At 39.5% G+C, this 67842-nt stretch overlaps 6 protein-coding genes across 6 annotated transcripts in view; 2 read left to right on the top strand and 4 right to left on the bottom strand.

Annotated features, from left to right (window-relative positions):
- Positions 1-2277, top strand: part of LOC135586036 (uncharacterized) — a 3213-nt gene extending 936 nt beyond the window's left edge. Inside the window, exons 3-5 of the mRNA XM_065184161.1 lie at positions 204-265; positions 619-767; positions 2054-2277. Coding sequence (XP_065040233.1) covers positions 204-265; positions 619-727 — 171 coding nt within the window. The 3' untranslated portion in view covers positions 728-767; positions 2054-2277. The remainder of the gene's footprint in view (positions 1-203; positions 266-618; positions 768-2053) is intronic.
- Positions 2278-7600: 5323 nt separating this feature from the next.
- LOC135674374 (uncharacterized) lies at positions 7601-10066 on the top strand. Its single transcript, XM_065184160.1, has 7 exons — positions 7601-7827; positions 7908-7979; positions 8670-8734; positions 9020-9167; positions 9346-9426; positions 9533-9640; positions 9741-10066. The coding sequence occupies exons 1-7, from the start codon at positions 7645-7647 to the stop codon at positions 9804-9806; spliced, it is 723 nt and encodes a 240-aa protein (XP_065040232.1). The 5' UTR covers positions 7601-7644; the 3' UTR covers positions 9807-10066.
- Positions 10067-20019: 9953 nt separating this feature from the next.
- LOC135673981 (stigma-specific STIG1-like protein 1) lies at positions 20020-20409 on the bottom strand. The gene has a single exon (XM_065183387.1). It carries the CDS (start codon positions 20407-20409, stop codon positions 20020-20022), a length of 390 nt encoding a protein of 129 aa, XP_065039459.1.
- Positions 20410-25783: 5374 nt separating this feature from the next.
- On the bottom strand, positions 25784-26209 carry LOC135673980 (stigma-specific STIG1-like protein 1). The gene has a single exon (XM_065183386.1). It carries the CDS (start codon positions 26207-26209, stop codon positions 25784-25786), a length of 426 nt encoding a protein of 141 aa, XP_065039458.1.
- A 5282-nt stretch (positions 26210-31491) lies between these two features.
- On the bottom strand, positions 31492-31881 carry LOC135673979 (stigma-specific STIG1-like protein 1). Its single transcript, XM_065183385.1, has one exon. It carries the CDS (start codon positions 31879-31881, stop codon positions 31492-31494), a length of 390 nt encoding a protein of 129 aa, XP_065039457.1.
- Positions 31882-58977: 27096 nt separating this feature from the next.
- Positions 58978-59355, bottom strand: LOC135673978 (protein GRIM REAPER-like). Its single transcript, XM_065183384.1, has one exon. The coding sequence runs from the start codon at positions 59353-59355 to the stop codon at positions 58978-58980; it is 378 nt and encodes a 125-aa protein (XP_065039456.1).
- Between the last annotated feature and the right edge of the window lie 8487 nt (positions 59356-67842).

Below are 67842 nucleotides of genomic sequence, written 5' to 3'. Positions count from 1 at the left end.
TTTGGAGAGTTAGCTAAGGAGTCATATGCACTTCCACAATCATATTTGCATCCTTTATTTCACAAAGACAGGATGTAGTTCATAGACTTTGGCATCCCTTAGCTAACTCATTTTGATTTTTTCCTTTAGTTTCGAACAACTTGCTGCAAAATCTTTCAAATTGTCAAGAGTTCCAAATCTTCATTTTGAAGATTCTGTTGCAGATATTTAAACCAGGCTATACTGTTCCTGAAAAGAAGTCCTTGGTGAATGTGGTGGTCATCAGGTAACTTCAGCTTCCTCTCTCTTTCTCTCTTTTGCTTTAGTTAATTTACATAAGAAATCCATCAGTAAATAAATTCTAGTAATTTTCGAGTGTGTTTATCGCCTATTACGTGAAGTCCAATCAGGTTGCCAAATCCTACATAGACTTCAATTCTTTCTTCGAAATGGCGATGATCGAAATGGCTATGGACATAATGTATGTGACTGTGCTGCTTGCAGCGTTTGTAGATCTATGAGGTGGATGTGTTACCCTGTTCTTCCAGTATCGTGAGGGGATCTTGTTAATTCTGCGTTCGATACATAATAGTTAACAAGAATCGAGCTGCGATGCTAACAAGCTTTGAACTGTTCCAGAGGAAGCATGGAGGTTGACAGGATTGATTTTGATCCAGAAAACCCAGCATTAATCAATGTAGCTGATTATGCAGTAGGATCAGATTACGACGTGTTCCCCTGGATCTGATAGAAGACAGCCTCTCACCATAGCATGTTTGCCTGTCACGGTAAGCAATTTACAAAATGTCTTATAGTTTCTCATGAGTATAAATTTTGTCATAGAAATCGATTCTTTTCAATTTTGCAATTCACAATCTTGTCGCTATAAAATTTTAAAATGTTGTCAGAGAAATCAATCGTTTCAATGTAAATACAACTATGTTGTTTGACTGGGAGTTTTAGCGGAGTGATTAGTTCAACTATCAGTAGTGGAATTTCTTGTTGGTCATCTTTTGTTGTTTGCTTAATTGAAGCTTAATTTAATTTTATTGAGAACCCAATAGTTGTTGATGACAAAAAAGATATAGTAGAAAAGATTTCATGTACAAAATGATTAGTTCCAAAATTTGATAGAGAACATGTCCCGTTCTGAGTTAATGACAAAAAAGAGAATTGAATATATCTCACAAGTATTAATGATGATAAAAGAGAAATCTATGTAACATAATTTTTTTAAAGAGGCCTACGTAATATCATATTCATAGCAAGCTTATATAATGAGCATATTTAGATTAGTATTAGATTTTTTATGACATTGCATTATTAATTTTTTCGGATCGTGGTTATGAGGAGTGTTCAAAATTAGTTCGGTCTGAATCGACTCACTAATGGTTTGGTTTTGAAAGCTATAAACAGTTTTGGTTTAGGGATACCCTTCTTTGGGTTGGTTAACTGGTTTGAATCGAACTGAATCGATTTTAATTTAAAAGATATCAATCCGAGGCCTTTAATCGGTTCAAACCAATTAATCAAACTGATCCAAAGATCCAATTTTACGAATAATGTGGACTCAATTTCATAAATCTTATTGTGTCGTCCAATTGGATCAAGATTCTGGTTTAGTTCAATTGAATTGAATCGGTTCATTTGAAATATATATATTTTTTAAATTACTTAAAATTATAAATTGGTTAATCGGTTACAGTTCAAACTGTTTTATTTTAATCGAACCGAATCGAGAAATTGGTTCGGTTTGGTTGGACCCTTAATGATTAAGTTCGAACCACTTTGAAGTTATATTTATGCACTGTCATCAAGATTATAGTAATGGTTATGACAGCACTTGAAACCTATGATGATATCATGAAATTATGATGCATCAGCAGCTACCTTCATGTGATTTAGTGTAATTACATTCATTATGCTTATGGATAAGAATGTCAAATAGCTTTGATGAGATTATGGTGGTTATGAAAGTTGTTTAACATGCAGTTTTAGTTGCCTAATATGAAATTATAATATAATCGCCTCTTACCGAGTTTATCTACTTAGCAATCTCTCCTTAATCTTCCAGGTGATGGACAGACTCCTGTAGATGCTGATGGAAATTAAAAGCATTTCGATGAGTATCAGGGAAACATGCGATCGTCATTTGTCATGATTTGTCTAGACCATGTGAACTCTTTGTATATATCATATGGTCTCTATGTTTTGATCAATAATATTTGCATGATATGAGAATGTAACTCGTTACACTTAAGTATCGTCAACTTGTGAGATGTTTCATTTGTGTGAGTAGATTTGGGACCACCTCCAAAACTGATTAGGGTGACATTTTTAGCTTGTGATAATAGACTCTTGAACTAGTCTTTAACTCTATCGAGTGCTTTGTCAACTAGCACCATTTGGTGTCTCTCCTCTAATCTTTTATAATCAATAAAAATGAAAACTTCAAGGTACTTAATAGGTTAGCTTCCCTCGTGCACCCACATGGTTTGACCTATCCTATACTTTTCATGATTGAAGCATCTAGGATAGAAAAAAATTTCTTATTTGTGTTAGTTGATATGTATATTAGTTAATTTACTATATGCATCAGAAATATCCTTAAGAGATTGATAAGATTTTGCATTATTCTCAAAAGCAACCAGCAAGTCATCTGCAAACATAAGATGAGATATTGTAACTCCATGAATATTTATAGTAGAGAAAGTCATCAATAGTCTCTTTAAATAGGTTACTAAGGGTACGTTGAATAAATATAAATAAATAAGAGAAATATGGTCCCCTTATCTAATACCATATTGACTTTTAAACCACATAAATCCAATTAACAAAAAGTTTTGCAAAGTTTATTCTAGTAAATATTTAAGTTATGACCAACTAAATTATTTAATTATAGGCTTTAGAGATGTCCTTCTTAAGCAAAGCCAACGGGGTCTGGGATTTAAAAATCATATGTATCAATTCATTAGAAATTAAAATACTATCATGGATGTTCTTATCTCAAACAAAGGCCGATTGGGTATGATTAATTAACTCAGAAAGGAGGGGTTTTATCCTATTAGCATGCATTTTGGAAAGAATTCTATATAGGATTTTACATATGGCAATTGGCCTAAATTCTTCCATCTTAGAACTATCACCTTTCTTAGGAATGAAGACTAAGTAGGTCCTTCCCCAAGAGATAGAATGTTTGATAGTGTCCTACAATGCCAAATATAATTTGACATTAAATCCATCTAATCTGAAACTTTTCTCTTTCCTGATTTGCTATAAAGTATTTAAAATTTCCTCCAAGGTAAGTGGATTAAGAAGGAACTTAGCTTGTACATCATCAATCTGCTTGGGCTGAGAATATTGGATCTAGCTTCTTTAGAGATTTTTACATCCTTCAGCTTGCATGTGAGTCTTCAACAAAATAATCATAGTTAACTTAAGTCTTCTCATCAGGGCGCTACTCTGTTTTCTCATCCCATATAATTTTATGATAGATAATTTATAAGAAACATATAATAGATTTCATTTCCATCTCTCGTGGTCTCATCCGAACTTCTCCTAAGATCATTTCTTTTTTTCTTATTGTGGTGTCGAATATTGTTTAAGAAAGTTTTAAGACATTCTTAGACATCTTCTCACGTAGCTTTGGGTCTTTCGTCTTCCTCCCTCTTGGTCCATTCTGGCTTAACCTCTTTTAAAATGAAGTAATCAACTTATGTCTCTCCCATGACTATGGCTTCTTGAAAAGCTCTTGCTAGTTTGTCCACTAGCCCATCATAGAAGATGTCTTTGGCCCTCTTCTGTACCTTAGATATGTTCTCCAATAATCCCCTATGCTAGCTAGATTTGAAGACAAAAGGAGCATCACCCAGTTCCACCTTTGACCTACAACTCATCATCTCTTATAGATCGAAGCATCGCGAAGGGATTAGTTAAATAGAGGTATAAACCTATTAGGGTTATCCTCTCCCTTAGCCTCTATTGATCCTTTTCCGGAATAAGACTAGAGTGGAGAATGGAGTACACATGAAACCTGATCCTACTTCATAATTCTCATTGCTCTCTTATCCCAAGGAGATGGATGGATTTTTCCCTCTATTCTTCTAGGAAATCATCCCTCCTTAGTCTGACCTTTTGGTATAACTTAAGTGGGACTTTATCACCTTGACACTATCCCAACTACTATTGGATCACCATCGTTTATAGTAACCCCTCTTCTTGAGAAAAAGAACTCAAATGATGAATCTTGGACCATTGCTTAGGAGCAAGTCAGGATCTAATTCCATTCCAATGATGCACCAGATTGGTCACTCCTAACACATTAGCCTCCATGATTTGATTCAAGTCCTCTCCCATCCACATTGATTCTTTCCCCTTAGCTTGACCAACCACGTCAGCTTTTGTGTACCTAGGCTTAGGCCTCCTCTGCACTCCTACCCATGACCTGTAAAGCATATCATCATCACCCGGAGCTAGTTGTGTAATGGTTAGTGCCAAAGCACTTTCACAACTTGATGTCTTGTTTCCTATCTTTTCATACTTAAAATAAATGCTAGGCAAGATCTCATAAGGAATGGATTAGAAAATTTATGTTTTTTCCCCACTTGAATCCAAATACCTTATAACATTAGAGTGCTAAAATGTAATAGAATACACATTTAGGCAAAACTTGCCCTTGAATCAGGTTAGCATCACTCGATCTAATTTCAAAAACTTACTAATTTTAGATAATATATGGGTTAAAAAGTTAGGTTATAATAGTTGTAATAGAAGTGTTGCAATTGAAACTATAAAAAGGGTTTTCATGAGACTAATGTGAAAGGTTGACGTTACAGGAAGATGTGATTTATTGTTTCCACATAGTGAAATTAAAAGTAAAAAATAATCCTTCGACTATGTCCACTATAAAACAATCAATCGGTAACCCCCGGGGGAGAACCAATTTAAGAAATTTCAGATAAAACATCTTACCTAAGAACTTATCATATAATCTAGTTTATCACTTCTTGTATGCTAGTGGAATCTCTCTAGCGTCGATCTCCACATGTAGTGTTGCATCATTCCGAATCCTATTGAGTTTCTTCTCCATCACTTGATTTGGTTCTCTCCCTTATCTTTGGCTTTTTTGAAAAAATTCATCCAACATATATGACTTATCAAAATAGGATCCAAATTAACTCTGAAACTTCCTAAATCACCCGAGGAGAAGCCTCGGGTTGATTCCCTCCTATTTAGGTTTGACCTCCCATAAGATTCCAAAGTATGATTGAAAATAATCGATATGAGTTATTATGGAGGACATCTTCATCTCCCTACTTAAGTCGAGATGTACATATGCTTATTTTAATTAAATGTTAATGAAATTTAAATAATTATAAAAATAAGAGGTAAAAATGATGATAAAGTGTTAATAAAGTTTAAATAATTATGAGAATAAGAGGCAAAAATGGTGTGCCTCATCCATTTACTAGAGATGAAGAGCAAAAAGATCAACAAATTCTCAGTTACTTTGATGATAACTAACATATTTCTGAGTTTACTTTTAACCTAGCAAGAGAGATCAAAACCTGCAATAGGTATTTGATAAGCACTGAACAAAAAGAAACAGCTCAACATGCATTGTGGGGCATGACAAGCTAACATGATGCACATCATTTGGAATCCACTGTTTAACTTTTTTGTACCATTCGTCGTACTTTGTTCTCACACTTTGTTTGTCATAAGCTTAATAAAACTCTAAAGCAAGGCCCACATTTTTCATTCCTTCACTCCCATCACCATAGGAAGCTGATCAGGCCAACAAAGAAGATAAGCATGAAGAGCCACAACAAAAGATAAGAAGGTGAGTCATCGAAGAGCTGTTTGATTCCTTTCATGCCCTTCCTTCACTTGTAGCTTTCAGAGACCTACATTTCACATTCTGCCAGCAGAGGAAATGCACATGCATGCACATTCTGCATTCATTGTGTCTCACTATCGCATGAGAACTTCTCCTAATTTTTCTGGACTTGCCACCATATTTTTCCAATGAGAATTGGAATCCATCAATACCAAACAGAGAGGTTGAGCATACTAAAGGAACGCTTGTTGAGTTCTTGCAGGCCTTGAACATGACAAAGAAATGTTGGACAAATTTATTGTAAAAGATATCTGTTCATTAGCCTCAAAAGAAGAAAATAATAATAAAATAAAGTGTAGTGGATTACACAGTGATGCCAATGTTAAACGAAGATCTACCTTAATAAATTACGAATGTTTTGTCAGCTTCCAACTACTGTGTTTGGTTGGCTTCCATTCATGCTTCTAGCTGGCCTTGTGGAATTATTTTACAGCTTCTCCCAGATGCTAATTACCCTTTCATGCAGAATTAGGGCTGTGCCATTACAGCCAAGAGCTTTAATGGTGTCACTACCAACAGCAGTACGAGTGATTGGAAGCTGTACTGTCTTCAAAGGTCTGGCTGATAGTATTTTCTGCCAGAAATCAGACACTGCTCATGTTTGTTAAAGTGTAGAATTTGATCAAAAAATCAACAAAATATAAGATAATATAAGAGAAAGGATGAGTTGCCAAAAATAGTTCTTGGATTTCACTTTTTCCCAAATAGAATTCCTGTTTTTTCCACAAAGTATCTTTTTGCAAAATCAATTTTCTATTTGATTTAGACAGAAATTGATAATTTTATAGATCTTCTATTTGACACAAAAAGGGTGAAAAATCTTCACCTAGAATTCAATATGTAAGAGGCCAATTTGGATGAAATTTGATTTGTGGACTCTAAAGGTAAATCAATTTTTGTGGGTAGAGTTAGAAAATAATTCTCAAAATTAAGTTAGTTGCATGATTTAAAAAAAAAAATAGTATATCATGCAGAAATCAATATGTAAGAGGTCACTTTCGATAAAATTGGAATGATAAAAACATAATCTTTTAGAAATAATGTCACATACAAAACAAAACTTTTAGGAAGTCAATTTGGGTGATGTTATATTGAGATGTGTGAGACCATTGGGAAATTTTGATGACTGTAGCATCAGTAAAAAAATTTCTTTTCATCCCATTTAAAATTGATGACAGTATGCAAAAGAAAAACAAAAGCAATTTATTTGGTTTAATCTCGAGTTTCTTATCTCCAAATCTTTCGTGTCTCAGCATCCACATGAATCCAAGCATGTTGTTTTCCATTCCATGACATCAAACAGTGGTACCCCAGATGTCTCTTCACCTCTAGAATCATGCACACCCATTAAAATCCATGTCATTTTTAGGGAGAGATATGGTGCTGTTAATCACTTAATTGGTCAGTTTTCTTTGTAATCGGCTGTTTAAGTAATACTAATTTTCTTTTGGATAGAAAATAAGAATAAGAATGCAACCATTTAGGCTTATAGAGCTGAACAATCTAAGGACAGGTTTTGTTGTAGATTTGCTGTCAAGGTCAAAGTTTCAAAGGTCAAACTGCCATGCCACCACGTAGACTCAACAAAGCTGCCTACAGAGGAGAAACCGTGTCTTCTTAGTTGGTCCAACTATTCTCGCAACGCCTTTATGGACACGCTCGCCATTTCCTGACGCTGGCATGGCATCCCGTGTCCATTATACCTTGCTTATTTAAGAGAGAGAGAGAGAGAGAGGGGGGGGGGGGATTGGAAGAGAGATAGAGAGATGGAAATTGGAGACAGACAGGAAACTAGATTGGTCATAGATGATGGGTGGGCTATATCGTCATCTTCTTCTTCATCTTTTCCTCCTTTTGCTTCCACAAGCCTGTGCAGAATTTGCCATGAAGAGGAGGAAGAGAGCTCCACGAGCATGGAATCCCCTTGCGCTTGTTCTGGGACGCTGAAGGTAATCGATTTCTGAATGGCTTTGATCTTTGTTGTTCGTTTGTCTGGTTATGATGCTGAATTGGTGTTTCCCTGTTCCAGTTTGCTCACAGAGAATGCATTCAGAGGTGGTGTGATGAGAAGGGAAGCAACGTTTGTGAAATTTGCCTTCAGGTTAGAGAAACATTCAAGAAGAGAACACGAATTAAAAGAAAACAAACATATAATCAAGTACTTAAGACTGGTTTTAAGGACCTTCTTTCTCTCTTTATCCCTTGTAATCTCACTGTGCATTAAGCCCTTTTGAGATTTTTATTTTGTTTCTCAGTTTGTTCTGTCTTAAAAGTTTCTAATTGGTTTAGACAGCCTTAATGCTTCTGTAACTTTGTTTCTGAAACCTAAAAATTCCCATATGTCTCACAGGTTATATCTTTTTGCTGACTTCAAAATTGCTGATAGCTCTATTCTTAAGAATTTGCTGAAGAAAAAGATATTCTAATCCTTTTCATTTATATGATTGCTGAAGTATATGTAAAGCAAGTCATCTTTTTTCTGACTTAAAAATTACTGAATTCTCTATTCTAAGAATTTGCTGAAGAAAAAGATATTCTAATGCTTTTCATAGCTTATCTTTTATATGATTGCTGAAGTTTGAAGTTTTATGTGATCTTCCCCATCTTATTTAACTCCCTTGTGTTGAAGCACTACTTAAGAGGAAGTTTTAGTTCACAGACTTTCAATTCCTCAAAGTTATCCATCCAGACTTGTCTTTGAGATGAAGTTTCATGTAACTTGACTTGCAAAACTTCCAAATTCTCAAACCCTTTCCTCTCTCAATCAAACTTCTTGTGAATTCCCTCACAGATATTTGAACCAGGCTATACCTTTCCTGAGAAGAAGGCAAAACTGGATGTGGCAGTGACCATCAGGTAACTTAAACTTCTTACCCTAAGCTAATTAATCTTAGATACTAAAACCACATTATCCACAACATTCTATCAGTAGGCCCAAGAATTTGAACTCTTCCCTGGAATGGAGAGGGCTGTCAGCTCAATTATACAACAAAGCTCAATCATACATTTGATTTTTCTAGTCCAAGTCATGGATATGGTGGGACCAAACATAAAAGATTACTCCATTTCAATCTCATAGTTTCTTCATTGTTAGCAATACAAGATTCAAAATCCGATATTAACAATCTGCGACTGTGCCAGAGGAAGCTTGGAGATCCCCAGACCAAATTATGATCCTGAAAACCAAGGATTCGTCACTGCAAGTGATGATGCAGCAGGCGCAAACTATCCAGAGTGCTCTGCCGCATCAAGTAGAAGTGTCTCGTGCTGTCGATATGTGGCTATCATGGTAAGTGATCTTAATTCGATAAAAGGAAAGATGCCTTACGGTCTAGAAGTTGATCCTCATCCATAATGTCTCACGTATCGAACCGAAACAGAAGATTGAAAGTTTAGCTTCTCATGAATATGATTTCAGCTCATAGCATCTGATCCTTATCCGTTGTGTGTAAAATTTATGCATGCAGTTTACAATTATGTTGCTGATCAGGCATTTCATCACAGTGACAACAGTCGGAGCTGATCAATTTCCATTCAGCATTGCTACGGTGAGTACTAATTTCGGTTCATGATCACTAATACTATAGCTAAGCTGTACATTTAACTTCAATTCGACATAGTTTACATGTTAATGTGAGTGAAAATTTCGTGCAGGTGTTTCTGCTAAGAGCTAGTGGAATTATACTTCCCTTCTATTTAGTAATGCAGTTCATATCGGCAGTTCAGCTGGCACAGCGGCAGTATCAGATCGAGCAGCTCCATGTAAGCCATTTCCAATACCTTATACTTAGCATGTCATTTTACATCTGTTTATTAACTAAATGAGTTTTGTTCTTGGAAAATGGTATTTGATTTTGAACAGAGAAGAATTAATTCTGGTGGATTGGAGGAAGAGGATGAGATCGAACACCACCCAATCAGATCATGATAATGACTGTTTATGATGTTTAGTCTGAAACCACATATTTATTCTTCACTTATTTATCTCTTTTCTTGTTCATTCTGATACCCTTCTTTCTTTATTTCACCAAACCATTACAAGGGAGAGAGAGAGAGAGAGAGAGAGAGAGAGAGAGAGAGAGAAGCTCTGTCCATTTGTATATATGTGCTCCAAATGAAAGACCGACCACATGGTCTTCAAAGCTGTACCTTCCATTCTACCTTACAACAAAAGGTCATTTACTTGAAGGTCTCCATCTTGAAGCTCTGTGATGCTTTGATACGAACCCGACTGCTGAATTGAGATCATTTCTCAAATAAAAAGATAATCATAGAATTCGAATCAATTGGTAACAAATTGCAGAACATCAAAAGAAATGTCACCATTAGCTTCTGCAACAGTAGACACTTCTGCTGGAAGTCTACAGATGTTGCAATGGTGAAGAACCGGTTTGCTTGTCATTCGGCTACGGCACCACACATGAAACCGAGTCAAGCACTCAATATGAATCTGACTCAGCCTGCCAAAATGGTTAAGTCATCTCAATGGATTGTGGATCCATATCAAAGTCTCTAGCCATAATGACAGTTCACTAGTAAAAAGGTATGTAATGCAGTGGATGGATGGAGCACTGGAAAAGGCCTCCTAACACTAAGAATTTACCAAGGAGATTCTTCCAATCGCTTTTATAGATATAAGTATTAAGTTGGTGATGTTTATCTCAATTTGAGTCCCACATGTATGTACAAATGCTTAGTGATCTCACCTTCACCACCTTATTTTGATCCACATGGAAGCTCAATCATGAGTCAATAGCTAATAGAATTCCAGAGCAAATGTTACCATAGTCTAAACTTCAATATTCTTAGAACATGGTTTGTAGTACCGAACTGTATCGCCCGATATGGGCGGTACGTACCGATCCGATAGGTTACCGGTATGCGGACCGCATATTATCGGTCCGAGTGCACTGTAGCACTATAGTAGAACTATAGAACTCGACACACTTGAGTATACCGCTCGGTATACCTAGATGTATCGCTCGGTATACCGTACCATATCGGTACTGAGTCCATATCGAAACACCGTACGATATGATATTACAAACCTTGCTTAGAACTGAAAATGAGGTTTATGAAGTTGAGACAACAATATTTAGGATAAGCAACAACAAATTAGAAAACAAAAAAAGAGGAAGGAGCCTAAATTCCAACATTGGAATGCATGGGAAGAATTGGAGAAAACATATAATCAAGCATTAGCAAACCAAAATACCAAAGAAAGTCTTTGCCAAAGAAAAACTGTAATATTGTAAATTGTCTTAAATTTTATTTCAATCTTAATGTCAATCACAAGGTAGAGCAGTGTGCTCTCCCATGCCAATAAACCAATACACAATAAACCAAGAAATTACATTGTGTGTTTGTCATTAAGAAAGCAAAAACAACATCAACAGGGTGGTATGCTTACAAAGTGAATAAACTACCATGAAAGGACTAATTCCAGCGTGTACAAATGGTAGAGCTGGTCATGGCAATTTTATTTAGTGCTAATCTTTCTATCATCATTCGATCCGGCCCGATAGGATATCTCACTCTACCTTTATTATTCTTATTTACGGGATTTCAAAAGATTACAAAAATCATAGAGATACATACATTTACGCAAATGGGTAAACTAAATTACACAATTAAAAAATTATCTTTTCCAAATTAGGAAATTAATCTACACAAAATCAAGAAACTAATATACTGCCAGTGACATCCATATTGTTTTTAAGGCCGTCTCATCAACTCTTTTCAAAAGCGTTTGGTTAACATGAATTAAGATTGACCATTAACTTATACATGGAGAATAACATTAGGAATTCTGTATGATCACAGGTGATATGGTCAATATTCTCCACAGGTATAAAAGGTTTCTCAGAACACTACATCTAAGAATATATAATTATCACCAAACATCCCAAGTTCCGTATAAGGAACTTATGACGAAGTTCATATGATAAAAGAAACTGGATCATGATACTCGTCAACCTTCTATCGTGTAACAGAATACCGGTAGAAGATAAGATTTCTCCAAATTTCTCTATTAAAGCTAAAGTTACTTCAATAAAGCTTCTTCACTTCTTCCTCAATAAAGCTTCTACAATAATTGTTTTTATCTTCTATTATTTTCATCATGGTATCAGAACAAGAAATTGAGATTGTCCCAAAAGGCAGTTTATGACTTTTATTGCAAAGACAAGCATCGTAATGATTGATAGTGCTATTGATTTTCAAGTTAGGAAGAGAATAACAAGAAAGTAATTTTTGCTGGATAAAAGGGGAGGGATGATCAAGACGACGATGCCATATATCAACCTGAGTTGCGATTAAAGAGTGAGCAGTAGGAAGGGTAATTTGCGAAGCGGATGGCCACTCATAAATATTGTCTTTGTTCTGGCCCTGGACCAAGGATGCCCCCGTGCTCAAATCCTTGACAAGAAAAAAGTTAGGAAAGAATTCAATTGAGGTATTATTTTGTTTACAGAATTGAGAAATAGAAATGAGGTTTCTTTTAATGTTAGGTGCACACAGAACATCATCAAGTGTAAAAATTATGGTAAGTGAACTAAGCGTTGAGGAACCAGAATGAGTAATAGGAATTCTTTTACTGTCACCGATGATGATATCTTCATTTCCATCATAGTTGTTGTGGAAGGACAAGTTTTGAAGATCAGAGGTGATGTGATGAGAGGCGCCCGAGTCCACAATCCAATTAGGTTAGGTAAGAGTTGGAGTAGTCATGAAATTCGCCTGAGGCCACTGTGATGGAGTAGGGAGTCTGGGGCGAGATCGATAGACTTTCGCAGAGTGTTCGACTTTATCACATAGTTGGCAAACGACTCGTTGGTGGCTTGTGAAGTCAGGACGCGACGGCTGAAGATTATGAAAGTTACCACCTTGATATGGATAAGGGGGGTTTGGTCTAGGCCCCATAGGGTTAGGAGGCAACCTAGCCAAATCGTTGTTGACGTGCTTTGGTTGCTCTTCCTCTTGGATTTTTTATTGACCTGAGCTGTAATAGGTGGTCCGGGCAACCTATCATCACGCTTCAAGTACGTCTCATAATTGATCAACTTATCATAAAGTTCTTCGAATGATATTGGTGAGTCACATGTCCGAAGTGGTGCTGTCAGTTCTTTGTACTCGCCTCCTATGTCATTGAGGGTATGGATTAGGACTTTTTCATCACTGAGAGAATGACCTATCAAAGTTAAATCATCAATGATAATTTTGATATGTTGTAGATAATCAGCAATAGTACTTCCCTCTTGTTTCGTTTTCATCAGATTGGAGAGAAGTTCGAGCATGCGACTACGCGAGCGATTTGCCAAAGTTGTTTGTAACTTGCACCATGCTTCTATAGCAGTCATACATGAGGATATCAGCGGGGCAATGGATCCAGCAACGGAAGCTTGAATAGCTTGGAGGATGAGGCGATCTTGACGTAACCATAGTTTGTGGGCTGGATTTGGCACAGGGCTGGGTTCACCTAGGATGTTGATCATTTCAGGTGGACATTGGAGATATCAGCGGGGCAATGGATCCAGCAACGGAAGCTTGAATAGCTTGGAGGATGAGGCGATCTTGACGTAACCATAGTTTGTGGGCTGGATTTGGCACAGGGCTGGGTTCACCTGGGATGTTGATCATTTCAGGTGGACACTGGAGAGAACCATCAATGTAACCTAGGAGATCATAGCCAAATAGAAGATTAGAAAGTTGTGCTCGCCAAGATGCTAGTTGCCGCCTTTGGATAATTTGAAGAGAATAAGTGGTACAGAAGCTTGAATACATTAGTCCCTCTCCTATTTATAGGGATAAGGATAAGGAGAGAGAATTTTCCTCAACAGAATAGAGGATTTCCCTCAACAGAATATAGAAATTTCCTCGAAAATCTTATCTTCTATCAAATATATCATATTTCAGCAAAAATGATAACTTAAGCAGCTACGCCAAAAGAAAAATGAGGATACAGTTGGACTACTTTCTCTGATGTCGTTTGTTTTCTGGGCAATTGTGGTGATTTATTTTGGCTTATGCAGCATGCACTTCCTCGGCTTTGTGCCTTGCTACTAACTCCCATCTTGTAGGGACATAAAGATAAGATTTCCCCAACTATATGAGAAAATCTCTCTATTCTATTATGAGAAATCCTATATTCTGTTGAGAAAAATTCTGTCTCCTAATCCTAATCCTATAAATAGGAGAGGGATATGTTTATGTATTAAAGCTAAAGTTATTAATAAAGTTTTTTTATTTTATTATTATTATTATTATTATTATTTTTGGAAGAAGACTGCCGCTGCAGCGAAATTGTTGTTCCAGCGGAGATTGTTGCTTCAGCGGAGATTGCTGCGGCAGCGAAGACTGCTGCTGAAGACTGCAGCTGCTGCAGCTGCTACAGATTGCTGCGGCTGCAGCAATGTTAAAGAAATCTGCAGCGACGAAGGCGTCGAAGCTCATGGCGGCGTTGATGACGATCGATCGCCGCAAGTCGGGCTTGATCCGGTAATGAAAGAAGACGAGGTGGAAGAAGGGGAGACAGAACGCGCGGCAGCAGGGAGGATGAGGCCGAGCTTCGGCAGGGCAAGGGGAGGATCCTCAGCAGGCGAGGACTTCGTTTCCCTGAACCGCTCCTCCTGCGGGATCCCTGAGGGTTTCGAGGGTTTCAAAACAACACCAATGTGGCATCTACCAGAGGAACCGAGTTGACAGCACCGACGACGATGGAAGACAGCCACACTGCAAGGAGTGCACCGCCCCCATGCAAGAAGACTATGGACTTGTTCTCAATGAAATCCCACAATCATTGCAATGCCGAGGATTTAGGAGACGATGACATGATTTAAAGACACGTTTAGACATACTTTCTCTTTTAGTCCGCCAGGAGCTCATCGGTTTGAGCAGGTGTGACGGGCAAGCGATGGACGAGCAGATGAGGTGGGCGAGCGGCAGACGACAGGTGCGACGAGAGAGCACGATCAACGGCAGGTGCGACAGGTGACGAGCGAGCAGGTTGAAAAGTGTAGGAGAAGAGGAAAACAACGTTTGGAGTCATGAGAACCAATGCAATCGTCACACGTCATCTATCTGACATGGCGACGCATGGTTTGAACAGGGCCGGGCCGGGTCGGGTCGGGTTGGCTCGGGTGCAACCAGAGTTGCTTAATTTCACTCTATTCGATGCATCAAAGCAGGATTTGTTGGACTAATAATTTCGGTATCGATTTGTGTTCATCAATTTATCCGGAGAAAATGGGCTGAGTTGCAGAGAAACTGGCAACAAGAGATCTTTGTGATGATCTCTTTTGTTAGATTCATCAAAGTCAAATTCAAGAACATGAAACAGTATAGGGTTCATCAAGACATGTCCGAGTTCTTTCTTATACCACCAAGTTCTGTAGAACAGCTGGTGTCGAAGAACAGTTGAGCAAAGAGTTGACAAAAACTGTTGCATCGGTTCGCTACTGCAAACGAGACTTGATCTTTCTGCTGGAATGCTTCTATTCATGCTTTCCGGCGACCAGAATCTGGACCTCATTGTAAAGCAAGATGACTGAGATGGAAACCATAGATCATCCTGTTTACGTTGTCTAAGGAATGATTCTACCCCTTCATTCAAGGATAAGATCGAGATTTCAAGGCACCATCATAGGGAGGTTTATCAGGAGCACAAAAGTTAACAGTAAAATAAAAATATATATCATATGGAAAAGTAAAGAGAAAATTTTATTTTCTTTAATGCAGTATCATTGAGTAAGGACCCTAATTGGGTCTAAAAGTAACGAATTTACACTAACAAGTAATTATAAGCTGTGTTTATACTTAGTTACTGTTAAAATAAAGAGATAAATGAGTTGTAGAAGAAGAAGTTGAATGTTATTGACATATCATCCGTCTTTATATACAGGTTAGAAGGAGAAGTTTCCTCAACGGGTTAGAGGATTTCCCTCAACAGAGTAGAGAGATTTCCTCAACAGTTAGGGAAATCTCATCTACTTATCATGCCCCCGCAAGATGGTGCTCCTATCAAGGAGGCCAATCTTGGACTGATGTAATGCAAACAGCTTACGAGCTATAGGCTTCGTAAGTGAGTCGGCCAATTGATCAGCTGTATGAACATGAGAAACACGGAGTTGACGGCGGACAACTTCATCACGTACAAAGTGGAAGTCAATAGCAATATGTTTCATGCGGGAGTGGAATACCGGATTAGCGCACAGATAGATAGCTCCAATATTATCACAATATATTGTAGGAGTGGAATCGATGTTGAGTTCCTGGAGAAGATTCGTGATCCAATTGAGTTCTGCAGTGGTAGCGGCAATGGCACGGTATTCAGCTTCAGTTGTAGACCGGGCGACTGTCTTTCTATGGTATCAGAGCGGGACAAGCACTCATAGAAACACTTGACATGCAAATGTGGGGGACCTAGCGGGGCTGCATTGAGGGCAGTCAGCAACGCGCGACCGTTTGAGGGAAAACGGTCAGAAGAAGTGAACGAAGACATTTTCCTTCTTCTTCTTTTTTTTTTTTTTTTTTTTTTTTTTTTTTTTTTTTTTTTTTTTTTTTTTTTTAGAAGAAGGCAGCGAACCTTGTGTGATACTCAGGTCACACAAGGTGGAGAATGAGAGAGGGGGCTGCTGCTATAGATTGCTTGCTGTAGCAGATTGAGCAATCTACAACAGTGCCAAAAGCTGCCGGCAGCTGCTGTGGATTGCTGCTTGCTGCTGCAGATTGTAGGGACTGCAGTTCGCCGGGAGATGGCTGCAAAAACTGCAGCGGTACTCAAGACTGCAGTTCGCTGCTGTGGATTGCTGCTTGCTGCAGCAGATTGTAGAGGCTGCAGTTCGCCGGAAGATGGCTGCGAAAAACTACAGCGGTACTCAAGACTACGGTTCGCCGGAAAATGACCGCAAAAATCTGCAGCAGTACTCAAGGAAACTGCAGTGAGAGAAATCTGTAGCAATTAGGTGTATAGAGAAAAGCGGCAATGAAAGCTGCTGCGATAGAGGAAGGAAGATGCAGCGGTTGCGGCTGCTGCTGGCCGGGAAGTGGCTGCGACAGCAAAGGAGGAAGACGCGAGAAAGACACCGTCGTTCGCCGTTCGTCGCTATTGAGGAGGAAGACACCGCCGTTGAGGAGGCGCCGTTGTGTAGAGGGAAACGGCAGCGAAAGCTGCTGCGGTAGAGGAAGATGCAGCAGTTGCGACAACTACTGGCCGGAGAAGTGCAGGAGGCGGCTGCTACGATAGAGGAAGATGCAGCAGTTGCGACTGCTACTGGCCGGAGAAGTGCAGGAGGTGGCTGATGTCTTCTCTGGTGCTGCCCAACGTGGGGCTGAAGGACCACGTTGTCCTTCCGGCGAAGAAGAAGGAAGAGGAAGGTGCAGCAGTTGCGACTGCTACTGGCCGGGAAGCGAGGAAGACACCGTTGTTCGCCGTTCACTGCTATTGAGGAGAGAATGTTTTCCTCCTTGCGTGACGGCGACGGAGAGTGTCTGCTGTAGGCAGCAAATAGGAGAGGGAGCAAGGCCGGCGAAGAAAAGCAAGACCGGTTAGCACTGGCTCTGAATCCGTGTCTTGGTGCTTCTTCAATGACTCCGCTTGAGGCAGCTAACACATGGCGATGCTGCTGTCGCCAAGAGGAGCTGGCTCTGATACCATGTTAAAATAAAGAGATAAATGAGTTGTAGAAGAAGAAGTTGAATGTTATTGACATATCCTCCGTCTTTATATACAGGTTAGAAGGAGAAGTTTCCTCAACGGGTTAGAGGATTTCCCTCAACAGAGTAGAGAGATTTCCTCAACAGTTAGGGAAATCTCATCTACTTATCAGTTACCCCAAATTAGGTTTATAATTGACAAAATAATCATAATTGGGCTCTATATAATTATAATTGATAAAATAATCCTAAATTATATAGAATGGCACTAATCACACAATTAACAAGTTGTGTTTGTCTAATAACTCCCGGCACTAAAAGTAAGAGATTTATCCTAATAGTGCCTAATTAAATATAAAATAAAATTAAACATCATTAATTTAATGCAAATAAGATAATATGAAGCTAATAAGTAGCAAATCATGTCAAAAGCTAACTAAAAGTAGAATAATTACACTAATTCTGCCTAAATTTAAATTATTGGTACTAATCACCCAATAGAAGCACTAATCACCCAAGGTCGCCCTTAATTGAGAAAGAGAAGGAAGTGAATGAGTGAGCAAGAGAGTTTGGAAGTTTTGAGAGTCAGAGAGGGTGAAAGAGGGTTAATCAATTTCAAAGTGGTCCAATAGTCAAATTGACCATTAGATTATGATGAATCACAACTATAAATTTATGTCAGTCAAAATTCGATCATTATTGATTAATACATGCTCATATAAAATTTTAATCTTTTCATTCAGTACGAAGCTTATATCATTTGCTTGATATAGAGTAGTCAGTACATGTTGACAATAGTTAAAATTTGATCTTTTTTGCCTAGTAAGAAGATCGTATCGCATACTCGATATGGAGCAATCCACATCTTGATCATCTTTCGGATACGTTCCACTCATATCAGATCAATATGTATTTATTTGTACTAGACTGCCATATATCGAATGGTACATCAACTTTTTTGCCAACTCTAGTTGCCTCTTTACTATTAGGATTAGTATAATAGCATGACAATAAGGGGGGATGAATTAATATTAATGCAAACTTAAGGAACTTATAAATTTCAATCAAGAAAAAAAATAAGTATTGAATATTAATTCAACCAAGAAATAAGCACAAATAAGAGAGAAAATAAAGACAGAAAAATCGATTTTATAGTAGTTTGATCGTTTTGACTTCCCTTCCGTAAAACTCCCTGGATTTATAACCTATGTTCTACTTCACTAATGCTAACATTCTTGGGCAGAAGCAACTGGTAAAGTATATCATAACCCTTAGTTCTAGTTTGTAGAGTTCGAGGTCAAGTATCAAATAGAATGTAAGAATTTTTTGTTGCTAGATCAGTTCGACTCCCAATTCCTCGTTAGAGGTTATCGACTTTATCTTTCCTTCGATTAGTGAAAATCAATTACCTTTCTTCATCATTTTTAAGGCTTAAGAACAGACCATACACTTAATAATACTCTTAAGATTTTATAAGAATCTTGCACCTTCTAAGCTTAGTAACTCAATTAAAAAATCAAGAAAGTGAAAGGAACTTAAGGCTCTCGAAGAGATTTTGTAAAAGCTCAAAATGGATGCACACCAATCATATCTAAAGTTGGGTATTTATAGCTACCAAAAGATCACAAGCAAACAAGAGCGGTGTTATTGTCAGGTGATACTACTGTTGACATCCTTGAAACGGCATCAATGGTGTTTTTGAGTGGACAAAAATGCTCTGTATTTGGTTAGCTTCAATATGTTTGATATGTACTGGCTGCAGGCCTCATTTTCAGTACACCATGATTCCATAACTCTTCAAAACTTGCTGGTTCAAGATGGATCCATCTATGATGAGCTTTCTTCGTCTCTCTGATGAGGTTGTTGCCCCTCCACTTAGCACATGTGAGCATGCTTCTTTTTCTTTTTCCATGTCTTCTCTGTGAGGGAATGGTCTATTTGAATTTTCTTCCATGATGGTTATTTCTTTTCTGGTTAGTGATGTGACGCATTCTTTAGCAAACTTTGCTTGATCAATATTCGTTTGTCAGTGTTGGGGATTTCATTTCCCATATAAGTTTTGTGACAATTTTAATTCTCTTATTCTAGCTACAATAGTAGAATAAAGAGATTTTAATTTTCTGGAAAAAAAAAGTTTGGTTGATGAACTTGAATAATGAAATTTTGAGCATTTATTGCCAAGTTTAGAAATCGATACAGTGCTAGTAATATATTAGGTTTCGATAAATGAAACTTGAAGATATACAGTGCTTCAATTTTGATACAATGAACTTCCTTATAATAATACATAATACGTTTATGTGCTTCAAACTTCTTCATGGTTCATTGGAAGGATGAATAAGTTCAATTCCAACATCGTCGTGTCGAACTTTACCATTGCATCATCACGTTATTCGTATTTATTTCCTTCGCTTATAATTCTGGATGCAACACGACAAGAAAGTAGGAATGCATGTGTATAAGTGTCACAGTGATGAATGAATCATGCTCTAAGCATAGCTACACATCCCGAACTGGCAGAAGCAACCCTTCGTGCACCTCTTGTTGCAGCCACCGCAGTTCTTGGGGTCATACATCACGTTGACGCAGCTGCCGCCGCAGCACGCTTGGCCGAACCAGCACTTCTTCCCGCACTGCCCGCAGTTCTGGTTGTCGGTCATCACGTTCACGCACTGTTTCCTGCAGCAGTCGGGGCCGGGGCTGCCGCTGGCGCGACAAACCCGAGGGACATTGTCGCAGGTCATCGAGCCTCTCGGATGGTACTGCGGGAACAAGGAGTCGATCCCCCGGGACAATAAAGGCGGTGTTGCTGCTGCTGTCGAGCGCTCGTCGGATTCCGCAGAGGAAACGGGGAGGGAAAGAGATATGGTCAAGGCCATGGCGCATGCCACGACGAAGAAGAACCTCATTGTCATTCTTACGTGGTGCAACAGGAGAGGTTTAAGGGAGAAGGCTGGTTGAGGTTTGAGTGTAAACGACGATATGGTTATGGGAGGGAGACGGGATGCATGATGGGTATTTATAAACGGACGTGGTGAGAGATCAACGAGTTGAAAGGTTGGTCAATTGTGTACATTATTCATGGCTATATATTTCATTATATATTTCCAAACACCAATTAATCGAGTCACTAAACAATCATTTTCCTCATATCGTTCAAATGCCTGTCCAGTTGATTTGATTCACAGTATTAAACCACGATTTGCACACGGCCGTGAAGATTCCAAATAATGAGCGTGCCCGCCGCCGCTCACTGGGCCACGTAGGCCGAGAGAAAAGTCGACGCTGGATGCATCAGTTTGGCGTCAAGAAGCCAAGTTGGCTAGTTGTTGACTATTTGTGGCCTATGCGCAAGTGAATTCCTAATAATGTTGACCTAAATGCGTGGAACATTCGATACATCGGGTGTTTCCAATTCAAAGACCAATGTCAGCATCCTCTGGTTCACGGGACGACAGGGAATTTGTGCTGGAAGTATACCGAATTCTTGATTCCGTTTGGGATACATTAGGCCAATGCCAAACTATTTTTGTCACCTTTTGAATAGCCGAGCGTGTGTTACGGGGGTGTTCAATGCTGTGGATCGCAGTGCGAGAAGAAGGACAAGTGAAAACAGTAATAGAGAGTTATTGATGACGATATCTTCCTTCTACAATATATCGCCTATTGTCCTTAATGAGATATGAACTGTGTATCAATGGCCATGACATTGTGCTTAGTTCAAAGCTGTTCTTTTGTATAATATGTGATTAGGAAGAATCGAAGAAGCCGAACTGTCTTAGACTACATAGATAGAGAGAGATACCATCTACGTCGACTTTTCAGATAAGTCCAGCTTTCCAGGGGACAAAAGTCATCGTCCTCAAGAATAAAGATAAGAAGTAATACATTATAAACTTTGTTTTGATGCGCTTTTCATGCATTGCATATGGAAAATTTGTGTCTTAGGTCTTGCCACCGAATAATTTGTATATCAAGTTCACAACCATTTCCTTCCTTCGTCAGCTTCTATAGTGCAAGAAACTCGCTGCTTTCCACTCATGTATATCTCTAATAGTGTCATTTCGTTAGGTAGAGATGATAAGGGATTTTAAGATCTTGAGAATTTCTCGTAAAAAATAATAAATAGTTCTACACCCATAGTCAATCAATCAATTTGATGATGACGTATCAATTAAGTGTGCCACACAATCGTAGCATGTAAGTGACTATTTTATTTCTTGTTAAAACATTCAGTACTTTAAGTCACTGAATTAGTCTTTCAATAGGCGTAATTTAGTCGCTCATTGGACTCTTAATTAAGTTGGTACAGTTACACTCAAAATCAACTCAATTAAAACCTAAACTACTTAGATCATGATATGAACAAATACAAACATAAATCCTATATTATTCGTTATGTCATTGGTTAATTCGGTACTTCATCTGAACTCCTAACGTGTCATCTTTTTCTTTGACGTATTGCCCGATTTGACATGTTGACCTCCCATAACATATGATCTTAGTATAATACCCGATTTTTCCGACTCAATACCCGATCTCTGACATGATCCACTCTTACCGAATATTTGATTCGCCTATTTCAATTGATTTATCTTTTCATGATCGAAGTTAGTCTTATATCACTTTTCTTAAACACTTATTAGATCATAAATCCATTAATTAATTTCATTATCAAAATTCATGATTCAACAGAATACATACAACATTCTCCAAACGTCTATGATAGTCGTGAATTAAGATGAATATTGATAAATTACATTTATAGATACTCGATATCATTATTATGTGAAATTATACATATCATAATATTTCTTATATCAGAAGTAAACTGTCCAAATTGTAGTCATCACTGGGCTAAAAAAAATATAAATCATATTTTATTAGCATAATAAATCAATGATGACAATTTCAATTTACAATCAAAGATTAGTATATAACTTTTCCTTCATAGGATCCATACTATAATAATATGATATGGCTATGGAGAATAAGATGATACTTTCTTAAAATAATCGGTTCTCCGTGATAGCTTTAACTATTTTTAGGAGATAATAAATTACATAGCACATGCAACATCGAGTCCTAAGACTATACCAATATTGAACATCAAGATTAATGTAATATACTATATTATAAGTGATTTTGCCAATATTGTAACTTACAAATGTTGATTATTTATATTATAAGTAACTATGAATTTTAATATACTTGTATTATGAAGATCTTGGTCCATATGAGATTGGGCCATGCATTCGATGATTCATAAATACTGATTAGATTTTTACTCATCGTATAATACTTTTTTTACCTTCTCCCTATATATGTCTAAGGTAGGAAATCATGGACGCTTCTTCATATCGATCTTATAGATGATAGCATAGAGTTGTTTGACTACTATTATAGTTTCAATGACAAAATCCAAAAATCCTAATAATAGAATTGTCTTCTCTAAATGAGTTTCTTATGATATGATCATTTCCTTTAGACCATATCTTTTGAATGGACTTTAAAGCATTAAAGTTTATTGTGAATTGAATAATGTTAAGTTGAAGTATCTTTCAATTTGTATACTTTTGCATCGAGTGCACGATGGATTTGGATAAACTTCATTATAAATTGTGCCCTTGCCATACTTTTTTTTTTTTACTAAAGTTAACTTACTAATATCTTTCATCATTAGGTTCATGCAATAAGTACACGTGGAGTCCAAAGAAAACTTTCTCTTTGCTCTATCAATTATAACTCAGCCTTCTTAAAATTTACTCGATTATCGATCATAATTTACATGATGTACATGACCTGATCTCTTCTATCACGGTACCCAATTTTATCTAAAGCATTCATGGTCTTGTGAAAGACTACCTTTTTATTGCAATACACTACATAAGGGAGTCGATAATGCTCATTCTAATTAGTCTGATCCAATTGCCACACCTAAGTGTCATCCCATACAAATCCCATCACTTCTTGAATGATCTAGTTTATTTTTTTAAGTTTTGCCTCCTCCTCATCCAAATAAATATTGTGTATCTCCTTCGTTATAGGAGGTTAGATGCCTATACTAATCTTTTGAAACGATGACATTATGCTATGATAACATAGACCTTCAGTTCTATGTGGTGGAATCCTAAAGATTAAATCACTTTGTTGACTTAAACCAATATCCCATTTCTTTTTGTTTATGTATGCATCATGAATCCTTGTTTGCTTATTTTGTTGATTGTGGTAGATAAACTTATGGATTAATATTGATAACTTTAGGTGTTGATCTCTTCCCTAAGGCCTATAACAAAACCTCATATGGCACCTTGCCTTAAACTGCCATTCTTGCTAAACTAAGGATAGCCAATTGGCTGTCGCACTCCTCCCTAGTCCCTATGGCCCAAACCACTATCACCGTCATGCTCCCATCTTAAACCTATCCATCAATGTCTCGTGGCCTCATATATGTATTAATGTTTCAATGATGACAGATAATAGTTATAAGGTTTAGGTTGACATCATCGTAACCCTCGTATTAATTATAGTTGGGTTCTTGCGTAGCCTACCTATATTCTTCTAGTTGGTTGACCTTCTTTTGGACTCCATTATACTTTGCTTTTTGTAGCTTTTTGTAAATTGCTCTATGAACCTCCATTGGAACTTTGGTGCATTTTGTGACACCAGTATACATGTAAATAAATTGTTGCTGTAGTCGTATGATTTATCCACCTTAATGTAATCACAATGTGTTTATACCTAGTTACCCCAAATTAGGCTTACAATTGACAAAATAATCATAATTGGGCTCTAAATAATCATAATTGATAAAATAATCCTAAATTAGCTAGAATGACACTAATCACAAAATTATCTAATTACTCCCAATGTCACTAAAAGTAAGAGATTTATCCTAATAGTGCCTAATTAAATATAAAATGAAATTAAACATCATTAATTAATACAAAGCAGCTAATATGAAGCTAATAAGGTGCAAATCATGTCAAAAGCTAACTAAAAGTAGAATAGTTACATGAATTCGCCTAAATTTAAATTATTGAAACTAATCACCGAATAGAAGCACTAATCACGCAAGGTAACCCTTAGTTGAGAAAGAGAGTGATAAGATGTGAGAAGAAGGAAGTGAATGAGTGAGAAAGATAGTTTGGAAGCTGTGAGAGTGAGAGAGGGTGAAAGTGGGTTTAAATCAAGTTTCAAAGTGGTCCAATGGTCAACTTGACCATTTGACCAGGATGAATCATATTAATCCATGTTAATCAAAATTTGACCATTATCGATTGGTTTAGATCAGTAATGATAAAATTTCAATATTTTCGCTTGGTACAAAGCTTATATCTCCGCTTGATATGGGGTAGTATATACTAGTTGATAATGGTCAAATTTTGATTTTTTCGCTTAGTACGAAGCGCGCATCGCCCACTTGATATGGGGTAATCCATATATTGGTCATTTTTTTGGACCAGTAGATATTGTCTATATTAGATCGATATATATTTGCTTGTATCAAACTGATATATATCAATAGTACATCGGTCCTTTTGCCAACTCAACTTGTCTCTATACTATTAGGATCAATATGATAGTGTGACACTAAGAGAGGGTGAATTAGTACTAATGCAGGGAACTTTGAAATTTTGATCAAGAAAAAAAGATAAGTATTAAATATTAATTCAATTAAGAAATAGGTACGAATAAGAGATCAACTAAAGATAGAGAGATAAATCAATTTCATAGTGGTTCAATCTTCTTGACCTATATCGACTCTCAATTCTTACTCCCTTCATGCTATCAGTTTTCATTTTAGATATTTATTCCAATTGATGATAATTAATGATCCTTTATACTTTTTCCATTTTAAGGTTTAGAAGAAAACCTTACACTTAATACTCTCAGGAATCATACACCTTCTAAACTTAGTAAATCAATTTAAAAAATCAAGAAGGCCGTAGAAGAAGATTTCAACACTATAAAAGCATAAGATGGATGCACTCTAGTCATACCTAAAGTTGGGTATCTATAGCCCCCAAAGAGCTAAAAAAATGCGATTCATTGGAAGGATGAATAAGTTCAATTCCAACAACATCATGTCGAACTTAATCATTACATCATCACGTTATTCGTATTTATTTCTTTCGCTTATAATTCTGAATGCAACAAATGCAACAGACCAACTGAATAGAATAGAATACAGCACGACAAGAAAGTAGAAATGCAAGTGTATAAGTGTCACAGTGATGAATGAATCATGCTCTAAGCATAGCTACACATCCCGAACTGGCAGAAGCAACCCTTCGTGCACCTCTTGTTGCAGCCACCGCAGTTCTTGGGGTCATACATCACGTTGACGCAGCTGCCGCCGCAGCACGCTTGGCCGAACCAGCACTTCTTCCCGCACTGCCCGCAGTTCTGGTTGTCGGTCATCACGTTCACGCACTGTTTCCTGCAGCAGTCGGGGCCGGGGCTGCCGCTGGCGCGACAAACCCGAGGGACATTGTCGCAGGTCATCGAGCCTCTCGGATGGTACTGCGGGAACAAGGAGTCGATCCCCCGGGACAATAAAGGCGGTGTTGCTGCTGCTGTCGAGCGCTCGTCGGATTCCACAGAGGAAACGGGGAGGGCAAGAGATGTGGTCAAGGCCAAGGCGCATGCCACGACGATGAAGAACCTCATTGTCATTCTTACGTGGTGCAACAGGAGAGGTTTAAGGGAGAAGGCTGGTTGAGGTTTGAGTGTAGACGACGATATGGTTATGGGAGGGAGACGGGATGCATGATGGGTATTTATAAAGGGACGTGGTGAGAGATCAACGAGTTGAAAGGTTGGTCAATTGTGTACATTATTCATGGCTATATATTTCATTATATATTTCCAAACACCAATTAATCGAGTCACTAAACCATCATTTTCCCCATATCGTTCAAATGCCTGTCCAGTTGATTTGATTCACAGTATTAAACCACGATTTGCACACGGCCGTGAAGATTCCAAATAATGAGCGTGCCCGCCGCCGCTCACTCGGCCACGTAGGCCGAGAGAAAAGTCCACGGTGCATGCGGCAGTTTGGCGTCAAGAGGCCAAGTTGGCGAGTTGTTGACTATTTGTGGCCCATGCACAAGCGAATTCCTAATAATGTTGACCTAAAGGCGTGGACCATTCCATACATCGGGTGTTTCCAATTCAAAGACCAATGTCAGCATCCTCTGGTGCACGGGACGACAGGGAATTTGTGCTGGAATTATACCGAATTCTTGATTCCATTTGGGATACATTAGGCGAATGCCAAACTAGTATTCTTGTCACCTTTTGAATAGCCGAGCGTGTGTTACGGGGGTGTTCAATGCTGTGAATCGCAGTGCGAGAGGATGTACAAGTGAAAACAGTAATAGAGACAGTTATTGATGACGATATCTTCCTTCTACTATATATCGCCTATTGTCCTTAATGAGATATGAACTGTGTATCAATGGCCATGACATTGTGCTTAGTTCAAAGCTGTTCTTTTGTATAATATGTGATTAGAAAGAATCGAAGAAGCCGAACTGTCTTAGACTTCATAGATAGAGAGAGATACCATCTGCGTCGACTTTTCAGATAAGTCCAGCTTTCCAGGGGACAAAAGTCACCGTCCTCAAGAATAGAGATAAGAAGTAATACATTATAAACTTTGTTTTGATGCGCTTTTCATACATTGCATATGGAAAATTTGTGTCTTAGGTCTTGCCACCGAATAATTTGTATATTAAGTTCACAACCATTTCCTTCCTTCGTCAGCTTCTATAGTGCAAGAAACTCGCTGCTTTCCACTCATGTATATCTCTAATAGTGTCATTTCGTTAGGTAGAGATGATAAGGGATTTTAAGATCTTGAGAATTTCTCGTAAAAAATAAAAAATAGTTCTACACCCATAGTGAATCAATCAATTTGATAACGATGACGTATCAATGAAGTGTGCCACACTGTCGTAGCATCTAAGTGACTATTTTATTTCTCGTTAAAACATACATATAATACTTTAAGTTACTGGATTGGTCTTTCAATAGACCTAATTTAGTCGTGATTCAGCTCATTGGACTTTTAATTAAGTTGGTACAGTTACACTCAAAATCAACTCAATTAAAACCTAAACTACTTAGATCATGATACAAACAAATACAAATATGAATCCTATATTATCCGTTATGTCATTGGTTAATTCGGTACTTCGTCTGAACTCCTAGCATGTCATGTTTTCCTTTGGCGTATTGTCCGATCTAATATGTTGACTTCTTGTAATATTTGATCTTAGCGTAATGTCCGATCTTTCCGGCCCGATACCTGATCTCTGATATGATCCACTCTTGCCCATTATTTGATTCGTCTACTTCAATCGATTTATCTTTCCATGATCGAAGTTAGTCTTATATCACTTTTCTTAAACACTTATTAGATCATAAACTCATTAATTAATTTCATCATTAAAATTCAGGATTCAATAGAATACATACAACCTTCTCCAACCGTTTATATGATAGTCCATTATTAACATTAGTGTGAATTAAGATGAATATTGATAAATTACATTCATAGATACTTGACATTATTATTTGTGAAAGTATACATATCGTAATATTTCTTATATTGGGAGCAGACTCTCCAAATTGTAGCCATCGCTAGGCTAAAAAAGATATAAATCATATTTTATTAGCATAATAAATCAATGATGACAATTTCAATTTACAATCAAAGATCAGTAGATAACTTTTTTCTTGATAAGATCCATACTATAACAATAAGATATGGCTACGTTACGGAGAATAAGTTGATACTTTCTTAAAATAGTCGGTTCTCCATAATAGCTTTAGTTGTTTCTAGGAGTTAATAAATTACATAGCACATGCAACAGATCTGATCGAGTCCTAGGACTATACCAATATTGAATAGCAAGATTAATGTAATATACTACTAGACTGATGATTTTGCCAATATTGTAATTTACAAATATTGATTATTTATATTATAAGTGACTATGAATTTTAATACTTGTATTATGAAGATCTTTGTCCATATGGGATTGGGCCATGCATTCGATGATTCATAAATACTGATTAAACTTTTACTCATCGTATAATACTTTCTTTACCTTCTCCCTACATATGTCTAAGGTAGGAAATCGTGGACGCTTCTTCGTTTCGATCTTATAGATGATAGCATAGAGTTGTTTGACTACTATTATCGTTTCAATGACAAAATTCAAAAATCCTAATAATAGAATTGTCTTCTCTAAATGAGTTTATGATATGATCATTTCCTTTTAGATCATGTCTCTTTTGTTGAATGGACTTTAAAGCATTAAAGTTTATTGTGAATTGAATAATGTCAGGTTAAAGTATCTCTCAATTTGTATACTTTTGCGTCAAGTGCACAAAATGATAGATGTGGATAAACTTCATTATAGATTGTGCCCTTGCCATACTTTTTTTTTTACTAAAGTTAACATACTAATATCTTTAGTCATTAGGTCCATGCAATAAGTACACGTGGAATCTAAAGAATACTTTCTCTTCGCTCTATTAATTATAACTCAAGCTTCTTAAAATTTACTCAATTATCGATCATAATTTACATGATGTACCATAACTTGATCTCCTCTACCACGGTGCCTAATTTTATCTAAAGCATGGTCTTGTGAAAGACTACCCTTTTATTGCAATACACTACATTAGAGAGTCGATAATGCTCATTCTAATTAGTCTGATCCAATTGCCACACCTAAATGTCACCCCAGACAAATCCCATCACTTCTTGAATGATCTAGTTTATTTTTTAAGTTTTGCCTCCTCCTCATCCAAATAAATATTGTGTATCTCCTTCATTATAGGAGGTTGGATGCCAATACTAATCTTTTGAATCGATAACATGATAATATAGACCTTCAGTTGTATGTGGTGGAATGATTAAATCACTTTGTAAACTTGACCAATATCCTATTTCTTTTTGTTTATGTATGCATCATGAATCCTTGTTTGCTTTTTTTGTCGATTGTGGTAGATAAACTTACAGATCAATATTGACAACTTTAGGTGTTGATCTCTTGCCTAAGGCCTATAACAAAACCTCATATGGCACATTGCCATAGACTGCCAATCTTGCTAAACTAAGGAGAGCCAATTGGCTATCTCATGTTGGCACTCCTCCCTAGTCCCTATGGCCCAAACCCACTACCACCATCATGCTCCCATCTTAAACCTGTCCATCAATGTTTCATGGCCTCATATGTATTGATGTTTTAATGATGACAGATAATAGTTGTAAGGTTTAGGTTGACATCATCATAACCCTCATATTGATTATAGTTGGGTTCTTGCGCAGCCTACCTATATTCTTCTTGTTGGTTGACCTTCTTTTGGACTCCATTGGAACTTTGTGGTGCATTTTGTGAATAAAATGTTGCTTTAGTCGTATTATTTATCCACCTCGATCAATGTAATCACAATGTGTTTATACCTAGTTACCCCAAATTAGGCTTACAATTGACAAAATAATCATAATTGGACTCTAGATAATCATAATTGATAAAATAATCCTAAATTATATAGAATGACACTAATCACATAATTATCTAATTACTCCCAACTGGCACTAAAAGTAAGAGATTTATCCTAATAGTGCCTAATTAAATATAAAATGAAATTAAACATCATTAATTAATATAAAGCAGCTAATATGAAGCTAATAAGGTGCAAATCATGTCAAAAGCTAACTAAAAGAAGAATAATTACATGAATTCTGCCTAAATTCAAATTATTGAAACTAATCACCCAATAGAAGCACTAATCACGCAAGGTAACCCTTGGTTGAGAAAGGGAGTGATAAGATGTGAGAAGAAGGAAGTGAATAAGTGAGAAAGATAGTTTGGAAGCTGTGAGAGGGAGAGAGGGTGAAAGTGGGTTTAAATCAAGTTTCAAAGTGGTCCAATGGTAAAATTGACCATTTGACTAGGATGAATCATATTAATCCATATCAATCAAAATTTGACTATTATCGATGGGTTTAGATCAGTAATGATAAAATTTCAATTTTTTCACTTGGTAAAAAGCTCGTATCTTTGCTTAATATGGGTAGTACGTACTAGTTGATAATGGTCAAATTTTGATTTTTTCGCTTAGTGCGAAGCGCTCAATGCCCACTTAATATGGGGCAATCCATATATTGGTCATTTTTTGGACCAGTAGATATCGTCTATATTAGATCGATATATATTTGCTTGTATCAAACTGGTATATATCAGATAGTACATCAACCCTTTTGCCAACTCAACTTGCCTCTATACTATTAGGATCAATATGATAGTGTGACACTAAGAGGGGGTGAATTAGTACTAATGCAAGCTCAGGAAACTTTGGAATTTTGATCAAGAAAAAAGATAAGTATTGAATATTAATTCAACTAAGAAATAGGTACGAATATTAAATCAATTTTATAGTGGTTCAATCTTCTTGACGTATGTCGACTCTCGATTATTACTCTCTTGAGGCAATCGGCTTTCATTATAGATATTTATTCCAATTGGTGATAATTAATGATCCTTTATATTTTTTTTATTTTAAGGTTTAGAAGAGAACCTTACACTTAATACTCTCAAGAATCTTACACCTTCTAAACTTAGTAAATCAATTTAAAAAATCAAGAAGGTGAAAGGAACTAAAGGCTGTAGAAGAAGATTTCAACACTATAAAAGCTTAAGATGGATGCACTCTAGTCATACCTAAAGTTGGGTATCTATAGCCCCCAAAGAGCTAAAAAAATGCGATTCATTGGAAGGATGAATAAGTTCAATTCCAACATCATCATGTCGAACTTTACCATTACATCAGCACGGTATTCGTATTTATTTCCTTCGCTTATAATTCTGGATGCAACACGACAAGAAAGTAGGAATGCATGTGTATAAGTGTCACAGTGATGAATGAATCATGCTCTAAGCATAGCTACACATCCCGAACTGGCAGAAGCAACCCTTCGTGCACCTCTTGTTGCAGCCACCGCAGTTCTTGGGGTCATACATCACGTTGACGCACCTGCCGCCGCAGCACGCTTGGCCGAACCAGCACTTCTTCCCGCACTGCCCGCAGTTCTGGTTGTCGGTCATCACGTTCACGCACTGTTTCCTGCAGCAGTCGGGGCCGGGGCTGCCGCTGGCGCGACAAACCCGAGGGACATTGTCGCAGGTCATCGAGCCTCTCGGATGGTACTGCGGGAACAAGGAGTAGATCCCCCGGGACAATAAAGGCGGTGTTGCTGCTGCTGTCGAGCGCTCGTCCGATTCCGCAGAGGAATCGGGGAGGGCAAGAGATGTGGTCAAGGCCATGGCGCATGCCACGACGAAGAAGAACCTCATTGTCATTCTTACGTGGTGCAACAGAAGAGGTTCAAGGGAGAAGGCTGGTTGAGGTTTGAGTGTAGACGACGATCTGGTTATGGGAGGGAGACGGGATGCATGATGGGTATTTATAAACGGACGTGGTGAGAGATCAACGAGTTGAAAGGTTGGTCAATTGTGTACATTATTCATGGCTATATATTTCATTATATATTTCCAAACACCAATTAATCGAGTCACTAAACAATCATTTTCCTCATATTGTTCAAATGCCTGTCCAGTTGATTTGATTCACAGTATTAAACCACGATTAGCACACGGCCGTGAAGATTCCAAATAATGAGCGTGCCCGCCGCCGCTCACTCGGCCACGTAGGCCGAGAGAAAAGTCGACGCTGGATGCATCAGTTTGGCGTCAAGAAGCCAAGTTGGCGAGTTGTTGACTATTTGTGGCCCATGCACAAGTGAATTCCTAATAATGTTGACCTAAATGCGTGGAACATTCGATACATCGGGTGTTTCCAAGTCAAAGACCAATGTCAGCATCCTCTGGTGCACGGGACGACAGGGAATTTGTGCTGGAATTATACCGAATTCTTGATTCCGTTTGGGATACATTAGGCCATTGCCAAACTAGTATTCTTGTCACCTTTTGAATAGCCGAGCGTGTGTTACGGGGGTGTTCAATGCTGTGGATCGCAGTGCGACAGGAAGTGTAAGTGCAAACATTAATTGAGAAAGAGTATTGATGACGATATCTTCCTTCCACTATATCGCCTATTGTCCTTGATGAGATATGAACTGTGTATCAATGGCCATGACATTGTGCTTAGTTAAAAGCTGTTCTTTGGTATAATATGTGATTAGGAAGAATCGAAGAAGCCGAACTGTCTTAGACTGCATAGATAGAGAGAGATACCATCTGTTAGTGTAAACAACTTTATGTCGTGGCCTCGGGGTCGTCGCGGCTTGGTTGGGGGTCCGAATGACGGGGATCTTGTACGGCGTTCTTCGAGATTGCCCTGGCGGTCTGTTATGGAGGTTTGGTCAGGATGTCTTGTCGGGAGGACAGCTTTGCCGCATCACCGGGAGGAAGCGACCCCGTCCTTGTACCTGCACACTGGTCGGGTCGGCGGTTCGGCCCGACTCCTCCGACGATCAAGTTAATGGATGTGGAGAGGATTTCGAATGAAGAGAGCTTCGTGTGTGTTGGTTCCCCCCTTTCTCCTTTTGGGACTCGGGGGTATTTATAGGTAAGTTTAAGGTTACCTGACAGGCTTGTCGATGGGGGCAGGATCGTACCTCTGATGGCGTCTGATATGGTCGTTGGCGTTGCATGGAGAACCGAACTGTCGTAGGGTATGGGCGAACCTCGGTCATCGTGTTCCTCTGCCTCGGTCAAGCATGCCAGGTCAGACAACGATGGGATCGTTGGCTGAGAGCGGTTGACATTGGCGCATGTCGAGTCGACGTTAAAGCCCACTTCCTCAGGCTGTGTGTCGTCCAAGCATGGCTGATGTCATGGCGCATCATGTTGCTGCTAGTCATAGGTGCCCAGTAAGCCAATCACGTGAGTGATGGCACGTGTGACTTGATACAGAATCTTTTTGTTTATTATATTTTGACGTATATCACTTTATAACTATTGCATATGTGCATATATATATTGTGATATCCTTGGATTTGTACGATGGGAATCGGATCGTGATGAGATCACGATAATGAGATTGATTCACCTTTAAACACATATCCTAAATAATCCCGGTCATAGGTTACTCGAGAGGGATATCGTGATAACCGGATAGACTGGTGTGCTATATACCCGTCCATATGATGGATGCAGCTGGTCTCATAGCTGCTCGTGTAGGGACACTAGGGATACAGTACAGGTGCTCATTGGAGAATGAGTTCACTGATTGATCCGCTTACGGAATGCTGGATGGTTGATGATGCCTTATTATCAGACAGTGATTCCGTAGTCATAGTGGTGTATCTGGTCCTTAGACTTGAGACACCAAGAATGTCCTATATGAGTGCTCCAATCTTTGATACCAGACTTATAGGTTTGACTGTCCCAGATCTAGTACAGCTGGTCATTGGGAGTGGTAGTCGACCTTACGAGGGCTATTGAGTTTCGATAGAGGATCATCCTCTCGGCGTCATGAGAGGAATATCTCATGTGTTCTTGTTCAGACAAATCCCTGACCAGGGTCATTCGGGTTGAGAGAGAAAGAGTTCTCCAGGAGAATCCGATTAGAGCGAGACTCGAGTAGAAACCGTATGAGTCTAACAGCACCATGCTCAATATACGGTCTCTGGGATATTAGATGGATGAGGGACTATAGGTACATGGTAACTGAGGACAGACAGGTCCAATGGATTGGATTTCCCTGTATCGTCTGGGGACTACGGCGTAGTGGCCTAGTACTTCCGTAGTCGATGAGTCAAGTGAATTATTACAGAGATAATAATTCACTGAGTTAGAAGGAGTTCTGATAAGTATGACTCATGACCAGCTCGATATTGGGCCTAGAGGGTCACACACATATGGTAGGTATTGCGATGAGTAGAGGTTCGGATATAAGATATCCGACGGAGCCCTTGTCTTATTGGATGCAGATCCAATACCCACTAGGGGAGGACCCATTAGGGTTTGACAGGGGACCTCTATAAATAGGAGGGATTCAGAGCCTCATAGGCTAGAGCCTTTGCTTGCCTTTCCTATTCTCCTCTTCCTCTCCACCTCAGATCAGGCCTGGAGTTTTTTAGGAGCGTCGTCGCAACCTTGCTGTGTGGATCACCGCTAGAGAGGAGGATACTTGACCTCCTTTACCCTCTTCTAAGCATCTGCAAGGAAATAGGGATATACGATCTCCCTAGGTAACACAACCTACTTTATACGCAGTTTTAAGTTTCGCGGATTTTGCGTACCAATCTTCGTACGACGACGAACATCTTTTTGGGAATCGGGGATTTTGTTTTCTTGTTCTTCCGCTGTGTATGTGATGTCACCCCCATGATTTCCCAATAGTTGCCATTTTTTCCCTTATCATATTCCCCCCCGAAAGGAGCTATGCCTCGGTTGTTATGCGAAATGGAGTCCGATGTATGGCTTCTGACTTTAGGTGGGCTGGCCGCGCGGATGCGGTTTCGAGGACCATGACTTTAGGTGGGCTGGCCGCGCAGGTGTGGCCTCGGGCAACATGAGGCTGAGAACCACGATGCAGGCGGGCAGGCCGTGCAGGTGTGGTCTCGGAACCGCGGAGCCGAGGAGCACAACGCAAGCGGGCAGGCTGCGCAAGTGTGGTCTCAGGAGCACGGAGCCGAGGAGCACAACGCAGGCAGGTAGGCCATGCAGGTGTGGTCTCGGGTAGCACGCGGCCAAGGAGCACGACGCATGCGGGCAGGTCGCACAGGTGTGGTCTCGGGCAGTACGCGACCGAGGAGCACGACGCAAGCGGGCAGACCACGCAGGTATTGTCTCGGGAGCGCGGAGCTGAGGAGCATGACGCAGGCAGGTAGGCCCGAGAAGCAACGTGTGCTGCTTTTCCTCCTTGCCGACTCTGTGGTAGCGGGGGTCGAAAACTATTGTGTTTGATTTCCTTTCTGAGGGGGAGCTGGTTGCTTTTGCTACACGCTTTTGGGCGTCGAGATCAAGGTGTTAGGGTGTTGCCGCTTCAACGGGGTTGCCACGTTAGGCTTTCATTAAGGCAGGGAATCTTTTGGCATTTTTGACGTGACGTGACGGTTACGCACGTGCGCGGGTGGGCTGCCACCCTTTCTCGGGAGGCGAAGGGGCGCTGGTTCTAGCAGGAGATCTCCTTTAAATAGTGGATGCCCGGCTTCGCTTTTATCTTTTGCCGCTGAGTCTCCTTCTTCAGGTCTTACCGTCCCCTTTCCAGTTTTCTTCCCCGCTTCCTAGGTTGTCCTCCCTTTCCTCGTAGCTCTTTCCTGTTAAGGTCAGTTGAGATGTCGTCCTCTTTTCTCTCTCCTTCTTCCCCTTCCTGTGTAGCCGAGGGGGGACGTCCTCCGACATCTCCCGTGGAATCCTCTGCCAGGGAGGCGGCGCGGGCCCTGGAGGCCTTGATGTGGCCGCACGACCATGACTCCACTGTGAGTGGGTCACTGCTGTGGGTTCGTTAGAGTGGGTCTGCTGATCGCTTGACATTCGGACGACCCTCCTTCTAGCGCTAATCTGTTAGTGTAAGTCCACTTTGCATGGGGACAAAAGTCATCGTCAATAGAGAAAATATGTAATACATTATAAACTTTGTTTTCATGCGCTTTTCATGCATTGTATATGGAAAATTTGTGTCTTAGGTCTTGCCACTGAATAATTTGTATATCAAGTTCACAATCATTTCCTTCCTTCGTCAGCTTCTATAGTGCAAGAAGCTCGCTGCTTTCCATTCATATATATCTCTAATAGTGTCATTTCGGTAGGTAGAGATGATAAGGGTTTTCACGATCTAGAGAATTTCTTGTAAAAGATAAAGAGAAGATCTACACCCATAGTCAATCGATCAATTCGATAACAATGACTTATCAATTAAGTAGCATCTAACTAACTAGTTTATTTCTTATTAAAACACTAAGGGAACTTCTCTAGGTAAGTTCTATGATGTTGAATCGTCAAAGTCTTTGTGGATGTACCCCTGGTCAAGGTTTTACATAAAATATTTGAACTGAGATCAAGATGACCAAACCTTTTCGAGTCTCAGAGAATTTCCACCTCGACTAGGTTGTCTAAATAGTCCAAGTATGTAATATCCCATTAGTCCCACATCGGAAGTGGGGAATGTGTATGATTAGCTTATAAGGGCCTGATGAGTATACTACGTTAACGCCCGCTTAAGCATTTTGGTCCGTGGTTGCAGGACCAAAATGGAATTGTTGGCCAGTTAGCTCATCAGACTCGGGTCGTGATATTTGGTATCAGAGCCGACCTAGCATTTGGGCAAGGTGAGAGGGCTCGACCTAGCATTTGGTATCATCACGGCGTGGAGCCACCACTGAGTTAATCCTCACATGCACTATGCTAGGGTTCAATTCTGGGTTATGTTCGACCTTGACGAGGACGTCAAGCTAATTGAGTTGAGGATAATGTAATATCCCATTAGTCCCACATCGGAAGTGGGGAATGTGTATGATTAGCTTATAAGGGCCTGATGAGTGTACTACGTTAACGCCCGCTTAAGCATTTTGGTCCATGGTTGCAGAACCAAAATGGAGTTGTTGGTCAGGCAGAACGTTGGATCGGATCAATTTCATCGCGATGAGTTAATGATTAAGATTGACCATATAAGATATAAATTAATCTATCTATTTTTCTAGGGCTAGATGACATGCAACACAAAATGTCATGTGATATGAACAACAGTAAAAGAATTTGGAAAGTAGTAATTATTTCATCGCGATGAGTTGATGATTAAGATTGACCATATAAGATATAAATTAATCTATCTATTTTTCTAGGGCTAGATGACATGCAACACAAAATGTCATGTGATATGAACAACAGTAAAAGAATTTGGAAAGTAGTAATTAAAACTTCTCCTGATTTCCAATGTTAACCACTGAGTTAATCCTCACATGCACTATGCTAGGGTTCAATTCTGGGTTATGTTCGACCTTGACGAGGACGTCAAGCTAATTGAGTTGAGGATAATGTAATATCCCATTAGTCCCACATCGGAAGTGGGGAATGTGTATGATTAGCTTATAAGGGTCTGATGAGTGTACTACGTTAACGCCCGCTTAAGCATTTTGGTCCATGGTTGCAGGACCAAAATGGAGTTGTTGGTCAGGCAGGTCAGTTAGCTCATCATCGGGTCGTGACAAAGTAGAACCTTTCTACTTTGACTCTTTTATATCTCCAAGGTGAATCCCTTCCCTACCTCCGAATGTGATAACGTTGGATCGGATCAATTTCATCGCGATGAGTTGATGATTAAGATTGACCATATAAGATATAAATTAATCCATCTATTTTTCTAGGGCTAGATGACATGCAACGCGAAATGTCATGTGATATGAACAACAGTAAAAGAATTTGGAAAGTAGTAATTAAAACTTCTCCTGATTTCCAATGTTAAAAGTAATTAAAAACCGGTGTGAATCTTGTTGAAACCTAACATGCAATCATATATAGTAAGAACAAATTGTAATACTACATGTGCGGGTTGTGATTTCTTGTCATTTACAAAAATATCTTAAATATGTTAGTTACTGTCATAAATTTTCATAAATACAACAAGTGTTGTTAGAAATATAAGAAAAAATTAAAAGGCCATCAATTGTAATTGCTAATTTAGAGGATTATAAATATAATTTTATATGCTTTAAGAATAATTTCTATCTAAAATTTCATATAAATTCAAAGAATTATTCAAAATCCCATAAAACAATAAATAATCTGAATTACATCAGTAGTAGTACTTATCCATCTTTTGTATTCTAGTATATATGGCTTAACTTTCAAATTCTATATTAGTTGTTAGAGCATATTATGGTTGTCCGATTCAAGAGTTGAGTCAGATCCAACTGGTTCTTCTACAATCCAATCTTTTAACATTTTGCATCATTGGATTAGTACTGAATCCTCCAAATTATGTCAAGGATGCTCTCAACAAATACCCTTCTGAAGGTCAAGTTAGTAGCTAGTCAGACAAGTCAAATTGAAAGCTAATTTTCCTAGAATGTACTTAGGGGCTCCTTTTTTATAATGATCACTCGGAGCCATTATGCTCGTTTATTACATAATTGGTCAATAATAGAGGGCATGAGATTTTGTCAAAACCATCACCACTTAGTTATAAACTCAAGATTAGGTAATCATCTCCATGTGTCACTCATCGAACAAATTGCTTCATAAATCAATTGTTTCAGGTCTAAGTTGTAGGAAGCTACTAGTGAGAAAATTTGAGTGGATTCGACATGATATGACAGTTGGGCATGTGTCATACCCACCCATTGACAAATTGACATAGCACGTTTATCACATGCCTTGTGCCCCTGATGAAGATTGTGATATATTCAATGTAATCTTCATGATGATCCAAATGACCACTATGCTGAGCGGATCACACCACATGTCCCATAGTGCTTGCAATGACACCACACACACCACTACCATTGTTGCACTTCGAGAGACAAACAAGTGGACAAGTATTGGAATTGTCAACCTTGGATCCAATAAATAATGGTATTTGGCCACTACTACTCTTCACTTTTACCTTTTAACTCAAACACTTCTAAATAATCGACTTGAATGTTCTTCTTCAATATATTCAAGGTATAAGATATTATCCTTATCTTGTTTCAACAACTTCGACTCAGTTATCAATTCTATCACCACCCTTGATATTGGTGATAGAAAATTTATCCTTAGATGAAGCCGAGTCGATCGTGCTAATGTAGGCTACCCCTTCGGGGGAGAATACATCATGTGCTTTGGCTCCACCCTACGATTCAAACTCGGTGATGTCGACCTCCGACTTAGAGATTCTTTGAGGGCTTCTATCATATTCCGATCGAGTTCAAGCTAGTGCCTGCTCAGTTGGGTAATCAACCCTATGCATCACATCATATGCTTTGCACAAGCTTGGTGCTTTCTTGCAACATTTGTTAGTGAATACACAAGGATACACATTACCCTAACATTGACCCTCCTATTAGCCTACTATAGTCCATGTTTAAAGGGGTTGTCTTATTTCCTCTTAGCTAAGCTTGATTGTATGGTTGTTAGAGATTCGACCTTGTGCAAGGGTTGGAAGAAGAGATACTTTTTTATTTCTTCAAGGAATAAGTGGCCAATCAACCTGAATTGGTCTACCCATAAAATTTTCAACATCGTCCCAAGGATGCATGGGTCAAAAAAGAGGCAATTTTACTAACTATCTCTAGCCCTATCCAAGTCCATCGCCATCTTCCATATGAGTGAACAATGGCTCATTGATACAAGATTAAGTTTGGCTCCTTAGGGTAAGTAATTGGGGGTGTAGCTTTTAAGTTGTTGGTCAGGCTATCTAACCCTCTCCTTTATTTTGTTGATATAGATATTCAAGATAGAATTCCTAGAATTGTCACCTAATGCTAAGGAGCATGCATCTAGTAAATCATCCACTAAGGCAAAACTTTATAGGTGCATAGAAAAAAAGAGGTCGACAAGGAGCATTATCAACCAGTGAATGAGGGCAAGGGGCTATTAGGCTCTCAAGCAAAGTAGAAGTGCTTGCCACCACTATTGTCATTGTCACATAGCTAGAGGAGGCATGAAGACAAGGCATGCTAAGTTGGGGGAGCTTCTTAGAGATTGAATTCAACTTCCTCAGGGAGCTAGCATGAGGCTCAGTGATAAGAGCCCCTTTAAGAGTAGTAGTTTATCCCATCCTCCTAGATGTCTTTTGGAGAGTTAGGAGAGATAACCCCGACAACTCATGGTGGCCCATTGATTATAACAATTCTGGATTTCTTACCAATTTGGCAATCTCCCTATTATTTTGCATTGGTGGTGGGCTGGTCACTAAATGACGATGGGTGGATATGCACCCCTGTCTAGCACATGACTAATGTTTGTCGGCCATGAGAGGTTTCAAGTGAGGCCACCTCCTAGAATCAATCCCTTTCTCACCTAGCCCTAGCAAGGGTCTCTATTTAGGACTCACCATGGACCTCCTCACTAACGACCACAAACAACTTGTCATGGTAGATATATGCATTCCTCAAACCACCTCATCCTTTATCATTTGTTCTGACTTGTGGTCGATGGATATAACATTAATTGCTCATAATATCTATCTTGGATCAAGCTTGAGACTCAATGACTGCCATGGGCAGACTTCTTCAAGAGGTGGCAGCCCTTAAGGAGCAGGACAATGTTATCACCACACAATCGTTGACGAAGGAAGAGTCAGCCCAAATTCAAACCAAGCTCAACAAGGTGGATCACGAGCTCAAGGTCGATACTGCCTTCTTAAGGAAATGAGAGGAGGTGGCGAAGACAACAATGAAGGCTGAGGTGACCTAGGAGTACAATTGGGCCCTAGATTCCGAGGCTCAGGTGGAGCATCTCGGGTGGGAGAACTACACTCATGGTTGATTGGAAGGATGTGATGATGCCTTATTGTCAGACAACGATTCCGTAGTCCTAGTGGTGTATCTGGTTCTTAGACTTGAGACACCAAGGATGTCCTGTATGAGTGCTCCACTCTTTGATACCAGACTTATAGGTTTGGCTGTTCCCAGATCTAGTACAGCTGGTCATTGGGAGTGGTAGTCGACCTTACGAGGGCTATTGAGTGTCGATAGAGGATCATCCACTCTCGGTATCATGAGAGGAATATCCCATGTGTTCTTGCTCAGACAAATCCCTGGCCAGGGTCATTCGGGTTGAGAGAGAAAGAGTTCTCCGGGAGAATCCGATTAGAGCGAGACTCGAGTAGAAACCGTATGGGTCTGACAACACCATGCTCGATATACGGTCTCTGGGATATTAGATGGATGAGGGACTATAGGTACATGGTAACTGAGGACAGACAGGTCCAATGGATTGGATTCCCCTGTATCGTCTGGGGACTACGGCGTAGTGGCCTAGTACTTCCGTAGTCGATGAGTCGAGTGAATTATTACAGAGATAATAATTCACTGAGTTAGAAGGAGTTCTGACAGGTATGACTCACGGCCAGCTCGATATTGGGCCTAGAGGGTCACACACATATGGTAGGCATTGCGATGAGTAGAGGTTCGGATATGAGATATCCGACGGAGCCCTTGTCTTATTGGATGCAGATCCAATACCCACTAGGGAAAGGACCCATTAGGGTTTTGACACGGGATCTCTATAAATAGGAGGGATTCACAGCCTCATAGGCTAGAGTCTTTGCTTGCCCTTCCTATTCTCCTCTCCCTCTCCCCCTCAGAGTAGGCCTGGAGTTTTGAGGAGCGTCGTCGCAACCCTGCTGTGTGGATCACCGCTAGAGAGGAGGACGCTTGACCTCCTTCACCCTCTCCTAAGGATCTGCAAGGAAACAGGGATATACGATCTCCCTAGGTAACACAATCTCTATACGCAGTTTTGTGTTTTTTGCGGATTTTGCGCACCAATCTTCGCACGACGATGAACATCTTTTTGGGAATCGGGGATTTTTGTTTTCTTGTTCTTCCGCTGCGCATATGATGTCGCCCCCTATGATTTCCCAACAGTGGTATCAGAGCCAGGTTGTTCGTGCGAATGATTGGTTTTGAACTGCGTGTGTTGTGTTTAGGAAGAATATTGACGTCAAAATCGTTGACGCAAAAAGCAAGGAAGGGGAGCAACAGTTGCTGCCCTCGATCTGCATGCCTGCAGCCAACCGCAGCCGCAGCCAGGCAGCACAGCGCCGGCGCATGCGCAAGCGCTGTGCCTGCAGCAGCCGGCCGGCGGTCTGCTTGCAGCAGGCTTGCGGCCGGCGGGGCTGGCAGCCCGCTCGGTAGAAGCGCCTGCGGCCACTGAGCCCGCGGGCAGAGGCGCCGCGGGGCAGCAGCGCGGGCTGAGGCACCGTAGGGCAGCGGCGCCTGTGGCCGCTGCTCCCACGGGCAAAAACCCCGCAGGGGCGGCCGCCAGCGAGACAGCACCACCTGCGGGCGCTGACTCGCGGGCAGAACCGCCCGCGAAGGCGGCGGCGCCCGCGGGGGCGCCCACCTGCAGCGGCAGCGACCCCAGCGGGCGTGCCACCTGCAGGCGAGGGCAGTGCCCTCGCCCTCGCCGCACAGGCCGCCGCCAGCAGGGTGGCGGCGGCGGCGGCGCAGCAGCAAGGGGGAGAAGGGCATTAGGGTTTTCTGGGCAAAAAGACAGTTTTGCCCCCTCGGAATTTGAGAAATTCCAGTTTCTGTCTTTTGTCCAAATTACGAAAATACCCTTAGGAATTGAGAAATTCCCTATATATCCCTGATTTCAGAAAATATTAATTAATTAAAAGGTTTAGTTGATTATTATTTTTATTATTATCTAGTAGTCCTACATGATGATGATTATTTATACATGTGATGTATGATGTGTGGACGGATGATCATGGACCGTGTGATGTGTGTACTTGTGATTATTATTATTGAGGTCTGCGAACCTCCATTATATTTCTCGTTTATTGTCGGGCCTGCGTGCCTATGATTAAGTTGTAATCACATGAGGAGGCGCAGCGGGAGCGTGGATGCCATAGCGGGACCCACGAGACGGACGATCGTGATGCATGGAGATGCATCAAGATGTCGACGGAACCGACGAGGACGAGATGGACGATCACAAGGCATGGAGATGCACCGTTGCACACATAGATCTTGATGTGAGTGATTAGGCCTACTGGCTCGGGCCTAATCATATTAGGTTGTGGTCCATGATCATCTGGTGTGATTGCTTATACACATACTAGATATGTATATATATTTGCATGCGATGTAGATATATATTAAATATGTATATGTGTGACATGTCATATTAGGAGACCAAATCATAGAAACATCTCTCGATAAAATTAAGTCGGTAAACGTGAGGCAATTAGATTGACCCACGTGGCCTTCCATCGTTATGAGTAGGAACCGAATCCCGGTGTAGGTTGAGTTGGTCGAGTCCCTCGAGACTCACCTATATCGCGATTCGCTATCTTGCTTACGACATAGAGATGTCACCGGTGACCTGAGGGCATGATATGCTTGGTCGAGTCCCTCGAGGGTATATCATCAAATCAGACTCATCTTGTAACGAAGGTGTTGACTTAACCGAGCATCATGGTTGGTCGAGTCCCTCGAGGCCATGGTGATTCGGAGGCCGAACAGGACGGGAATCACAAGGAGTTGTGATCGGCAAGAGTTGTCTACCTTTTAGGCTTAGTGTGATTGGTCGAGTCCCTCGAGGTTACACTAAGACGCTGATTGGATCCTGATCCCCACTAGAAGTCTGCCGGAGACTTCCGTTTCACGTGCTGAGGGTGTCGCGTGACTCGTTAGTAAAATAGTGGGAGCATATTAAGATAGAAGTCCATATCTTGATAGTTTATTTCTTGCAAAATCTGCATGTTATTCATTTTTGCTACATCTTTATTTTCAAAAAATGTCGTTTTCAAATCCCTTACGTGGCATACTTGATGTCAACCGCCTCACTGGTCCAAATTATACGGATTGGCTCCGTAACTTGAGAATTGTTCTCACAGCGGAGAAAATCGTGTACGTCCTTGATACAATGATGCCTACGCCCGAAGAAGGGGCAAGCGAGGATGAGATCGCTCGCTACGTGAAGTACATTGATGACTCCACTCTTGCTCAGTGCTATATGTTGGGCTCTATGACTCCAGAGTTACAGAGACAACATGAAAAGATGGATGCCAGATCCATTCTCCTACATGTCCGTAAATTGTTTGAGGAACAGGGAAGGACTCAACGATATGAGATATCCAAGAGCCTTTTCCGCGCTAGGATGACTGAGGGGACACCGGTTCAGAACCATGTCCTAAAGATGATTGAGTGGATAGAGAAACTCACAGGTCTAGGAATGGTCCTAGAGGATAACTTGTGTGTGGACATTGTGCTTCAGTCCCTACCAGATTCCTTTTCACAGTTCATAATGAACTTTAATATGAACAAGCTTGAGGTGACTCTCCCAGAGCTCCTCAATATGTTGAGGGAGGCAGAGAGTACTATTAAGAAAGAGAAGCCAGTTCTCTACACTGGTGAGACCAGAAAGAAAAGGAAAGCAGAAAGGTCCCTTAAGAAGGGAAAGGGCAAGGGCAAACATGGTAAAGCAAAGGTTGCTAAGAAAGACCCAACAAAGGACAAAGGCCAGTGCTTCCACTATGGTAAAGATGGGCACTGGAAGAGAAACTGCAAAGAGTACCTTGCAGAAAGGGCGAAACAAAAGCTTGATGAAGCTTCAGGTACATTCATGATCAGTCTCCATTTGTCAGACTCTTATGATAACACATGGGTATTGGATACCGGTAGTGCTTATCATATATGCAATTCGTTGCAGGTTCTGGCAAGGCTTAGGAGACTTGAGAGAGGCGAGATGGACCTCAAGATGGGCAATGGAGCAAAAGTTGCTGTATTAGCTGTTGGCGAGGTCGCCCAACATCTACCTAGTGGAGCTTTTATTGCATTAGATGCATGTTATTTTGTTCCTTCTATTATCAAAAACATTATCTCCATTTCATGTTTAACAGTTAGTGGATATAAATTTGTTTTTTAGAACAATGGTTGTTCGATATTATTAGATGATAAGATCATCACGAAAGGAACATTGCATAATGGTTTATTTATGTTAGACACCACTCCACATATCATGAATGTAAATGCGTCCAAAAGGAAACAAGATGAGTTGAATAGTGCATACCTGTGGCATTGTAGGCTAGGTCACATCCATGAAAGAAGGATTCAAAAGTTGCTAAATGATGGATATCTAGATCCATTCGACTATGTGTCATATGCAACTTGTGAGCCTTGCATTCGTGGAAAACTGACCAAATCTCTATTTAGTAGAACTGGAGAGAGAGCCACTGAGTTGTTGGAACTCATACATAGTGATGTATGTGGACCCATGTCAACTCATGCCATTGGAGGTTACTCCTACTTCATTACATTTACTGATGATTTCTCAAGGTATGGATATGTGTACTTAATGAAGTACAAGTCCGAGGCCTTTGAGAAATTCAGAGAGTATAAGAATGAGGTGGAGAACCAGACTGGAAAGAGTATCAAAACTCTTCGATCAGATCGAGGAGGTGAGTACTTAAGTACAGAGTTTACTCAGTTCCTCAAGGACCATGGGATATTATCCCAATGGACACCTCAGCTCAATGGTGTCTCTGAAAGGAGAAATCGTACATTATTAGATATGGTACGGTCCATGATGAGTTTCACTGACCTACCCATCTCATTCTGGGGATATGCCCTAGAAACCGCAGCTTACCTTCTGAACAAAGTTCCAACTAAGTCGGTAGTGTCTACACCATATGAGATATGGAAAGGGAAGAAGCCTGATCTTAAGGTTGTTAAGATTTGGGGCTGCCCTGCCCACGTTAAAAGACACAACCCCGATAAGTTAGAATCAAGGACAGAGCGATGCATATTTGTGGGATACCCCAAGGAAACTTGTGGGTATTACTTCTATCATCCCGAGGACAAAAGGGTCTTTGTAGCTAATGTTGAATCTCGGATTTTGATGATATAATCAATTAGTGGGTTAATTGATCTAATCCATATTATTGAGTTAAGTGTGCAGGATTAACTACGATAACCAGAAAACATAAAGCAAGGATACCGGAGTCGAGCTCGATGGACGTTTAAGAGACCGAAGAATCATCGGAGATGCTGCCGGAACCATCCGAGAAGAAAACGGGAACGTGTCGGAAGTTCGCCGAAGAAATCGTCGGAGGCTCGCGGAGATCACCGAGAAGGCTCGGCTACTCGTTAAAAGTCATCACAAAGATTGGGAGCTTGCAGGGAGTCCGTCGGAAGAAGTTCGTCGGAAAGCTCGCCGGAACAAGACTCGACGTTCGCGGTTGAAAATTTGCTTAGGATGTGTTTTGGTTATGTAGTCCACTTGTAATTAGGATTAGGATTAAGAGATAATCCTATATCCTGGTTAGGGGCCAACTGGGCCCAAAGTCAGAGTTGGTTTAGGCTAAAAATTAAGCTAAACCAGCGAACTAGAGAGCCAAGATTGAAGCCCAACTAGTGGCTGAAAACACTGTAGTTGGGCTGAAATCACTGTAGGCGGTGGCACCGCCTAGTTTGGCGGTGGAACCGCCCAGCACCCGAGTGCTGGGCGGTGACACCTCCTTGGCTGGGCGGTTGTACCGCCCAGTACCCGAGTGCTGGGCGGTGGCACCGCCTGGCTGGGCGGTGGAACCTCCAGCACCGGGAACCCTAAAAGAATTCAAATTTTGAAACCCAAAATTTGAATCCTCTTGAGGCCTATAAATACCCCTCAAATCTCAACTGAGATTACAACTTTTGAGAAGCATTTTGATTGAGAGAAAAGTCTTAGAAAGTCTTAGAAGTCTTGTTTTCAATTTGCTAGAGAGTTCTCCTCCTTCTTTCTTATTGAAAATTTGTAAGAGGTTGAGCTGCTTGTAAAAGGTTGTAAGAGGGGTGTTTACCCTTCCATTTCAAGAGACTTGCTAGTGGAAGGTGGGAGCCTCATCGAAGAGGGGCCTCGCAAGTGGAGTAGGTCATTTGACCGAACCACTCTAAAAATCGGCGTAATCTCTGGTTTGCTTTTTATTGTTGTCATTTACATTACTGCAAATCTTCTTACTGCTTTAGTTTGTATTACTTTTGCTGCGCAACTTTAAGAATACGCCTTCAAGTTAAATTTCTCAAGTTTCGTTCTTAACGTACGAAAGATTTTGATTAAAATCGAAGTTTTAATCCGCTGCACTAATTCACCCCCCCCTCTTAGTGCCGCTCCGATCCTAACAAGTGGTATCAGAGCGAGGTTATCTCTCATATTTGGTTTAATACCCAAGAGAGATGGCTTATTCCGGCATGCAAGAGGGCCATTCTATTGCACGACCACCTTTGTTTAATGGGTCGGATTACACATATTGGAAGACTCGCATGAGAATCTTCCTCATTTCTATGGACTTTGAGCTTTGGTCTATTGTTGAGAATGGATTTCAAAAATCTTCTCTTCCGATGAGTGAATGGAATGAATCGGAGAAGAAGGTTTTTGCTTTAAATGCAAAGGCTATGAATGCCTTGTTTTGTGCATTAGACAAAAACGAATTTAATCGTGTTTCAATGTGTGATTCGGCTTTTGATATTTGGAGAACTCTTGAGGTCACTCATGAAGGCACTAGCCGAGTGAAAGAGTCCAAAATCAACATCCTTGTGCACTCTTACGAACTTTTCCGAATGAAACCAAGTGAGTCCATCGGAGACATGTACACCCGGTTTACGGATGTCATCAATGGACTCAAAGCTCTTGGTAAAGATTTTACTAACTTTGAACTAGTAACTAAAATCTTAAGATCCCTCCCTAAAAGTTGGGATCCAAAAGTTACGGCCATTCAAGAGGCCAAAGACCTTAAAGCATTCCCTCTTGAAGAACTCATTGGGTCTCTAATGACCTACGAAATGACATGTCAAGCTCATGACGAGCTCGAGAACCCCCTTCCAAAGAACAGGAAGGATATGGCACTCAAATCACAAGAAGACCACTTGAAAGGAACATCAAGTGATGAGGACAGTGACAATGACATTGCACTTTTGACTCAAAAGTTTAAAAAATATTTAAGAAAGAACAGATTTAAAAATAATACAAAAAATAAATTTGAACAAAAGAAAGACCAAGTGATTTGCTATGAATGCAAAAAACCGGGACACTACAAGAACGATTGTCCTCAAGCCAAAAAGAGGACATCAAAGAAGAAGGCGTTCAAGGCAACGTGGGATGATTCAAGTGCATCCGAAGAAGAGGAGTCCAACACCGAGCAAGTTGCTCATTACGCGCTAATGGCGTTAGGAGAAGAGGTATGTGATTTATTTAATGAAGATTTATCTTTTGAAGAACTGTCTATCGCTTTTCATGAATTATTTGATGAATGTAGAACTGTTAGCAAGAAGTTAAGTATCTTAAAGAAAGAGCATGCTTTGCTACAAGATAAGTTTGATAGTCTTCAAACTTCTCCATGCTCTAAGTGTGAGCACTTAGAAGCAATAAAAAATGAAAATATGCTTCTTAAGGAAACCTTAAACAAGTTTAAGGTTGGTAGCAAAGGATTAGATATGATCCTTGCAAACAAGGGTCACATCGCAAATAGAAATGGAATTGGATTTGTAAAAGGATTACATCAAAATCCCACCACTTTCGTAAAAGGACCTACATTACATGTTTCCTCTTATGTGAAATGCAACTTTTGTTGCAAATCCGGACATATTGCCTACAAATGCCCATTTAGGAAAATTAGTTCACAAAAATTAATATGGGTTCCTAAAGGAACTATAAAGAATTCAATCATAAATAACAAAGTTAGTGGGTCAATTTTTGAGGCACCCAAAATCAAATGGGTACCTAAAAATCATCCTCTTTTGTAGACAAACCCACAAGCTAGGAGCAAGAGATGGTATCTCGATAGTGGATGCTCAAGACATATGACTGGAGATCCATCTCATTTCTCTATGCTCACTAGCAAAGAAGAAGGGTACGTTACCTTCGGAGACAACAACAAGGGCAAAATCATTGGCAAGGGAACTATTGGTAACAAATTTAATTTTTCCATTGATGATGTCTTACTAGTTGATGGATTGAAACATAATCTCTTGAGTATTAGTCAACTATGCGATAAAGGTTACATCGTTAGATTTGAATCAAATATGTGCATTATTGAAAAACCAAATCATAACATGACTATGATTGCTTTAAAACAAAATAATGTCTATACCATCAATCTTGATGAACTAAGTAATGAAATGTGCTTCTCCGTCATAAATGATGATGCTTGGCTTTGGCATAGGAGATTAGGCCATGCAAGCATGAAAACAATATCTAAGATCTCATCTCAAGAATTAGTACGAGGAATTCCAAATATAAAGTTTATTAAGGACAAAGTATGCGATGCATGTCAACTAGGCAAACAAATAAAAACAAGCTTCAAACCAAAAAATCAAATTAGCACTACTAGACCATTACAATTGATCCATTTGGACCTATTTGGACCAATTGATACAACAAGTCTAGGTGGAAGCAAATATGCTTTTGTGATTGTGGATGACTACTCTAGATACACTTGGACCTATTTCTTAGCTCACAAAAGTGATTGCTTCAAGTGTTTCTCTAAATTTTGTAAACTCACTCAAAACGAAAAAGGCTTCATGATTTCATCAATTCGGAGTGATCACGGTGGTGAATTCCAAAACCGTGACTTTCAAAATTTTTGCGAAAGTAATGGGTACAATCACAACTTCTCAACTCCAAGAAATCCTCAACAAAATGGAGTAGTTGAAAGGAAAAATAGAAACCTACAAGAAATGGCAAGAACTATGTTGAATGAACATAGTTTACCTAAGTACTTTTGGGCCGAAGCCGTAAATACGGCTTGCTACATCATGAATAGAGTCCTAATAAGACCATCCTTATCCAAAACTCCCTATGAATTATGGAATAACAAAAAACCAAACATCTCCTATTTTAAAGTTTTTGGTTGTAAATGCTTTATTTTAAATGAAAGGGATGCTTTAGGAAAATTTGATGCTAAATCCGATGAAGGCATCTTTCTTGGTTACTCTTCCGTTTCTAAAGCTTTTCGGGTTTTTAATAAAAGAACTTTAGTAATTGAAGAGTCTATTCATGTAGTTTTTAATGAAATTTCCGATTTAAAGAAAAATGATTTTGATGATGATCTTGGTTTTGATAATTTGAATTTAAATAAACCCTCTCCTCAAAATAGCCATTTGAATGCATCTTCTTCCGAAATTTCTTTACCAAAAGAATGGAAGTATGTAGATGCTCATCCAAAAGAGCAAATTATAGGAGATACATCAAAAGGGGTTCAAACTCGTTCTTCTTTCAAAAATTTCTGTGCTAACGCCGCTTTCCTTTCTCAAATTGAACCTAAATGCATTGACGAAGCCTTAAAAGATGATTTTTGGATCATTGCAATGCAAGAAGAATTGAACCAATTTGAGAGGAATGAGGTATGGAAGCTTGTTCCTAGACCAAGTGACCACTTAGTCATAGGTACTAAGTGGGTCTTTAGAAACAAGCAAGACGAAAATGGTATCGTGGTTAGAAACAAGGCTAGATTAGTGGCCAAAGGTTTCAACCAAGAAGAAGGTATCGATTACGATGAAACCTTCGCTCCCGTGGCTCGATTAGAAGCCATAAGGATGCTCCTTGCCTATGCTAGTAGTAATAATTTTAAACTATTTCAAATGGATGTTAAAAGTGCTTTCTTGAATGGTTTTATTTCCGAAGAAGTATTTGTCGAACAACCTCCCGGATTTGAAAATTCTCTTCTTCCTAATCATGTATTCAAATTGACTAAAGCTCTCTATGGCTTAAAACAAGCTCCTAGAGCTTGGTATGAAAGGCTTAGTTCCTTTCTTATTTTAAATAATTTTACCAAAGGCAAGGTTGATACTACATTGTTTATTAAACATTTTGAAAATAATTTTCTTATTGTGCAAATTTATGTTGACGATATTGTGTTTGGCTCTTCGGATGAATCACTATGTGAATCATTTGCCAAATGTATGAGTCTTGAATTTGAAATGAGTTTAATGGGTGAATTAACTTTCTTTTTGGGATTACAAATCAAACAACTTAGTGATGGTATATTTCTTAACCAATCGAAATATACATTAGAATTGTTAAAACGATTTAACATGGATAATTCAAAAGCAATAAACACCCCTATGAGTACTACGACTAAGTTAGATATGGATGAAAATGGTGAAAGTTTCGATCAAAAAACATATAGGGGAATGATAGGTAGTCTACTCTACCTCACTGCAACTAGACCGGATATTATGTTTAGTGTAGGACTTTGCGCTAGGTTTCAATCTAATCCTAAATTATCTCATCTTAAGAGTGTTAAAAGAATATTTAGGTATCTTAAAGGAACTCCAAATTTAGGATTGTGGTATCCAAAATCTGAAAAATTTGATCTAATAGCTTATGCAGATGCCGATTTTGGCGGATGCAGGATAGATAGAAAAAGTACATCCGGAACATGCCAATTTTTAGGACATGCACTTGTTTCTTGGACTTCCAAGAAACAAAATTCAGTTGCACTATCTACGGCGGAAGCCGAATACATTGCTGCAAGTGCATGTTGTGCACAAGTAATTTGGATGAAAAATACATTAGAAGACTATGGAATTCACTTTAAAAATATTCCCATAAAATGTGATAATACTAGTGCCATATGCCTTACTAAAAATCCAATTCAGCACTCTAGAACTAAGCACATCGACGTTAGGCATCATTTCATACGCAATCATGTTTTTAACAATGATGTTGTTCTAGAATTCATTGACACAAAGCATCAATTAGCAGATATATTTACAAAAGCTTTGAATGAAGACCAATTTGAATTCATTAGAAGGGAATTAGGTATGTTAAATTGTCCCTAAACAATAAACTTGTTTGATTGGATTTTCCGTAAAGTTTTTCATCTTCTTTCCATCTCTCATTCTCCTTCAAATTCCATATGACATGTTGTGAAATCTCGAAATCGACTTTGATGACTTGATTATGAATTTCAAGTTAGCGATTTGATTTAAATAAGTTTTATTTAAATCATAATCTTGATCTTGCAAAATTGGAATCACAAATAATATCACTTGGCATTCATGAATTGATACTTACAAATATGAAAGTATTGGCATTCATGACTTGAATTTGATTGAAACATTGTATGCTTAAATTCATCATTCTCCTATGTTTCAAAAATTCTTTAAATGCCTTATGTGATGATTAAAAAGTAATGTTGAGATTTTCATGAATTTGACGATTTGAATGAGTTTGTATTCGAATTATGATCTTGACTTCGTGAAATTACTACTTGAATTTTTTATCCCAATCTCTCTCTTATACATCTACAATTTCTATTATTCATAGAAAGAAGAGATTAGATAATATGAATGCATGCTGAATTTTCCTCTAAAATGAACTCTGCGTAAATATTTTTGCATACTTAATTTTCAATGATAAAATCGTTGTATGACAAAATATGTGCTTCAAGTCTCATTTTCCTTTTTGTTGATGACAAAGGGGGAGAAAAGTGATGACTTATATGAATTGCAAAATCCTTGAGAAAAGTGATCGATCGATGATTATCTTATATGCCTTGCAAAATCCTTGAAAATATCGTAAGATTGATTGATCATATTGAATGCATGTCTAAAACGTATAATCATGCAATTCAAGTTGAAAATCTTTATTTCTTGTCATAGTAAAATTTGTCTCTTATCTTTCGACTTGAAAAAGATTTTCATCAAAGTTTCGTACTTACTATTGTTTAATGAGGATAACGATAGAGTTCTACGATTAGAACTTATCGGGTTATGCTTGAATCCAATGGGATGGAATTCAAGTGTTTTTTTTTATCTTCTCATAATATGGCATATAGATAGGGGGAGTTATGTTTAACTCCGTCATCAATTGATTGTCATCATCAAAAAGGGGGAGATTGTTGAATCTCGGATTTTGATGATATAATCAATTAGTGGGTTAATTGATCTAATCCATATTATTGAGTTAAGTGTGCAGGATTAACTACGATAACCAGAAAACATAAAGCAAGGATACCGGAGTCGAGCTCGATGGACGTTTAAGAGACCGAAGAATCATCGGAGATGCTGCCGGAACCATCCGAGAAGAAAACGGGAACGTGTCGGAAGTTCGCCGAAGAAATCGTCGGAGGCTCGCGGAGATCACCGAGAAGGCTCGGCTACTCGTTAAAAGTCATCACAAAGATTGGGAGCTTGCAGGGAGTCCGTCGGAAGAAGTTCGTCGGAAAGCTCGCCGGAACAAGACTCGACGTTCGCGGTTGAAAATTTGCTTAGGATGTGTTTTGGTTATGTAGTCCACTTGTAATTAGGATTAGGATTAAGAGATAATCCTATATCCTGGTTAGGGGCCAACTGGGCCCAAAGTCAGAGTTGGTTTAGGCTAAAAATTAAGCTAAACCAGCGAACTAGAGAGCCAAGATTGAAGCCCAACTAGTGGCTGAAAACACTGTAGTTGGGCTGAAATCACTGTAGGCGGTGGCACCGCCTAGTTTGGCGGTGGAACCGCCCAGCACCCGAGTGCTGGGCGGTGACACCTCCTTGGCTGGGCGGTTGTACCGCCCAGTACCCGAGTGCTGGGCGGTGGCACCGCCTGGCTGGGCGGTGGAACCTCCAGCACCGGGAACCCTAAAAGAATTCAAATTTTGAAACCCAAAATTTGAATCCTCTTGAGGCCTATAAATACCCCTCAAATCTCAACTGAGATTACAACTTTTGAGAAGCATTTTGATTGAGAGAAAAGTCTTAGAAAGTCTTAGAAGTCTTGTTTTCAATTTGCTAGAGAGTTCTCCTCCTTCTTTCTTATTGAAAATTTGTAAGAGGTTGAGCTGCTTGTAAAAGGTTGTAAGAGGGGTGTTTACCCTTCCATTTCAAGAGACTTGCTAGTGGAAGGTGGGAGCCTCATCGAAGAGGGGCCTCGCAAGTGGAGTAGGTCATTTGACCGAACCACTCTAAAAATCGGCGTAATCTCTGGTTTGCTTTTTATTGTTGTCATTTACATTACTGCAAATCTTCTTACTGCTTTAGTTTGTATTACTTTTGCTGCGCAACTTTAAGAATACGCCTTCAAGTTAAATTTCTCAAGTTTCGTTCTTAACGTACGAAAGATTTTGATTAAAATCGAAGTTTTAATCCGCTGCACTAATTCACCCCCCCCTCTTAGTGCCGCTCCGATCCTAACAGCTAAGAGAGCAGTGTTCCTTGAGAAGGAACACATTCTTCACGGAGACAGTGAGAGAATGATAGAATTGAGCGAGGTTGGAGAACCAAGCTCAAGCACCACTCTACAGCCCGAGTCTGTTCAGGTACCTAATACACAAGTATCAACTTTATGCAGGTCTGATAGAGTATCCCATCCTCCTGAGAGATATGTGGGACATATTAGAGGAGAGGATGTAGAGGATATTGATCCTCAGACCTACGATGAGGCTATTATGAGTATAGACTCCGGAAAGTGGAAAGAAGCCATGAATTCTGAGATGGATTCTATGTACTCCAATAAGGTTTGGAACCTAGTTGATGCACCCGAAGGTATTGTACCCATCGGTTGCAAGTGGATCTTTAAGAAAAAGATCGGAGTAGATGGAAAGGTAGAGACCTATAAAGCAAGGCTAGTGGCTAAAGGGTATCGTCAAAGGCAAGGTGTTGACTACGACGAAACTTTCTCACCCGTAGCAATGCTAAAATCCATCAGAATTCTATTGGCTATTGCAGCACACTATGATTATGAGATCTGGCAGATGGATGTGAAAACTGCATTCCTCAACGGGAACTTGGAGGAGGAGGTGTATATGATGCAACCTGAGGGATTCGTGTCCAAGAACTGCCCAGATAAGGTGTGTAGGTTGCTTAGATCCATTTATGGACTAAAGCAAGCTTCCCGAAGTTGGAACATAAGATTTGATGAGGCAATCAGATCTTATGACTTCGTTAAGAACGAAGATGAGCCTTGTGTATACAGAAAGGTAAGTGGGAGCGCTATTAGCTTTTTGGTGTTATATGTGGATGACATCCTCATCATTGGGAATGACATAGGAATGCTATCCACAATAAAGGCTTGGTTATCTAGACACTTCTCCATGAAGGACTTAGGAGAAGCATCTTATATCTTGGGGATTAGAATCTATAGAGATAGATCCAAAAGGATGCTTGGCTTGTCCCAGTCCAGGTACATAGAAACCATTGTCAAAATGTTTGGCATTGAAAATTCTAAGAAAGGGCGAACATGGATATGATACCTTATGCCTCAGCAATATGGTATATCATGTATGCCATGCTATGTACTAGGCCTGATATAGCGCATGCTCTGAGTGTCACGAGCAGGTATCAGGCGGATCCAGGCTTGGAGCACTGGAAAGCAGTAAAGTGTATCCTTAAGTGCTTGAGAAGGACTAAGGATCTTTTACTAGTATATGGAGGTAATAGCCTTAAGGTTGAAGGCTTCACTGACTCAAGTTTTCAGTCTGATGTCGATGATAGCAAGTCGAATTCAGGGTATGTGTACACCTTGAATGGAGGAGCAGTGTGCTGGAAGAGTTCCAAGCAAGATACCACTTCTGACTCGACCACAGAGGCGGAGTACATTGCTGCATCGGATGCAGCAAAGGAGGGAGTCTGGGTGAAGAAGTTCATCATAGATTTGGGAGTCGATACAGATAGCGACAAGTCGACTTCCTTATATTGCGACAACTATGGGGTGATTACTCAAATAAGGGAACCCGGGTCTCATCAGAAGTGTTCTGAGGAGGTTCCAGCTTATAAGAGAGATCGTAACCCGAGGAGATGTAGTAGTGGAATTGTTCCATCCGAAGATAACATTGCAGATCCACTGATAAAGCCGTTGTCTCAGATTGTCTTTGAGCGTCACAGGAGTCTGATGGGGATCAGACACATAGGTGATTGGCTTTAGGTCAAGTGGGAGATTGCTAGTCATAGGTGCCCAGCAAGCCAATCACGTGAGTGATGGCACGTGTGACTTGATACAGAATCTTTTTGCTTATTATATTTTGGCGTATATCACTTTATAACTATTGCATAAATGCATATATATTGTGATGTCCTTGGATTTGTGCAATGGGAATCGGATCGTGATGAGATCACGATAATGAGATCGATTCACCTTTAAACACATATCCTAAATAATCCCGGTCATAGGTTACTCGAGAGGGACATCGTGATAACCGGATAGACTGGTGTGCTGTATACCCGTCCATATGATGGATGCAGCTGGTCTCATAGCTGCTCGTGTAGGGACACTAGGGATACAGTACAGGTGCTCATTGGAGAATGAGTTCACTGATTGATTCGCTTACGGAATGCTGGATGGTTGATGATGCCTTATTGTCAGACAACGATTCCGTAGTCCTAGTGGTGTATCTGGTTCTTAGACTTGAGACACCAAGGATGTCCTGTATGAGTGCTCCACTCTTTGATACCAGACTTATAGGTTTGGCTGTTCCCAAATCTAGTACAGCTGGTCATTGGGAGTGGTAGTCGACCTTACGAGGGCTATTGAGTGTCGATAGAGGATCATCCACTCTCGGTATCATGAGAGGAATATCCCATGTGTTCTTGCTCAGACAAATCCTTGGCCAGGGTCATTCGGGTTGAGAGAGAAAGAGTTCTCCGGGAGAATCCGATTAGAGCGAGACTCGAGTAGAAACCGTATGGGTCTGACAACACCATGCTCGATATACGGTCTCTGGGATATTAGATGGATGAGGGACTATAGGTACATGGTAACTGAGGACAGACAGGTCCAATGGATTGGATTCCCCTGTATCATCTGGGGACTACGGCGTAGTGGCCTAGTACTTCCGTAGTCGATGAGTCGAGTGAATTATTACAGAGATAATAATTCACTGAGTTAGAAGGAGTTCTGACAGGTATGACTCACGGCCAGCTCGATATTGGGCCTAGAGGGTCACACACATATGGTAGGCATTGCGATGAGTAGAGGTTCGGATATGAGATATCCGACGGAGCCCTTGTCTTATTGGATGCAGATCCAATACCCACTAGGGAAAGGACCCATTAGGGTTTTGACACGGGATCTCTATAAATAGGAGGGATTCACAGCCTCATAGGCTAGAGTCTTTGCTTGCCCTTCCTATTCTCCTCTCCCTCTCCCCCTCAGAGTAGGCCTGGAGTTTTGAGGAGCGTCGTCGCAACCCTGCTGTGTGGATCACCGCTAGAGAGGAGGACGCTTGACCTCCTTCACCCTCTCCTAAGGATCTGCAAGGAAACAGGGATATACGATCTCCCTAGGTAACACAATCTCTATACGCAGTTTTGTGTTTTTTGCGGATTTTGCGCACCAATCTTCGCACGACGATGAACATCTTTTTGGGAATCGGGGATTTTTGTTTTCTTGTTCTTCCGCTGCACATATGATGTCGCCCCCTATGATTTCCCAACAGGATGAATAAGTTCAATTCCAACATCATCACGTCAAGCTTAATAATTACCACATCATGTTATTCGTATTTCTTTCCTTCGCTTATAATTCTGAATGCAACAAATGCAACAGACCAACTGAATAGAATAGAATACAGCACGATAAGAAAGTAGAAAGGACTTAGGACAAACTAAGTATCATCTTAAATCTATCTCTATAGATCTAAATCCTCAAAACATAGGATGATTTTCCTAAGTCCTTTTATAGAGGAGTGTCTATATAACCAAGCATTTATTATGAATAACATTCATACATCATTCCTAATGATCTGGATGTCATCGAAATATAACACAAAAAATGTGATAGCGCTCTCATTTACCTTCTTGTATACACAAGGCTCATCTTTATTCTGAATGAAGTCATAAGCTTTTCTTTATCTCTACGAGTCTTTCCGACACTTAGCACATGTGAGCATGCTCCCCCTTTGTCTTCTCTGTGAGGGAATGGTCTATTTGAAATTTCTATCATGATGGTTGTTTCTTTTCCTACATATGCTATACATATTTACTATATATACAACAATATATCATACTTAGTTTCGTGACTTGCATTAAGTTCTATAATTTTGAAGTAGTGAATGCTGGTTAGTGATGTGACACATTCTTTAGCTAACTTTGCTCGATCAAGATTCGTTTGTCAGTCTTAGGGATTTGATTTCCCATCTAATTTTTGCAAAAAATTTAATTCTCTTATTCTTGCTACAATAGTAGAATAAAGAGTTTTTATTTTTCTGGAAAAAAAAGGTTGGTTAGTGAACTTGAATAATGAAATTTCAAGCATTTATTGCCAAGTTTAGAAATTGATAGAGTGCTAGTAATATATTAGGTTTTGATATATGAAACTTGAAGATATATGAATCACATGTCGAAGGGATACGGAGAGTGATAGAGCAAGAAAGAAAGAATGTATTATTATTTGACTCAAATTATCCTGACTACAACCCAAACTCTATGATCTCATAACCCAATATTTGGAGTTTGTATAGCCCCATTGATACATCAAATTTAATATGTTCAATGTGAATATCTTTTCTCTAAGTGATTTTTCAACTTCCAAGAATTAATATTTAGTTTGGTTCATTCTCCTATAGGGTTTTTAATGTGCTTCACCTTTTGAGAACTTCTTTATAATAATACCTTGATGTGCTTCAAACTTCTTCATGGTTGATTGGAAGGATGAATAAGTTCAATTCCAACATCATCATGTCAAGCTTAATCATTACATCATCACGTTATTCGTATTTATTTCCTTCGCTTATAATTCTGAATGCAACAAATACAACAGACCAACTGAATAGAATAGAATACAGCACGACAAGAAAGTAGAAATGCAAGTGTATAGGTGTCACAGTGATGAATGAATCATGCTCTAAGCATAGCTACACATCCCGAACTGGCAGAAGCAACCCTTCGTGCACCTCTTGTCGCAGCCACCGCAGTTGTTGGGGTCATACATCACGTTGACGCAGCTGCCGCCGCAGCACGATTGGCCGAACCAGCACTTTTTCCCGCACTCCCCGCAGTTCTGGTTGTCGGTCATCACGTCCACGCATTGTTTCCTGCAGCAGTGGTGGCCGGCGCGACAAACTCTAGGGAACTTGTCGCAGGTCATCGAGCCTCTCGGTTTGTGATGCCTAAGCGAGGAGTAGATCCCCAGGGACAATGAAGACGGTGCTGCTGCTGCTGTCGAGCGCTCGTCCGATTCCGCAGAGGAAACGGGGAAGGCAAGAGATGTGGTCAAGGCCATGGCGCATGCCACGACGAAGAAGAACCTCATTGTCATTCTTACGTGGCGCAACTGACGAGGTTTAAGGGAGAAGGCTGGTTGAGGTTTGAGTGTAGACGACGATCTGGTTATGGGAGGGAGACGGGATGCATGATGGGTATTTATAAAGGGACGTGGTGAGAGATCAACGAGTTGAAAGGTTGGTCAATTGTGTACATTATTCATGGCTATATATTTCCAAACACCAATTAATCGAGTCACTAAACAATCATTTTCCTCATATTGTTCAAATGCCTGTCAAGTTGATTTGATTCACAGTATTAAACCACGATTAGCACACGGCCGTGAAGATTCCAAATAATGAGCGTGCCCGCCGCCGCTCACTCGGCCACGTAGGCCGACAGAAAAGTCGACGCTGGATGAATCAGTTTGGCGTCAAGAAGCCAAGTTGGCGAGTTGTTGACTATTTGTGGCCCATGCACAAGTGAATTCCTAATAATGTTGACCAAAAGGCGTGGAACATTCGATACATCGGGTGTTTCCAAGTCAAAGACCAATGTCAGCATCCTCTGGTGCACGGGACGACAGGGAATTTGTGCTGGAATTATACCGAATTCTTGATTCCGTTTGGGATACATTAGGCCAATGCCAAACTAGTATTCTTGTCACCTTTTGAATAGCCGAGCGTGTGTTACGGGGGTGTTCAATGCTGTGGATCGCAGTGCGAGAGGAAGTGTAAGTGCAAACATTAATTGAGAAAGAGTTTTTTATGACGATATCTTCCTTCTACTATATCGCCTATTGTCCTTGATGAGATATGAACTGTGTATCAATGGCCATGACATTGTGCTTAGTTCAAAGCTGTTCTTTGGTATAATATGTGATTAGGAAGAATCGAAGAAGCCGAACTGTCTTAGACTGCATAGATAGAGAGAGATACCATCTACGTCGACTTTTCAGATAAGTCCACTTTGCATGGGGACAAAAGTCATCGTCAATAGAGAAAATATGTAATACATTATAAACTTTGTTTTCATGCGCTTTTCATGCATTGCATATGGAAAATTTGTGTCTTAGGTCTTGCCACCGAATAATTTGTATATCAAGTTCACAATCGTTTCCTTCCTTCGTCAGCTTCTATAGTGCAAGAAGCTCGCTGCTTTCCATTCATATATATCTCTAATAGTGTCATTTGGGTTGGTAGAGATGATAAGGGTTTTCACGATCTAGAGAATTTCTTGTAAAAAATAAAGAGAAGATCTACACCCATAGTCAATCGATCAATTCGATAACGATGACTTATCAATTAAGTAGCATCTAACTAACTAGTTTATTTCTTATTAAAACACTAAGGGAACTTCATTAGGTAAGATCTTTGATGTTGAATTCTCAGATGATGGAGATATAAAACGGAATAACCTTTGTATATGAACAAATACTAGCAGGCCATGGTACGCAGTGGAATTAAATGAAATTACAATCAAATAGAACACCAAGATATACGTGAAAAACCCCTCTAATATGAAGGGTAAAAACCATGAGGTAAACTAGAGATAATCCACTATGAGAATAATGAATATACAAATCTCAATCTCTTGCCCTAAACCCTAACAACAATCACAAGAGAACAAATGGGATATAAGGATCACGTTACTGTCCACGATATCTAAAACCTTCCCAAGTAATCACAGCAAAAGTCTACTGTAGATTTGATTTAACCTGAGATGTGAACACTGTTAGATGATTGAGAACAACCACTCTGCGTTGTCCTTGTTTTCTTCCATTTCTTTCTCTTCATTTTCTGCCTTGTTTTCCTCCTTTTGTTTGAAATCCCGTAGTTATTTTCTTCTCCCACATTGCTGCCCTATTTATGTCTTTTTCTGCCTCTAAAATGCAGCCACCACACCCCCTCTAATGTTAATTAGGGTTAGGTTAAGAGGGGGTGAGCTGTGGGCTACACAAGCCCACTATGGGCTGAATTTGTAGGTTGCCAGCCCAACAACCTCCCCTTTCAGCCCATAACAGAGGCTGTCCCATGACTCCTCAATATGAAGCTATGCTGACCAGCTGTCGGCATATCTCCTGTCTTTCTTTTGGTAAAGTTTTTGTCAACATGTCTACTCCGTTGTCATCTATGTGAATTTTCTGAAGTTATAACTACTTCTCTTCAAACACATTTCGAATCCAGTGGTATCTGATATCTATATGCTTTGACTTGGAATAAAATATTGGGTTCTTACATAAATGGATGGTACTCTGGCTGTCACAATGTACCACATAATTTTTTTGTTTCAGCCCCAATTCTTGTAAGAATTCTTTCATCCATAACATTTCTTTGTATACCTCTGTAGCAGCAATATATTCTGCTTCTGTGGTGGATAGAGCAATACACCTTTGCAACCTAGATTGCCATGACACAACTCCCCTGTAAAAGTAAGTACATAACCTGAAGTAGACTTTTTCGTATCTATATCTCTTGCCATATCTGCATCTGTGTAACCTGTCAACACATGTGGTCCACCTCCAAAGCTTAAACAAACCTTAGAGTTCCCTCTGAAATATCTAAAAATCCACTTCACTACTGCCCAGTGCGCTTTGCTTGGATTTGCAAGAAATCTACTAGTAACACCAACTGCATATACGATGTTTGACCTCGTACATACCATTGTATACATTAAACTTCCAACTATTGAAGCATAAAGAACCTTTTGCGTTTTCTCTTTCTCCTAATCACTTGATGGACTCTGTTCTGAGCACAACTTGAAGTGACCTACAAGAGGAGAACCAACTAGTTTTGCATTGCTCATACTGAATTTTTTTCAATACCTTCTCGATGTATTTCTCCTGTGACAATCAAATCTTCTTATTTTTCCTGTCACGGGAAATCTGCATACCTAGTATTTGCTTTGCTGGCCCCATGTCCTTCATTGCAAAAGACTCAGCTCCTTCTTCAATCTGTCAAATTTAGACATATCTTTTCCAAAAATAAGCATATCATCAACATAAAGTAAGAGAATAATAAAATCCTCACCAAACCATTTGATGTACACATAATGATCTGAAGCCGTTATTTTGTATCAATTTTCTATCATAAATGAATCAAACTTTCTATACCACTGTCTTAGAGCTTGCTTTAGCCCATACAAGCTCTTCTTCAATTTGCAGACAAAGTTCTCTTTACCTTTGACTTTGAAGCCTTCTGGTTGCTCCATATAAATTTCCTCCTCCAAATCTCCATGAAGGAAAGCTGTCTTCACATCTAACTACTCAACCTCCAAGTCCTGGCTAGTAGCAATACCAAGAGCAACACGAATAGAAGACATTTTAACAACAGAAGAAAAAATCTCTTCAAAGTCACTACTTTTCTTTTGACAAAAGCCTTTCACAACCAATCTAGCTTTGTACTTTGGTTGAGAACAATATTCTTAAGTCTTCAACCTGAAAACTCACTTGTTCTTCAAGGCCTTCATTCTATTTGGTAGTAGCACCAAATCATAAGTGTGGTTCTTCTGAAGAGCATCCATCTCTTCCTACATAGCAACTAACCACTTATCTTTCTACTCACTTTCAATTGCTTCCTGGTAACTCTCTGGTTCACCTGCATCAGTAAGCATCACATACTTATATATAGAGTATCTTCTAAAAGGTTGACGTTGTCTAGAAGATCTTCTCAACTGAGGTTATGCGGGAAGTTGCTCTCCAACTTCTTCTTTCTCAACATGTCCTGCAGGTACATCAACATCAGGCTCTACACTATCTTCCTGTACATCTCCTCCATCACTCTTATATACTGGAGGAGTAATTGGGTCACAATCTGCTAATCCTTCTGCAGAAGTATTGGCTGGTGCTTTCTTCTTCAAATCTTCAAAAGTTTGATCCTCAAAGAATACTACATCTCTGCTTCTAAACAAACACCTTCTGCTTTTCTGGATCCCAAAGCCTGTAACCAAAATGATCATATGAGTAACCAAGAAAAATACATTGTTTAGACTTACCATCCAGCTTGGACCTCTCATTATCTGGAATATATGCAAATGCACGACAATCAAACACTCTCAAATGCTTGTAGGAAACATCTTTCTCTGACCATACATGCTCTGCAACATCACCATCTAGGGTTGTATATGGTGATAAGTTGATCACATCAACTGTAGTCCTCAAAGCTTCATCCTAAAACTTTTTGGGTAGCTTAGCCTGTGAAAGCATACATCTGATCTTTTCCATGATAGTGTGGTTCATCCTCTCTGCAATTGCATTATGCTGAGGTGTACCAGGAACTGTCATCTCATGTTGGATCACATGTGACCTGCAATAGTCATTAAACAATCCTGTATACTCACCACCATTATCTAATCTTATGCATTTCAATTTCCTTTCTGTCTCCCTTTCAACCCTAGCATGAAACTCTTTGAAGACATTAATCACCTGATCTTTAGTCTTGAAAACATAAGCCCAAACTTTCCTGGAAAAATCATCTATAAAAGTGACAAAATAAAGTGCACCACTTATACCAAGGGCATCAACAGATCCACCAGGAGTTTTTGTCCTCAAAGGACCATATACATCTGTATAAACACGATCTAAGGCATGCATTTTTCTAGACAAAGTAGGACTAGGAAACGAATCTCTATATTGTTTACTAGCCAAACAATCAACACAAGGGTTCAGATGTATACCTTTGAGGTTTGGTAATACCTCTCTCTTGGAAAGAGCTTGCAGCCCCTTCTCGCTTATGTGTCCCAATCGCCTATGCCACAACTCCATGCTGAAGTCTTTTTCTGTAGTATTTAACTGCTCACCATAAGCTTTAGCCTACAACTTGTACAAAGTATGATATTTCTTTCCATTAGCTATAACAAAAGAACCCTTACTGAGCTTCCATTGCCCTTTGTGAAATCTGTTATCATAGTTTTCATCATCTAGCCTTCCAACTGAAATTAGATTCAGCCTCAAGTCAACCACATGCCTCACATCCTTAAGTACCAACTTGCAGCTAAGGTTGGTCTTTAAATGGATATCACCAATGCCTATGATGTCTGTTGTGGCATAGTTGCTAATCTTGACAACACCAAAATTTTCAAACCTGTATGTAGCAAAAAACTTCCTCCGTGGTGTAGCATGATAAAAGCACCTGTGTCAATCACCCACTTAAGATCCTGACACACACAAGAAAAAATATCATCAGAAGGAGATAAAATCAAATAATCACCACCTGCATTGTAGCTGTGATATTATCTTTTGACTCTATAGACTCCACTTCATTTTCCTTTTTCTTGCTCTACTTAGGTTGCTTACATTGGTTCTTGTAATGTCCTTTCTCACCACAATTATAGCAAACAATATCTTTTCTTGATCTTGACTTGCTTCTACCCATGCGTGAACTGCTTCTAGACTTTGACCTTCCTCTGTTCTCTGAGATAAGTGCCTGTAAATCATTCTAAGATGTTGCTGAACTCTTTCTTCTCAACTCCTCATTCAATAAACTGTTTGTTACTTGACTCATTGTGACAACACCATCTGGCACAGAATTACTAAGGGAAACTACTAGTGTCTCCCAACTTTCTAGTAATGAACTGAGAAGTAACAATGCTTGCAACTCATCATCAATAGACATTTTCATAGAGGATAACTGGTTAGTAATACTTTGCATTTCATTCAAATGTTCAGCAATAGAAGCACCCTCTTTATATTTTAGGTTCACAAGTTTTCTGATAAAAAAAGCTTTGTTGCCAGTAGTTTTTCTTTCATAGAGACTTTTCAACTTTTTCCAAAGAGAATATATAGAAATTTTAGTAGAAACATGGCGAAAGACACTTCCATCAAGCCACTATCGAATAAATCCAATTGTTTTTCGATCTAACCTCTTCCACTCATCATCTGTTATAGTTATGGGTTTTGCACTATCCCCCTGCAAAGGTCCATACAAATCTTTGCAATACAAGAGATCTTCCATTCTTGGCTTCTATATCATCCAATTGTTTCCATTTAAACTAATCATGCAAGAAACATTACTGGCCTCCATGTTCAAATACAAAATTAAATCACCAAAACCCTGCTCTGATACTAGTTGATGGGGATATAAAACGGAATAACCTTTGTATATGAATAATTACTAGCAGGCCATGATATGTAGTGGGAACTAAATGAAATCACAATCAAATAGAACACCAAGATATACATGGAAAACCCCTCTAATATGAAGGGTAAAAACCACGGGACAAACTAGGGATAATCCACCATGAGAATTATGAATATATAAATCTCAATCTCTTGCCCTAAACCCTAGCAACAATCACAAGAGAACAACTGAGATACAAAGATCACGTCACTGTCCACAATATCTAAAACCTCTCCAAGTAATCACAGCAAGGGTCTACTGTAGATTTGATCTAACCTGAGATGAGAACACTGCTAGATGATTGAGAATAGCCTCTCTGCGTTGTCCTTATCTTCTTCCCTTTCTTTCTCTTCCTTTTCTGTCTTGTTTTTCTCCTTTTCTTTAGAATCCCGTGGTTGTTTTCTTCTCCCACTTTGCTGCCCTATTTATGCGTTTTTTTGCCTCCAAAACGCAGCCACCACATCCCCCTAATGTTAATTAGGGTTAAGTTAAGAGGGGGTGGACTGAATTTGTGGACTGCCAGCCCAACATCAGTCTTAGTGGATGTACCCCTGTTCAAGGTTTTACATAAAATATTTGAATTGTGATCAAGATGATCAAACCTTTTCGAGTCTTAGAGAATTTCCACCTCGACTAGGTTGTCTAAATAGTCCAAGTAGAACCCTTTTACTTTGACTCTTGGATCATATCTCCAAGGTGAATCCCTTCCCTACCTCCGAATGTGATAATGTTGGATCGGATCAATTTCATCGCGATGAGTTGATGACTAAGATTGACCATATAAGATATAAATTAATCTATCTATTTTTTTAGGGCTAGATGGCATGCAACACGACATGTCATGTGATATGAACAACAGTAAAAGAATTTGGAAAGTAGTAATTAAAACTTCTCCTGATTTCCAATGTTAAAAGGAATTAAAAACTGGTGTGAATCTTGTTGAAACCTAACATGCAATCATATATAGTAAGAACAAATTGTAAAATTATATGTGCGGGTTGTGATTTTTTGTCATTTACAAAAATATCTTAAATATGTTAGTTACTGTCATAAATTTTCATAAATACAACAAGTGTTGTTAGAAATATAAGAAAAAATTAAAAGGCCATCAATTGTAATTACTACTTTAGAGGATTATAAATATAATTTTATATGCTTTAAGAATAATTTTTATCTAAAATTTCATATAAATTCAAAGAATTATTCAAAATCTCAAAAAAAAATAAATAATCTGAATTACGTCAGTAGTAGTACTTATCCATCTTTTGTATTATCTTTTAAAGAATTATGTGAAGCTTTTGGGATCCAACTAATGGTTAGGCTAAGGTCACCGATCAAGCAATCCGGAAGGCTTGCAAAAAGGAGTTATGGGAGTAAAGGTCACTTGGGTGAATGAATTGCCTAGTATTCCATGGAGCTATCATACAACCCCTAAGGTCCCTATAAAAGAATCACCCTTTTGTCTATCCTATGGGACGAATGCAGTACTCCCAACCGAGATGTTCTTTTAATCGAATGAACCCAATACTTCTTTGAAGAGGATTCGGAGGTGGGGCTCCAAGCAAGCTTGGACCTAATTTATGAGGTTAGATCTCGGGCACACTTCTAAAACTTAGCTTACAAAAGATTAATCACCAAAACCTTCAATGCAAAGGTTTTCCCTCAGCAGGTCTTAAGAAAGGTTTAGGTCAACAACTCAATTCATACCAAGAGCAAGCTAGTGCCAACCTAAGAAGGGCCATATTAGATTTTTGCGAAAGTCCAACCAGGAACCTACCGACTCCAAACTCTCATCGGATCAAACATCCCTAGGACTTGACATATTTCCCACCCCAAAAAATATTTATCATAACTTTATAATTTTTTGTTGCAATAGTGAAGATTTGTTATGACATTACACATTTGAAAAGTTTTATTTAATACAAGTAATTACATTATACCTGAAAGCCCTTATATGCAAAAGGGGATTCTCGACGGCTACAAAAAGGAAAAGAAAAGTAAGTAAGAACATAAAATCAAAAAGCTTAACCCCCTATTCTAAAATCTCAACATCTTCTTCCTCGGTTGTTGGATCAATGTGTGAGGCATCACGTGGTGACTCAAACACTTCATTCCTTGGAGACGGAATGGGTAGGTCCTTGATGGCCTCGACATCCATGGTGTCAAGCATTGGCTCTATGAGACCCAATAAGGCTACCTCAATGAGCCCCCCTCCTTCAGCTTCTCTCTCAACGTAAACCATTATTTCACTTTGGTTGTTAATACTGTTGGAGCTGACCATGGTAATCTTATTGTTGGCAAAGTGCCTCTCACTAGGTTCCTCAGGGAGCTCGACATTAGATTGGTCATGCTTGACTCTGGATTTTGCTAGATTATAGCTGAAGATGAAG

The sequence above is a fragment of the Musa acuminata genome, chromosome BXJ1-5 (genome assembly GCF_036884655.1).
Source record: "Musa acuminata AAA Group cultivar baxijiao chromosome BXJ1-5, Cavendish_Baxijiao_AAA, whole genome shotgun sequence".
Lineage (NCBI taxonomy): Eukaryota > Viridiplantae > Streptophyta > Magnoliopsida > Zingiberales > Musaceae > Musa > Musa acuminata.
Note: the sequence above shows the minus strand (reverse complement) of the source record. Positions and strands in the feature narration are given on the sequence as shown.

Coding starts and splice junctions, on each gene's coding strand:
- LOC135674374 (XM_065184160.1), top strand. CDS start 7,645: ATGGAAATTGGAGACAGACAGGAAACTAGATTGGTCATAGATGATGGG. Junction 8,735..9,019: donor GATGTGGCAGTGACCATCAG/GTAACTTAAACT, acceptor CGACTGTGCCAG/AGGAAGCTTGGAGATCCCCA. Junction 9,641..9,740: donor ATCAGATCGAGCAGCTCCAT/GTAAGCCATTTC, acceptor GATTTTGAACAG/AGAAGAATTAATTCTGGTGG.
- LOC135673980 (XM_065183386.1), bottom strand. CDS start 26,209: ATGACAATGAGGTTCTTCATCGTCGTGGCATGCGCCTTGGCCTTGACC.
- LOC135673978 (XM_065183384.1), bottom strand. CDS start 59,355: ATGGCCTTGACCACATCTCTTGCCTTCCCCGTTTCCTCTGCGGAATCG.
- LOC135673981 (XM_065183387.1), bottom strand. CDS start 20,409: ATGGCCTTGACCATATCTCTTTCCCTCCCCGTTTCCTCTGCGGAATCC.
- LOC135673979 (XM_065183385.1), bottom strand. CDS start 31,881: ATGGCCTTGACCACATCTCTTGCCCTCCCCGATTCCTCTGCGGAATCG.